The sequence below is a fragment of the Henckelia pumila genome, chromosome 3, assembly GCF_033568475.1.
Source record: "Henckelia pumila isolate YLH828 chromosome 3, ASM3356847v2, whole genome shotgun sequence".
NCBI classification, from domain to species: Eukaryota; Viridiplantae; Streptophyta; class Magnoliopsida; order Lamiales; family Gesneriaceae; genus Henckelia; species Henckelia pumila.
The window spans coordinates 111,931,463-112,003,551 of record NC_133122.1 but is presented as its reverse complement, the minus strand read 5'-3'; the positions used below and the strand labels follow the sequence as shown (position 1 = coordinate 112,003,551).

The window sequence follows — 72,089 nt, the reverse complement described above, 5'->3', positions numbered from 1 at the left end:
GAGGACGAAATATCTTCTAAGTGGGGGAGAATTGTAACGCCCCATTTTTATCTTAAATGAGTATATTTGAGTTAATCGGAGATTACAGAGTTCACGAGCCGACTCGATTTTGATCAGGGTCCTTTTTGCAAAAATTGGATTTTTCAAGGACTAAAACGCAAATTGTGGATTTTATATATTATCTACTCTTAAAAATTGGTTGACAAAGTCTTCTTCATCCCCTCCAAGCCGTCTCTCTCCATTCTCACGCCTCCAAGCTTTTCCAAGCTTTGGGATTCCAGTCCGAGCACGATCCGGCCGTTGGAATTTATTTCTGAAGGCAGTTTAGCGATCACTGCAGCGAGAGCTCCGTTATATCGTAAGTTTTTCTACGATCGAATACATTCTAGTTTTTGGATGTTGTTAGAATCGTTTGAGATTCGAGTATGTTGTTCTCTACAGAGTTCTGATCGTTTATTATCTGTCGGTTTTGAATTAGAGCGACGTTCGGATTTGTTATGATTTTTGGAAGCCATTTTCGAAAATGTGGATTTGAGATTGATGGGTTTGCTTTGTTTTGGTTGTCTTAGAATTTTTATGAGGTTATATCTCTATTGAACTGCTGTCTGCGTTGTCGGTTTGTTCAGTTATAGCCGTTATGCCGTCGGTTTGAGTTTTGGAGATTTGAACCATTTTTGAAGTTGTTGAACTTGGCTTGTGAGTCGATCATGGTAATTGATCTTTGATTGTATCTGAACAGATTCGTTTGGAGTTGTCAAGCCCTGTGTTAGCAGCATTTGGTCGTCGAGAATTGGACGAAGAACGGTAAAGAGATTACCTTGAACCATTGCCTTTGTTGTTGGATTGTTTAGTTGTTGATTAAACCTTTTGTTGTAGCTTATCCAGAGTTGGAACTACTGCATTGAAAGGTAAAAGCAGTCATCGTAGCGGGATAGCATACTTGGGACTGTTGGTTCTCGAGTTTCCCCTTTTTAAATCACATATTGCATTGATACTTGTTCTAGCACGTGGAACTTGTAATTTGTTGATTGATTGAGTTTTTGTTATGTGGCTTATGTTTATGTTTCTGTTATGCATTCATCTTGAGCCTACTTTGATTTCAGCGGGCAGAACCGCCCTTTTAGTTAGACGTTTGGGAACTATGATTGAGTGGCCTAGGTTGTAGTATTTCGCCTAGTGCTAGCATACTCATTATGGTTGCTCAAAGTCTAGAGGAGTGGGATACGTGGCACCACCTCGATTGGGAGAGTCGGTGAGTCGTTACGTGATCTCATCCTCGGGATCCCAAAAGCAGAGCAATACTCCCGTGTTTATCAGAATCGATATCCTGGTTTTAAAGACATGCATATCATTAACTTCGACTTGAATATGTGGTTTGATAGCATGTTGTATATTCATTACTTGATATGTTGCTTTTACTGGGATCATCATTCTCACCGGTTATCCGGCTGTTGCTTTGTTTTGTATGTGTACTTGGCAACAGGAAGGGCAGGATCAAGTCAGTATAGACCTGGTTAGCGTCCAGAGCAAGAGATAGAAGTGAGACTCGTTTAGAAGTCGAATCAGCATGTCAACCTAGTTATGTTTTGCGAACATGTTTAGTCATTCGAACTTCTCGTATATGTTTTGTAAGCAAGAAACGATGTAGGTGCTATTGAATTGAATGTTGCTCTTCCCTAAACCTTTCTTGTATTGTTATTGGAATGTCAAATACTCTTAATGCAAGTGTTTAGGTTTTGATTGAGTTTATTACAGTGCCTTAACCTTTCTGGGCGAGGGGACGGCGCGGGCGCGCGGCCTCTTTGCGAGGTATGAGCGCGGGCGCGCTTCCTTTGGCGCGGGCGCGCTGGGTTTTGCGGGGCGTAGGCGCGGGCGCGCTGATGTCAGCGCGGGCGCGCGAGCCTCCTTTTAAAAAAAAATATATATATATTGGGTTCTTGATTACTTATCGCTTGTTGTCTGATATTAGTTGTTTAGAAACGAGGTCTCACACACATCGACTCCCCTCTCGAGATGGACGTGATATGTTTTAATCCTCTAGACTCCAGAGCATTATAGTGAGCTACTCGACAAAGTAGTAAATCGCCTACTAAGCCACTCAACTACAATCCCTAGATCGTCTAATTCAAAATGAAATGATTCAAGGCTCAATATGAATGCTTATGAAATCTCATGCATTCCATATAAATTAAATCATATAATCAAATAAGCAATTCAAAACATGCAATATGTGATTTCTCCTAGGACACTCGAATCCATCTCGATTCAAGTTCATCGTCCTATTCTAATCCAAGTCATCTTATACCTCTTCTTCGCCGTTCACAATCTTCAATCTGTAAACAACAAATCTTCAATCAATATCCACACAAGTTCATCAATCGATAAAAGAAGACATCGATACAATACCGGCTCAACTCTTCAAATCTGATCAAGACTACGAGTCTCACAATCTCCAAGAACTTCGAATCAATCTATCAGAAGAAGTCATGGTGATCAAAATCGATATCAAACTCATTTCAAACGCAAAACATCAAAACGACGTTCAAACCTCAAACTGACGGCATAACGGCTATAAAATGATCAAACCGGAAATGCAGATAGCAAGATATCAATCTAAACAACTCATCTCAATCATCATTCAACCATTCAAACTCAAACCCATCACATCCCAAAAATCAGATTTTCGAAAGAGGCAAGAAAAATCATAACAATTCCATTCGTCGCTCAAACTCAAAACCGCAGAGAATAAATGATCAGAACTCCGCCACAAACAACATACTCAAATCTCAATCAAATCAAACAACATCCGAAAAATGAAACATATCTGATCGGAGAAAAACTTACTTCCAAATGGAGCACTCGAAGCTGTGATCGTAGATATCAAGCTAGAATTCAATTCTACCAGACGGATCGAGCTAGAAAAGAAATCACAAAAGCTTAAAAAGCTTTCTCACGCCTTCCATGGCTGTAAAAGAGTTTGAGGAAGAAGATGGGATGAAAAAGAATGACTAAGTCAAGTAGATAATATAACAAATCCCATATTTGCATTTTAGTCCCTGAAAATTCCAAAAACTGCAAATTAGACCCTGATCTCTAAAAATTCAGCTCTTGAATTCCGAAATCACTGTTTATCTCAAATAAAATCAATTAAGATAAAAACGGGGCGTTACAATTCTTCTCCTCTTAAATAAGATTTCGTCCTCGAAATCAATCAAAGATAACTCATAAGAAGATAATTAAGAACTCAAGAACAGAATTAAGAACTCACATCAGATGAATAAATTAGGAAATCTCTGTCTCATGTCAGATTCTATCTCCCAAGTCGCTTCTTTGACACCGTGACGACTCCACTGAACCTTCACCAGAGGTATCGATTTGGTTCTGAGCTATTTTTCCTTCCTGTCAAGGATCTGAATCGGTCTCTCGAAGTAGCTCAAAGTTTCATCGAGTTCAGCTTCGTCGGCCTGAAGAACATGAGAAGGGTCTGGATGATACTTCCACAGCATAGAGACATGGAAGACATCGTGAATACCAGATAAAGCAGGAGGAAGAGCTAATCTGTAGGCTAGATCGCCTAACCTCTCAAGAATCTCATACAGTCCGATGAATCTCGGTGACAACTTCCCTCTCTTCCCAAATCTTACAGTACCTCTGAACGGAGAAATATTCAAGAATACACGGTCTCCCAATTCAAAAGATAGAGGTCTGCGACGGATATTTGCATACTTCGCTTGACGGTCCTGAGCAGTCTTCATTCTCAATCGAATAATCTTCACCTGCTCGGCCATATCACGAATCATATCTGGTCCCAAGTCTGGGGACTCAGACATCTCATCCCAATACAGAGGAGATCTGCACTTCTTTGCGTATAGCGCTTCGAATGGTGCCATACCTATACTCGTTTGAAAGCTTTTGTTGTACAAAAACTCGACGAGGGGCAAGGAATCTTGCCAAGTAGTGCCAAATTCAAGCACCACGGCTCGTAACATATCCTCCAGAGTCTGAATCATCCGCTCAGACTGACCGTCTGTCTGCGGATGATATGCTATACTTAGATGCAACTTAGTACCAAGAGCCTCTTGCAAACTGTGCCAGAAATGAGAAGTAAATCGAGGGTCTCGGTCAGAAACAATGGACCTCGGCACACCGTGCAATCTGACAATCTTTCTGACATAAAATTCTGTCATCTGATCATGGCGGTACGTCATCTGATAAGGAATGAAGCAAGCAGACTTCGTCAACCTATCAATCACTATCCTAATAGCATCGCATCCTCGCACTGATCGGGGTAGTTTCGTGACGAAATCCATCGAGATATGATCCCATTTCCATTCCGGAATAGATAGACTATGCAAAAGCCCTCCCGGTTTCTTCCTCTCGGCTTTCACTTGCTGACTGTTCAAACAATGGGATACGAAACTCACTATATCCTTCTTCAATTTCTTCTATCATAACTGACCTCTCAGATCATTAAACATCTTTCGGCCTCCGGGATGAACACTGAACCGACTGCAATGCGCCTCTCTCAGAATACGCTATCTCAAATCAATAATATCAGGCAGAACAATGCGACTATTCACAAATAAAACATCATCCCTGACCTGAAACTCAGACTGGTGTCCGGATCTCACCTTTTCTATCGACTTCTGAATACTCTCATCTGATTTCTGTGCCTCTCTGATCAACACAAACAACTCTGGTTCGGCCTAATCGCACAAACTCTGATCGGACTTTTATCTGACTCAAACTCCAATCCAGAAGTGCAACAGTCGTCGATCAACCAAGAAACACCTATCGTCGAAAGAGATAAGGAGCAAAGCTTGCGACTCAAAGCATCGGCAGCTGCATTAGACTTCCCCGGATAATACTTAATCTCGCAGTCGAAGTCCTTCAACAAATCTAGCCATCTTCTCTGTCTCATATTCAACTCTGACTGCGAAAACAAGTAATTCAAACTCTTATGGTCAGAAAAGATCTCAAAAGACTCACCGTAGAGATAGTGACGCCAGATCTTCAGGGCGAATACAATAGCAGCAAGTTCAAGATCATGAACTGGATAATGAGTCTCGTGCGGTTTCAACTGCCTTGACGCATAAGCTATCACACTCTTCCTCTGCATAAGAACACATCCAAGCCCAAGATGAGAAGCATCGCAATAAACTATGAAACCTCCAGAACCAGATGGAATAGAAAGAATCGGAGCACTGGTCAATCTCTTTTTCAGTTCAACAAAATTGGCTTCACAATCATCTGTCCAAAGGAAAGGAGCATTCTTCTGAGTCAGCTGGGTAATAGGCTTCGCAATAGAAGAGAAACCCAGAATAAATCTGCGATAGTAACCCGCTAAACCCATAAAACTGCGGATCTCAGGCACAGAAGTTGGCCTACGCCAGTTTATCACTGCTTCTATCTTGCCGGGATCAACAGTAATCCCATCTCCTGAAATAATATGCCCCAGAAAGACAACTCTGTCGAGCCAAAATTCACACTTCGACAGCTTGGCGAATAACTGTTCCATTCTCAAAATCTACAAGACGATTCTCAAATGTTCTGCATGCTCAGCACGGCTCTTAGAATAGATCAAGATATCGTCAATAAAAATAATCACGAACTCATCAAGAAAGCGCGGAAAGATTCGGTTCATCAACCCCATAAAGACTGCCGGGGCATTCGTCAAATCGAAAGGCATGACAAGAAATTCAAAGTGTCCATACCTCGTCCTAAAAGCAGTCTTAGGAACGTCCTCTTCACAAAATCTCAGCTGGTGATAACCTGATCTCAAGTCTATCTTCGAATAGATACGAGAACCTTGCAACTGATCAAAAAGATCATCAATACGCGGTAGAGGATACCTGTTCTTCACCGTCGCTTGATTCAGTTGACGGTAGTCAATGCAGAGTCTCATAGAGCCATCCTTCTTCCTGACAAAAAGAATAGGAGCACCCCAAGGCGACACACTCGGTTTAATGTATCCCTTGGCAATCAATTCTTCTAATTGCTCCTTCAGTTCTTTCAATTCGATTGGAGCCATTCGGTATGGAGCTTTAGAAATTGGCTGAGTACTTTTCGTCAAATCAATGCCGAATTCAATCTCTCTCATCGGCGGCAATCCCGGAATTTCATCTGCAAACACATCAGGGAATTCCCTAGCCACTAGTATATCGTTCAGCTCAGGGCTAGACTTCAAAATATCAATCGCATAGATAATAAATCCTTCGGCTCCTCTCTGTAATAAACTAGTCATAGACAAGACAAATATCAAAGGAATTTTTGAACGAGAACCCTTACAAAAAAATCTCCATTCATCTGCCATAACTGGTCTGAACCGAACTACCTTCTGAAAATAGTCCACGGTAGCCCTGTACTCAGTCAACACATCGATACCAACTATGCAATCAAAATCAGACAAACCAAGTACAATACAGTCAAACTCAATCGAATTCCCTTCAAAACTCAACTCGCAGTTTCTAACCAAATTCTTCGACACCAAACCTCCACCCAAAGGTGAAGTAACAGATACAAAAGCAGACAAAGGCTCAACAGGCAAGAAATGCATCAAAACAAAGTTCTCAGATATGAAAGAATGAGACGCACCGGTATCTATCAGAATATGAGCAGAAAATCCAAAAATCATACAGTTACCTGAAATCACGTCATCAGGTGCTGCCTGGGCCTGATCCTCGCTCAAGGCGAACACTCTAGCCTACTGTCTGAAAGGTTGGTTCGAACTCTGATTACCTCCCTGATGGTTCTGCTGCTGCGGTTGGAAAGAGTGAACTGCAGTCGATTGCCTTTGAGGCTGAGATGACTGTCTAGAGGTATTCCCACTCTGAGTCTGGTCGGAACCCTTCTGAGGACACTGTCTGGCAAAATGTCCTGTCTGCTGGCAGATGTAACAGTTCCCAAAGATTCCCCTACACTGGTCACTGGAGTGTCGTCCTCCACACTTGTTACACAAAGCTCTAGATGATCCTGAGCCCTGTCAAGAACTATACTGACTCGAGCCACTCGAGCTCGATGAACTGCTCCCAGATTTCTTGAACTGCTTTCCTTTAGGCCGGAAATAATTCTTCTTGTTTCCTCCACTACTACCACCTTCGTTCATCGAAGTTTGATTCTGATACTGCCTTTGCTGTTGCTGTTGAGGCTGGTACTGATTCTCCCTCTTCCTCATCAGTCCCGCTTCTGCCCCCTTTGCCTGGTCCATCGCATCAGCAAAGTTATCTGGCCTCCCAGCATTCACCAGAGTAAAGATATCAGGGTGCAAACCGTTAATGAACTGGTCTGCTTTTGCCTCCTCATTGTCGGAAATATGCGGAGCGAACCTCAACAAACTGTCAAACTTTGCAACATAGTCCTCGATGTAAGAGTGGGTGCCCAGTGAGCCAACTGTGTGGCTATGGGCTTTGATGACTCTTTGTATAAACAATCTTTTGTTTAATATTATTTACACTTTTATGGCAATGACTTTATATTACTTCATATTGTTATATTGTGATATACTATTGTTGTTTTGATAAAGACCTTGAATATACTATAGTGTATGTAAGATGTGGTAGAACATGGAGATGTCTATCATGAAATACATCTTATAGTCACTGTATATTCTAAAAACCGTTCCTAGTCGATTGAGCCGTCCGATAATAAGGATAAGGATCGCTCGAGTTTGAGACTAGCATTTGCGATGCGGAGTACCACGTTTCATTGGTAGGGAACATGGAGATGTTCGAAGCATGCAAATGGATATTCATAGGATGAATAATCGAACTACCCTATCCGGACTTTCCAAGTGGTTATCACTTATCGAGTGGATAAAGTCCGCGGTTTTGGTTGTACACCATTAGTCCTTACGACTTGAAACATCATGGAGACTCTATATGCTAGTGCTGTGCTTTGACTCGTTTACCGACTCTATGGGGGTCATCAGGTGTCGAGATTGGGTACAGTTACGACACATATAGGAGTCAATGCATTGTTGTCAAGGATTCACCACATACTTGCGAGTGTGGATATCCTATGCGATCTGAGGAGATATTAGTGTGACAAATCTCTGGCCAGAGTACTTGATGTGATTTAAGAAATGGTTTCTTAGTAGCACATGCGATGTCACTAATTTGATCTTCAAGATGCATTGCATAGTTATCGAATCTTGAGCGACTCTCGATATACCAATGGTTGTTGATTCGATCGGGATATATGGATGAAGGGACCGTACTGTACGCTAACCAAAATCTACTGGTTCTTGTAGGCACTATCAGTGATACCTAGGGAATCATGGGGCGATGTTGCTAGGCGCTTTACCATGATTCGTTGGGCAAGTCGGAAAGTGTTGTTCCGAGTCACAAGGAGTTGTGAGCCCACGGCTAGCTGTATCCCTGAACCATTGAGGGTCACACAGTGTAATGGAGTTTTAATCCCCGTTGAGATAGTTAAATTTAAAGAGTTAAATTTAATGAACTAAGGAGTTGGACTTCTTAAATAAGAGTAAGGGAGTAGGATTTCCTAAAATGACATAGGGATGGACATTTTAGGAAACCACTGAATTCGGATTCAGGAAAATTTATTTTGACTTTAAAATGTGCAGAAATGGTTTCTGTGCACATTGGTAAAATCGGTTTATCAATCGGAGTCACGATGAATTTTATATTAATTTTTGAACGAGCGGGCTTTGCTTGTCTGGCCTCAACTTATGACTAATGGGCCCTAAGGTGTTAGTGGCCTGCATTATAAATAAGTTATTGCAGTACAGAAATTAGACACAACAGCTCATAATTTTTGAGACAGAAAATCGAAACCCTCCTCTCTCTCAAAAGTTTTCGGCCGTCCCCTCCCTGTTCTCTGCCCGAGAAATTTCGGTCTGTGATTTTGAATCGCAGTCAGGAATAACGAATCAGATTCGTTTAATCTCTTCGCAGAAAATTTCTGATAGATTTTCTAGTGCAATCTATCAGAGGGATTTAAACCCCATTCGTGGACCTGATTGAAGGAGTTCATCAGTTCCTGGGAGATACAAGAAGCGCAGAGAAATCTGTGTGGTGTCCAATAATCTCGCTTCGAGATTGAAGGTAAAATTTAATTAATTGTTATTTGAATTTTACACACACAATAATTTAATCGTTGAATGGTTGATACCCACACCATGGAATTGTTCCATGATAAAAATTTTAAACTTCCGCTGCACCGGGTATCAATCGTGATTGATCTGACCGCCAGTTTTTTCCAACAGTCGATACTCATATTACCTTGCCTCAAATTTGCAAACTCGGCACCCTTGTCCTTTCGATAGGAAACTGGGAAAAATCTTTTATAGAACTCAGATTTAAAAAGTGCCCAAGTGATTGTCGTACCTCTGTTCTCCTTTGATTTCTTGGTTGTCATCCACCAACTTTTTGCCACTCCCTGCAGTTGATGAATAACCAATCTAACTCTGCAATCGTCAGAGTAGTCGAGTGAATCAAAGAGCTGATCTATATCATCAAACCAACTCTCACAATCTACCGGATTCTCTTTCCCATTCAAGTAGGGTGGTCTGAAAGATTTAAAAATCTTCAGTAAGGCTTCCATAGGCGTGATCGTGTCATCCATCTGTACCACCACTCTATCACCCGGAACCAACGGAGGAGTCATAACCGAAGGAGTTTCTGTCGTAGGAATAACCGGTGGAGTATTCATGTCTAGTCTTCTTCGAGTAACCATCTAAATTCACAGGGTTTAGAACACAGATAACTCAATTCACAACTCATAATTTCAGTGACACTAAACCTCTGATTTTCTTACCAATTCGATAGACGGAACTCAGATCAATGCATGAATACAGTTCATATCTCAATCAAATCATGCTTTAACAATTTGAATCACCAAGTCAAGTAATTCTATATTTTGAAATCAATAACGCATGCTCGTATATTCTGAAATCAAAGAATTAATCAATCACATGCGAGAAATTAAAGTCAAGCGGACTCGATCTACCCCGCTCACTTCTATGAATAAAATCCAGAAACTTATCTCTCTAATACAACTTAATGTGAGGCCTTGATTCTAATCTTCTAATCTCGGAATTAAACAACGATTCCAATACAAGAAACAAGACTAAAACAAATAATTTTTTTTAAAAGGAACAGTGCCCGCTCAATCGGTAAAAACTTACCGATCGAGCGGCAGCAAAATGACTCATCCTCTGCCTCTGAACAAAGGTGCTCGCTCGATCGGTAAGATCCTACCGATCGAGCGGCACCAATTCTGTAGAAAAGAACAGATGCTGCTCAACTCATTCAATTCCAATTCTTTCAAACTAACACCATTCAACATGCAACAATCATCCAAAAATCATGCATAATCAAATACAAGGTAGTTCAAGAGTTATACATTCATCCAAACTAATAGAACATGATTTGGTTAAGGGTTTACAACACCAAATTACAACAAGAGTTTGAATACAATTCAACTCCTAAAACCAAGGGCCTCACTCTATCCTCTCAATCATGTAGCCATGATGTCTTTGACTCGATCCTGCCCCACCTGTTGCCAAGTACACATACTGTAGTGACCCTGCATGGAATCACCTACTAACTGGCAACTAATAGCATGCATTAAACTTAATACAGCAAAATACTTAACAGAGTAAAAACGTGCGGAAACTTAACTATAAATTACATATCAGCTTAGTAATATAATTCAGGCTTAAATCTGTAGTGATACAACCAAATCGAAATCTTAAACAGTAAACATTATACAGCTATATCGAATCCTGCTGTATAATAAAATCCTCAAGGCTCCTGCTCCCTAGTCCTGCCTTGAACTACCAGCTCCGTCCATCCTGCGACCTGCCCCATGAAATAGGGTGTCCAAGATAACAACTAGGACATGAGCGCTACGCCTAGTACATAGACATGAGTAAACATATGTATATAATGCATGCAACATGATGACTGGTAAAAGATCATCTGAAAAATCATGCTCAGAACCGGCGCCATATGAGTGCTGCCACCGCACGGATCAACCTCTGGGTGCAACCACACTCGTCTAGTACACCAGAGTAGACAGACATAAATGTCCCCGCCGTCGCGGTACCCTCAGTGACAGACTATCGAGTATAGAGCTGAGCGACTCTATAATCAGGTATAACAAGGTATAGGCTCAACGTGTATATGCACATGACATATGAGTATAGAAGACGGTAAAGCATACATCATGCCATATAATAATGCCAAATAAATGCAACATATAAACATGTATACTCGCTGGCAATCTCAGTCAATGTGTACGTACCTCTAGGCTAGTTCAAGTATAATAGGATCCTAGGTTCCAAGCCTATATTCAAAAGTTCACCGTATCACTACATAAATTCTATAAGCCTTAACTAAGCTAATAAGTACTCCCAAAACTTAAATAGATTCCCGGACCATACCTTCGTCCATAGTTAGCCCTTTGGAGTCGCTAGTCCCGGATGACTATAACCACACCTTGGTTATTCCAGAACCTCTATTATAATCGATAGGGCCCTCAAGTGTATATCTCACACTATATAACTGAAGAAGGAAACTCGGGAATTCGTAATTGAAAATGAACTCTGAACGGCCCTATTTATAGCAAAATTTCTCGGCCAGGATCGGAACTTCCGATTTCGGGATCGGAGCTTCCGATCCAGCTCATTGCGTGCATGTCTGCCACGCCAGGATCGGAACTTCCGATCTACGATCGGAGCTTCCGATCTGCTCTATGACCGACACTTGTCAAAACTCGCGACTGAGTCATCGATCATTTTTGACAGCTGGGGATCGGAACTTCCGTTCCAGGATCGGAGCTTCCGTTCCGATCGGAACTTACTATCCAGGATCGGAGCTTACTATCTGGGATCGGAGCTTACTATCCGGCCCAAAATTAAAAAGCCCAAATTTTACTTCTGAAGTCCAATAACACTCCGAAATTGGTTAAATACCAACCCTTAATCATGTTTAACATATTATTATCTTAAAATGGTATCTGGGTTACTACATTCTCCCCACCTTTAGATATTTCGTCCGCGAAATAACATCTAAAGATAAATCAAGATAACAATATGAAACATCAAACCATGTTTTATTACAACAACGGTAATTACATCTTACATGGTAATCAAAAATACAAAGCAAACAACTCAGGATATTCTGCTCGCATACAACTCTCAGTTTCCCAAGTTGCTTCTTCAACGCCTCGGCGCTGCCACTGTACCATCACAAGTGGTATAGTCTTGTTCCGAAGAACTTTCTCCTTCCTGTCTAGGATACAGATTGGTCGTTCAACAAAAGATAGATCTGGCTCTAGCTGAATATCAGTAGAATGAATCACATGAGATTCATCAGCTATGTACTGTCGAAGCAACGACACATGAAAAACATTGTGTATACTGGAAAGAGATGGCGGTAAAGCCAAACGATAAGCAACATCTCCGATCTTCTCCAGTATCTGGAAAGGTCCAATGTAACGAGGAGACAACTTGCCTTTCACACCGAATCTCATCACCTTCCTGAAAGGTGATACTCGCAGAAAAACATATTCACCAGGCTCAAACTGAAGTGGCCTGCGGCGAATATTCGCGTAACTGGCTTGTCTATCTTGAGCAACTTTGATTCTATGCTTGATCAAATCTACCTTGTCTACAATCTGCTGCACCAATTCAGGACCCTCGACTTGCCGTTCCCCGACTTCATCCCAGAATAACGGAGTACGACACCGTCGACCATACAATGCCTCGAAAGGTGCCATATCAATACTACGATGATAACTGTTATTGTAGGCAAATTCAATCAAAGGTAATTGATCTTGCCAAGATAAACCAAAGTCCATGACAGAAGAACGTAGCATATCCTCCAGCGTACGAATAGTGCGCTCTGACTCCCCGTCAGTCTCCGGATGATACGCCGTGCTCAAACTCAGAGTGGTACCCAACGCCTGCTGAAAACTACTCCAAAAACGTGAAGTAAATCATGGATCTCTATCACTGACAATACTCACTGGAATCCCATTTAATCGCACAATCTCCTGGATATATAAGCGTGCCATGCGATCATAAGAATACTCCCGGTTATAAGGAATGAAATGTGCTAATTTTGTCAAACGGTCAACGACAACCCATATAGCATCACACTGACGTGAAGTCATAGGCAAGTGGGTAACAAAATCCATAGTCATGTGCTCCCACTTCCATTCAGGAATCTCAAGATTCTGCAGTAATCCACCTGGTCGTCTATGTTCAGCCTTGACCTATTGACAAACCAAACATCTCGAAACAAATTGATACACACTTCGCTTCATCCCCTTCCACCAGAATCTAGTTCGCATGTCCTTATACATTTTCATACTTCCAGGATGAACTGATAATCGACTCCTGTGAGCTTGAGATAGAATATCATTCCTGAGCTCCGCGACATTAGGTACAACCACTCTATTGGATAGGCACAATAAACCATCTGCCTGAAAATGGAATCCAGATGTATTAACTCCATTGGCTGGACGTGCCAATCGCTGAGTCTTAACATCAGATATCTGAGCATCTCTGATCCGAGAATACAATGCTGGCTCAGATAGAATAGTATACAAACGAATCCCATTCCTCCCTTTCTTGTGCTTGAGCGTAAAACTTAATGAACAACACTCTTGAATCATATGAGATATTTCATTAGTCTGAAGTACAGACAGTCTTACCTGCCGACTCAAGGCATCAGCAGTAAGATTAGCAGAACCTGGATGATATTTGATTTCACAATCATAATCCATCAGGAGATCCATCCAGCGTCTCTGTCGCATATTCAACTCTGCCTGAGTGAATAAATACTTCAAACTCTTGTGATACGTAAATATCTCAAATTTCTCGCCATAAAGATAATGTCTCCAAATCTTGAGCGCAAATACAATGGCGGCTAACTCGAGATCATGCACTGGATAGTTATTCTCATGCGTCTTCAACTGTCGAGAAGCATAGACAATAACATGTCCATGCTGTGTCAACACACATCCCAACCCCTGACCAGAGGCATCAGTATAAACAACATAACCTCCTGATCCAGAAGGTAGAGCTAGCACAGGTGCAGCAGTAAGACGTCTACGCAGCTCGTGAAACGACTCCTCACAATCCGAGGACCAAATGAAGGTAACATCTTTCCGTGTAAGCTGAGTCAAAGGCCTGGCCAACTGTGAAAAATTCTCGATGAACCGACGGTAATATCCCGCTAGACCCAAGAAACTACGAATCTCAGCAACCGTCTTCGGACGAGACCAGTTCAGCACTGCCTCTATCTTACTAGGATCAACAGATATTCCTTCATTAGAAATCACATGACCGAGAAACACTACCCGATCCAGCCAGAATTCACACTTGCTCAATTTCGCATATAGCTGCTTATCTCGTAACGTCTGTAGAACAATCCTCAAATGTTGTGCATGCTCATCCTTGTCATGAGAATAGACAAGAATATCATCTATGAAGACGATGACAAATATATCCAGATAATCTCGAAATACCTGATTCATCAGATTCATAAAGACTGCCGGTGCATTCGTCAAACCGAATGGCATCACCAAAAACTCATAATGCCCGTATCTGGTCCTGAAAGCAGTCGTAGATATATCTGAGTCTCGTACCCGCATCTGATGGTATCCAGATCTCAGATCTATCTTCGAATAAACAGAAGTACCCTGTAGTTGATCGAACAGATCATCAATCCGCGGCAAAGGATACTTATTCTTGATGGTGACACGATTCAACTGCCTGTAATCAATACATAATCGCATCGATCCATCCTTTTTCTTGACAAACAAAACAGGTGCTCCCCACGAAGAAAAACTCAGACGAATATATCCCTTATCAAGCAGATCTTGCAACTGCTGTTTCAATTCCCTCATCTCTGACGGTGCCACATGATAAGGTGCTCGGGATATAGGCGTAGTTCCTGGTACTAGATCAATACCAAATTCAACCTCTCGAACCGGAGGAAAACCATGAATCTCATCAGGGAATACGTCAGGAAACTCGCTGAAAACCGGTAGCTGATCAATACCCGTACTACTCATGGACATATCAACTGCATAGATGAGGTAGCCCTCCCCACCTGATTCCAAGACATGACATGCCTTCAGAGCCGAAACAAGTGGCATCAGAGGTCGCGCACCCTCACCATAAAAGTACCAGCTATCACCCTCAACGGGATGAAACTGTACCAGACGCTGATAACAATCCACAATAGCGTGACACAAAGTCAGCATATCTATTCCCAAAATACAATCAAAATCCATCATCGCTAATATCATCAAATTAGCCGATAACACATTACCCTCAAATTCCAGAAGGCAACCCATCACTAGACGCTTAGTTACTACCTCCTACTCCAACGGAGTAGATAAAACTAAATCCATATCTAATGATACGTAAGGTAATCTATGTCTCTTAATGAAGCGACTAGAAATAAAGGAATACGATGCTCCAGTATCAATTAATACAAGTGCAGGAATACCACATAACAAGAAGTTACCTGCCAACATGCGATCGCTTCCCTCCATAGCCTGCTCTTGAGACAGAGCAAACACCTGCCCTTGAGTCTGGGGACGATAACCAGAAGAACTTTGTGGTGCTGGCTGCTGACGTGGAACAATAGAAGCCTGAGATCCAACCTGTGATCCCGATCCACTAGCATAACCCATACGCTGAGGACAATCTCTCCGCAGATGTCCCTGCTGACCACAAATATAACAAGCACCAGTAGCTCTCCGACATGAAGCTGCAGGATGCTTCCCACCACAGTGGCTACAAAACTCCTCCTTCTTCTTCTTCTTCCCAAAACGGAAAGTACCTCGTGAACCACGAGAACCAGACAAAGTAGTAGGAGTAGAAGAATACGTAGGTACAGATGGCACAACAGATTGAGCTTGAGGCTCAACAAATCCACTAGGCTGTGCTGGCATCATCAACTATCCACGCCTGTTGCTGGTCTCCACAAAATGGCAACGGTTCACCAAAGTCTCATAAGATACCGGGTCATCACAGACGAAAACCTGTGCGTAGATATCTTGGTTCAGTCCTTGCATAAAGATATCATACTTCGACGCATCACTCGCATTAATATGAGGACTGAAAGGTAGCAGATCAAGAAATCGCTGCTGATACTGATCAATAGTCATTGATCCTTGCCTCAAAGTAAGCAACTCCATAGATCGTGCTTGGCGAACAGCCGGAGGAAAATACAATTTCTGAAATTCCCGACAGAAATCCCTCCAAGTCACCTGTCCTCTCTCAGTACGTGCCTGAGCAACCTTGGCATCCCACCAAAAACGTGCTCTATCCTCTAGAACAAATTCTAGAACTTCCAGTTTCTGCTCCTCAGTACACTCGAAAGCTCGGAACGTGCTCTCAAGTTTAGACATCCAGCTTCTAGCTTGTTCAGGATTCTCGCCTCCTACTAAGGGTTTCGGTCCTACCTGCATAAACTTATTAATAGTATAGCGACGTCGACCCTCATGAGGACGATGTTGATCATCCTGATGATGATGGAGACGATGATGATGACCACTTCCCTGGCCAACACTACCGTGACTCTCGTCAGCCATATCCTGAAAAGAATTGCACATTAAAATCCCAAATGCGCAAGAATTACTCAAGACTAAACTAAATCCCAAGTACTAATCCCAAAATCTATGCATGCTCTGATACCAAAAATGTAGTGACCCTGCATGGAATCACCTACTAACTGGAAACTAATAGCATGCATTAAACTTAATACAACAAAATACTTAACAGAGTAAAAACGTGCGGAAACTTAACTATAAATTACATCTTAGCTTAGTAATATAATTCAGGCTTAAATCTGTAGTGATACAACCAAATCGAAATCTTAAACAGTAAACATTATACAGCTATATCGAATCCTGCTGTATAATAAAATCCTCAAGGCTCCTGCTCCCTAGTCCTGCCTTGAACTACCAGCTCCGTCCATCCTGCGACCTGCCCCATGAAATAGGGTGTCCAAGATAACAACTAGGACATGAGCGCTACGCCTAGTACATAGACATGAGTAAACATATGTATATAATGCATGCAACATGATGACTGGTAAAAGATCATCTGAAAAATCATGCTCAGAACCGGCGCCATATGAGTGCTGCCACCGCACGGATCAACCTCTGGGTGCAACCACACTCGTCTAGTACACCAGAGTAGACAGACATAAATGTCCCCGCCGTCGCGGTACCCTCAGTGACAGACTATCGAGTATAGAGCTGAGCGGCTCTATAATCAGGTATAACAAGGTATAGGCTCAACGTGTATATGCACATGACATATGAGTATAAAAGACGGTAAAGCATACATCATGCCATATAATAATGCCAAATAAATGCAACATATAAACATGTATACTCGCTGGCAATCTCAGTCAATGTGTACGTACCTCTAGGCTAGTTCAAGTATAATAGGATCCTAGGTTCCAAGCCTATATTCAAAAGTTCACCGTATCACTACATAAATTCTATAAGCCTTAACTAAGCTAATAAGTACTCCCAAAACTTAAATAGATTCCCGGACCATACCTTTGTCCGTAGTTAGCCCTTTGGAGTCGCTAGTCCCGGATGACTATAACCACACCTTGGTTATTCCAAAACCTCTATTATAACCGATAGGGCCCTCAAGTGTATATCTCACACTATATAACTGAAGAAGGAAACTCGGGAATTCGTAATTGAAAATGAACTCTGAACGGCCCTATTTATAGCCAAATTTCTCGGCCAGGATCGGAACTTCCGATTTCGGGATCGGAGCTTCCGATCCAGCTCATTGCGTGCATGTCTGCCATGCCAGGATCGAAACTTCCGATCTGCTCTATGACCGACACTTGTCAAAACTCGCGACTGAGTCATCGATCATTTTTGACAGCTGGGGATCGGAACTTCCGTTCCAGGATCGGAGCTTCCGTTCCGATCGGAACTTACTATCCAGGATCGGAGCTTACTATCTAGGATCGGAGCTTACTATCCGGCCCAAAATTAAAAAGCCCAAATTTTACTTCTGAAGTCCAATAACACTCCGAAATTGGTTAAATACCAACCCTTAATCATGTTTAACATATTATTATCTTAAAATGGTATCTGGGTTACTACACATACAGACAAAGACAACAGCTGGATAATCCGGTGAGAATACAATTCCCAGTAAAAGAGACTAACATGCTATCAAATAAACATATCAAATCATAATATGAACTCGATCTTCATAAAAACAATTAATCCAATCAAGTACTGAATTAAAATGATATGCATGTCTTTAAAAACTCTGGATTATCAGACTCAGATAATCAGTTGAAATTCTTTTATTCTTTCCCTCTTCGGTTTGGGATCCCCAAGGTTAAAACATCCAACGATCACATCGACTCCCCTCTCGAGATGGACGTGATATGTTTTAATCCTCTAGACTCCAGAGCATTATAGTGAGCTACTCGACAAAGTAGTAAATTGCCTACTAAGCCACTCAAATACAATCCCTAGATCGTCTAATTCAAAATGAAATGATTCAAGGCTCAATATGAATGCTTATGAAATCTCATGCATTCCATATAAATTAAATCATATAATCAAATAAGCAATTCAAAACATGCAATATGTGATTTCTCCTAGGACACTCGAATCCATCTCGATTCAAGTTCATCGTCCTATTCTAATCCAAGTCATCTTATACCTCTTCTTCGCCGTTCACAATCTTCAATCTGTAAACAACAAATCTTCAATCAATATCCACACAATTTCATCAATCGATAAAAGAAGACATCGATACAATACCGGCTCAACTCTTCAAATCTGATCAAGACTACGAGTCTCACAATCTCCAAGAACTTCGAATCAATCTATCAGAAGAAGTCATGGTGATCAAAATCGATATCAAACTCATTTCAAACTCAAAACATCAAAACGACGTTCAAACCACAAACTTACGGCATAACGGCTATAAAATGATCAAACCGGAAATTCAAATATCAAGATATCAATCTAAACAACTCATATCAATCATCATTCAACCATTGAAACTCAAACCCATCACATCCCAAAAATCAATTTTTGAAAGAGGCAAGAAAAATCATAACAATTCCATTCGTCGCTCAAACTCAAAACCGACAGAGAATAAACGATCAGAACTCCGCCACGAACAACATACTCAAATCTCAATCAAATCAAACAACATCCAAAAAATGAAACATATCTGATCGGAGAAAAACTTACTTCCAAATGGAGCACTCGAAGCTGTGATCGTAGTTATCAAGTCAGAATTCAATTCTACCGGACGGATCGAGCTAGAAAAGAAATCACAAAAGCCTAAAAAGCTTTCTCACGCCTTCCATGGCTGTAAACGAGTTGGAGGAAGAAGATGGGATGAAAAAGAATGACTAAGTCAAGTAGATAATATAACAAATCCCATATTTACATTTCAGTCCCTGAAAATTCCGAAAACTGCAAATTAGACCCTGATCTCTAAAAAGTCGGCTCTTGAATTTTGAAATCACTGTTTATCTCAAATAACATCAAATAAGATAAAAATGGGGCGTTACAGGTATCATCAGCTGAGAGTTCGCGACGAGGATGTGCCGAAGACAGCTTTCAGAACCAGATATGGGCATTTCGAATTCATAGTCATGCCATTTGGTTTGACCAATGCTCCAGCAGTTTTTATGGATTTGATGAATCGTATCTTTCAGCGGTATCTAGATGAGTTCGTCATCATCTTCATCGACGACATTCTGATCTATTCGAAGAACCGTTCTGATCATACCGAGCATTTGAGAATCGTATTGCAGACTTTGCGAGCCGAATAGTTGTATGCTAAGCTATCGAAGTGCGAGTTTTGGTTGGACCGAGTGGTTTTCATAGGCCACATTGTATCGGGAGATGGAATATCTGTGGACCCCAGTAAGATCGAAGCAGTTATGAATTGGCCGAGACCGACATCAGTGCCAGAGATCCGAAGGTTCATGGGTTTAGCCAGGTACTATCGCAGATTTATCGAGGGTTTCTCTTCCATTGCAAAGTCGATTACTCAGTTGACCCAGAAGAATGCACCATTTTTTTGGTCCGAGCAGTGTGAGGCTAGTTTCATTGAGCTGAAGAAGAGATTGACCAGCGCTCCGATCTTGTTTATTCCATCAGGTACTGGAGGTTTCTCTGTATACTGCGATGCTTTTCACCGTGGTCTTGGGTGTATTCTTATGCAGAGGAAGCATGTCATAGCTTATGCTTCGAGGCAGCTGAAGCCTCACGAGACTCGTTATCCGATCAATGATCTCGAGCTAGCTGCAATCGTGTTTCCTTTGAAGACTTGGCGCCATTACCTGTATGGCGAGTCGTTTGAGATATTTTCTGACCACAAGAGCCTGAAATACTTGTTTTCTCAGTCCGAGCTGAATATGAGGCAGAGGAGATGGATGGATTTGCTTAAGGACTTCGACTGCGAGATCAAGTATTATCCTGGAAAGTCGAATGCAGCTGCAGACGCTCTTAGTCGAAAGCTTTGTTCTTTGTCTCTTTCTACGAGGGGTGTCTCTCAATTGATTGAAGACTGTTGTACTTCTGGTTTGGATTTTGAGACCGATAGGAGATCTATCAGAGTTTTTGCGGTTCAGGCCGAGCTAGAGTTGTTTCAGTTGATCAGAGAGGCACAGAGATCCGATCCAAGCATTCAGAGTTCGATATAGAAGGTCCGATCAGGTCATCAGTCAGAGTTTCAGGTCAAGGATGATGTTTTGTTTGTGAACAACCGTATATTTGTGCCCGACATTTCTGAGTTCAGATAGCGTATTCTACGAGAGGCGCATTGTAGTCGGTTCAGTGTTCATCCTGGAGGCCGGAAGAAGTATAACGACTTGAAGACTCAGTTCTGGTGGAAACAGTTGAAAGGAGATGTCACGAGGTTTATATCCCGTTGTCTGAATTGTCAACAGGTGAAAGCCGAGAGGAAGAAGTCCGGAGGATTATTGCACAGTTTACCTATTCCGGAATGGAAGTGGGATCATATATCCATGGATTTTGTCATGAAGCTACCGCGTTCAGTCAGAGGTTGTGATGCGATTTGGGTTGTGATTGACCGGTTGACGAAATCTGTTTTTTCATTCAATACCGTATGACATACCGTCACGATCAGATGGCCGAGTTGTATGTCAGAGAGGTTGTGAGATTGCACGGCGTGCCAAAGTCGATACTATCAGATAGAGATCCGAGGTTCACCTCTCACTTTTGGCACAGTCTTTAGGAGGCTTTGGGTACTCGTTTACACTTAAGCACAGCGTATCATCCTCAGACCGATGGTCAGTCCGAGCGTACGATCACTACAAGAAAAAAAGGCTATAATGACATTCATAAATGTCATTATATTCCACTTTTGGTGACATTAAAGTTTTAGTGACATCTTCAAAAGATGTCCTCTATTCTAATGTCGTCTTAGCCTTGGTGATATTATGTAATGTCATTAGATGGTATTAATGTCAACTCCATAGGTGTCACAAAAATAATAATATAATGACAATATGCAATGTCAGAAAAACCCATGTTTTAACGACACTTATATTTGTCCTGTTATAATGATAATAATGACAAGTTTATGTGTCCTTTAAAATCATTAATAAGGACATTTACAAGTATCATGTATTTTACTTATAGTGACAATAAAAAATGTCACTATATATAGCTTATAAAGTCAATTTAAAATGCCACATTATGTAATTTATGGTGACACTTATAAATGTCAATTATACTTACCTATAAAGACATTAAAGTTAGTCATTCATAGTTATTTATAATGACTTTTGAAATGTCATCATATGAGTTTTACTATGACATTTTTATATACATGATTTTATATGCTATTGTGACATAAAGAATTTTCATACACTATAATGTCGTCAAATTTCAAAATTTTCATTATATAATTCACGCATATAACAAATTAACATAAATATAAATAAAATTTTTAAAATAAAAATCAAATGACATTCATCTTGCATTAATCAATAATGTGCGATACTAATGACAAATTTTATCACATCAAAAAATATCTATACAACAACAAATGTATCTAAACTATTTAGTTTAAGAACAAATAAAAAAACTAAGTCTCATAAAGAAAAACATCAGCAAACTTGTAGTGCGTCTTCAACCATCTCATCTTAAACACAATCCAATAATCTTGTCACCTATAAAAAAAAAATTCATATATTTGTTAAATATAATGTATAAAATATTCACATAAATAAAAAAATTTAAATTCAAACTAATGAATATCGTACCAAATGAGAAATTGACAACCTATCATTTATCCAAATGCAACTAGTAGAAGTCTTTTTCATTAACTTTCAACTGCAAATACAATTGATATTGTTTTAAAAAGACAATAACATGACGAGTATATACAATAAATAATTAACTGAAAATTCGAATATCATACCAGATGATAAGGCCAAACAACATTTCCTCTAATCGCATCTCCAAACTTTTGTAAAAGATCATATGACCTAATGAAACTCTCTTCTTGTTCTAGGACAACTAAAACTTTTATTTCACACCAATCTGGTCCCAACATCTGTCTCCTTACTTCAGTATTAGCATCCATGCATTGAACAACTTCTTTTGCCACAATTTTCGTCAAATCAAATAGACTTTTTATCGAGACAGAACATCCAATATACATGAAAATGCAAAAGAAAGGATTTGATGAAAACAAATATGGTACTAGGAATGAATCACAAGGAATAAAGGTCAAAGTAATCAGTATGTTCCCAACAAATTGAAAACAAATATTGATTGACTGCTAGTTAATTGATTGGCAGTGGATATGATATGCTTATTGAGTTAAATTTTTTTAAAATAAATTTAAGGACACAAAACAATTTTAAATAAAACACATTAACCACCACCTTCTTGTCCCATATTCTTCAGTTTCAAATATCATGCGGAAGCGCATACCAAGAGATATTTGATTACTGCAAACTGATCTCTAGTACTTCGCTATAGGGATGAAAAATTCTGATGAACAAGCTCTGCATGAAAATGAAAAAGTGATATATCAAGTAAACAAGTCAAAACACTCCATCAAAAAAATCTTTACAGAAATATGTAACGACTAGTCACTGACCTGGGGTTGTAAAATACGGTGAAAGGGCTATTGTTTGTAGTAGCATGGGCTGCTGCAGCTAGAATTCCGATATACATGTTATCACTCGATAAAACAGATGACGATAAGTTGGTTTGTTGTCGGTTAGCCCGTCTTATACCCAGGAGAAGCTGTTTCTTTTCATCCTTTTAGAAAATTACCTGTAACTCTAATCATGAATGTGACAACAACATTTTTCTTTGAAGTAAAGCATAAGAAATTTGTAAAATAAAAAAATCTGGTTTTCTCAAAATGTTCAAGTGTCAGAAATTATATGTGTATACTAACTTTAATATTTTTTTAAATAAAATAGATAATAACAAAATTGAAATAATCGAGTATCCAATAGAAATGTGGAATCATATAATCGTTTAAATAACACAAAATTGTCAGGTTTGTGCATGGTGTTGGTACCAAACTTTTTCCTGAAATTTTTTTGGTTTGGTGCATATCTAAAAATGACTAAAATTAATTTGAATTGATTGCCCAAGCCAAAACACCACTTGGTTTCGTAGTAACTAATTAAATATGTTTTATCTCATGCTCTATTTGGTATACACAGTAGCAACTAATATGTTCACTTAAAATGTATTGAGCAAAAAAGTCATCACTATTTAAGAAATAGGCAATCTTACCTAATGAACGAGACCGAGTCTCCTGTTAACAATCGCTTTCCACCAACAAAAAGGCACCATCCAGTCGTAAGCAAATGACATTTTGGTTGTCCTATATGTAATAAAAAAACCATAAACTCTATTCATGCCCTAACCCACATGTATTTTTTTGAAGATTTGAAAATAAATCTATCGAACTCATTTTGTAGTGTCTTGCATGAGAAAGTACCACACCAAATTAGAATGGACACGTAAGAGGCAGAATGATATCAGCTATGGACTGAGGAAACTTACATAATTTTACAGAAACCAAATTCAATAAAATGGGACATAATTTCCAGAACAACATGCTTTGCTCCAGCAACTGAAAAGAACCAGAAAAAATGGCAGTCAATTCAAAACCAGAGGTATTCATCCCTTTTATCCTCAAAAAAGACATTGAGAAAAAATAAAAAAAATAACATACTACAAATTAAAGAACCGTAGCAAGACTAATGGAGGAACAAAGTCTTTCATTAACATTACTCAAGAAGCTGAATCAAACTCATCGCTTCGAAGTTCTAACTATGTTAGTGAGACTCAAAACTCCCTAGGACCCAAGACTTCATTTTACAGTTATGGAAAGTTATTAGATTTATCCTTCAGTTAAAACAAAAAAAAAGTCAAATTTTTTTGTATAAAATCTAAGTTTCAGTTTTTCCTCAAATTGAAATTTTTTTGGTGCATACATTCGCTTAAAAAAAATACTCCAAACAATCAGTAGAGTTATGGGTCTGGTCTACTTGATCGCATTGGATGAAATCAAGTCAAACTAGGGCAGAGCAGTTCTTGATAAAATTAATCAGACTTTGAAGAAAATAGCACCAACAAAAACTTACTTGGCATCCTTCTAAAGAAATGAAAAGGTACTGGAAACGACTTTAATACTTAATTAAACTAAACAAAATCAAGAACATATTCACATTTTCCTCAAATTGAAATTTGTTTTGCGCATACAACCACTTATAATCGTACTCTAAACAATCGGTACATTATGGGTTTTGACTACTTGATCGGATTGAATCGAGTCGAACTAGGGCAGTGCGGTTCTTGATAAAATTAGTTCGAGTTTGAAAACATAGCACCAATAAAACCGTACTTGGCAGCCTTGTAAATAAATGAAAAGGTACTGTAATCAACTTTAACACTTCACCATGACCAAACAAAATCAAGAACATACCCAAGCAAGATGGTTGAATGGCACGGTGCTGAAAAACTCAAGTCCAGCTCGAAAAAAATTGTGCTTTGTCAAAATCGAAACGTTTTTACCACCATAAATCAAATAAATCAACAATAAAACACTCGAACATAGAGCACAAAACTTGCGACCCGGACCAGATTGCGAGAGAAGGGAGAAGAAATAAGAACCTCGGCGGGGGCAGATGCTGAGGTTGGCGGTGCTGCTGACAGATGGTGCAAGAGCCGATGATGAGTGAAGATTCGGGTGTGGGGAGGGTCAAGGGAAGATGGGATTCCAATTGACAGAATGGAATTGTTGGAGCTAGCGGCGGAAAATATTAGGGCGCTCCATAAAAATTTTGGGGATTTTAGGCGCGGGATCGGGAGGGAGGGGTAGAAAAAATGATTTTTTTTTTGAAAAAGAGAAAAAAAAAATTATTAGGCGTGAAAAGGGCCATATTTTTAGTGACACTTTGTAAAAATGTCATGATAATATACTTAATAGGATTTTTATTTTATTAAATTTCTTATTTTTAATTAATGTCATTATATGTATATATATAATGACACTTTTTAAAAAATGTCATTAAGAAAGTGTCACTGTAGGTCTTTTTTCTTGTAGTGGATCAAGACTTTGGAGGATATGCTTCGCGTTGTAGTGCTTGATTTTGGATCAGGTTGGCAGGAGTCCTTGCCTCTAGTGGAGTTTTCATACAATAACAGCTTCCAAGCGAGTATTGGCATGACACCTTTTGAAGCTTTGTACGGGAAGAAGTGCAGATCTCCGTTATTTTGGGATGAGATTTCCGAATCACCTGAGTTGGGTTCAGATATGATTCACGATATGGTAGAGCAGGTGAAGTTGATCCGAGTCAGAATGAAGACGGCCCAGGACCGACAGGCCAAGTATGCGAATGTCAGACGCAGACCACTGTGTTTTGATCAGGGAGACCGTGTGTTTCTGAAGATTTCTCCGTTTCGAGGTACTGTCAGATTTGAAAAGAGAGGGAAGTTGTCGCCGAGATTCCTTGGTCTGTATGAAATTCTTGAGAAGATAGGCGATCTTGCCTATAAGATTGCTCTTCCTCCGTCTCTTTCAGGTATCCACGATGTGTTTCACGTCTTGATGTTGCGGAAATATCATCCGGATCCATGCCATGTTCTTCAGTCAGACGAGGCCGAACTTGATGAGACTCTGAGTTACTTCGAACGACCGATAGAATAGAGAAGCAGCTCAGAAACAAGTCGATTCCGTTAGTGAAGATTCAGTGGAGTCGTCACGGAGTTGAAGAAGCGACTTGGGAGACCGAATCTGATATGAGGCAGCGATTTCCAGAGTTGTTCGTTTTAGGTGAGTTCGACTTCTATATGGTTCTTTCTTGTTCAGTCTGTGATCTGTCAAATTTTGAGGATGAAATTGAATCTTAGAGGGGGAGAATTATAATGACCCGATTTTATTATAATTGAGTTTAATCGAGATAATCAGAGTTTTCAGTATTTAAGAATCGTATTGATATTCGCATGGGATTATTTTGCAAACTTGGAGAAATAAAGGACTGAAATGCAAGTTGGACATATATATTTTTATTAGAGGCAAGTTGACCATAACCCATCACCTCACCATCACTCTCTCTCCCCCTTCTCCTCTCCATTCAACGTACCGAACAGGAAGCCATGGGAGACGCCATTTTGAGCTCTTTCTTCCTTCGATTCGCTCTATCCGACCATTAGATTTTCATTCCGAGTTGAGATTCACGATCACCGCAGCGAGGGCTTCATTCTGACGTAAGTTTTGCTTCGATTCTCGAACTTTGAATTTTGTTGGGTTTTCAGAATTTGATAATATTGGAGTATGTTATTCTTGAGCTAGCATAGATCGTGTATTCAAAGTCGGTTTGGAAAAAGAACGAAGTTTGGATTTTATATGATTTTTGAGGCATATTTTCAAAAATGATGATTTTGATTGAGGTTGGATTTGAGTTGTTTTGATGGATTGGGATGATGATTGAGTTATTGTGATTGTTGTTTGATGGTTTGTATTTCCGGATAGTCAATTTATAGCCGTTATGCCGTCGAAATCGAGTTTGAGTTATCGGTTTTGGTTTGGTTATAGTTGAATATCGAATTTGATTGAGTTTGAATTCCGAATTGATTTTGAGTCCGTATTCGATGTTTTGACAGTTGATTGAGGATTTGGGAGTTGATCGAACTTGGAGACTTGTTTATCGATTGAAGAATTGAAGACGGTATATTATTGATTGTTGTATCGACTTTGAGTTTGTTATCCGAATAGACTATGATATCGAGTTATATCTTGTTGACAGGAATCACTTGAAGCTTCGAGAAAAGGTAAAAGTCGACAATGAACGAATGGGAACGAATACTCGAGATCGACTTATTCTCGAGTTCCCAAAAATCACATACTACATGTTTAATTGCTTAAGTGAATTTGAGTGTTATTCTATTTTCACTTGCATTCCATATTGAGCCAATTTCTCGATTCGTTTTGAAATTAGACGATTTAGGGAGCTATATTGAAGTGTCTTTGGATTTCGAGTTTTTCCAATTGCCAGAATACTTATTATAGTTGCTCTGAAGTCTAGGGGTTGAGTTGAACGACATCCACCCCAAATGGGTGTGTCGGTGAGTTGTTGTGAGGACTTGGTCCCGGGATCCCAACCGAATAACGATTGATATTTTGATTATCTGATTTGATAGTCCCGAGTTTTGAAGTCATGCATTCATTCATGCTCATTTTGATTTTTTTACTGATTATTACATTTCAATCTGAGTTGTTTACTTGATATTGCATGACTGTCTCTTTTACTTAGAAATTATATTTCTAACCGGTTTATCCGGCTGTTGTCTTTGTTTGTATGTGTACTTGGGAACAGGAGGATCAGGAGCTGGACCAAGTCATTTGGGTTAGCTCGGGGTGTGATGATAGAAGTGAGACACAGTGTATCTTAGGGTCGTACCTTTGGATTTGTACTGTTTTGTTTAGTCAAACAAATCCCTACCTTCAAACTTGTACTGTTAAACATCGTTTTGTTGGTGTTTCAACTCCTTAGATCTCATGTATTTATGATGTTTGAACCTTGGTTGCTTGAGTTTTTGAGTTTAGTTTGTTAGACTTTTCTTTTGTGCCCTGGAGTTCAGCTGTTCGAGAGGGCGGCGCGGGCAAGCTGTTGTTGGCGCGGGCGCGCCGTTGATTCTCAAAGCGAGGGCACGGGCGCGCCGTTGATTCGTGAAGCGAGGGCGCGGGCACGTGGTTCTTGGCGCGGGCACGCCGTTGTTTTACGAAGGCTCGGCGCGGGCGCGCCTGATTATGGCACGGGTGCACAGTGCTTTTAAAAAAAAAACAAAAATTTGATTCATTTTCCGCGGCTTATTGTGTTCGATTATGTTTAATTATTCGATATTAGAGTATTAGAAACGGGGTCTCACAAAAGAATTTGTCGATTGTTTCTCACTAAAGATTTTCAGATACAAGTTATCTGAAGGTTTTCTTTTGTTTAAATTGTCGTGATTTTTGTTGTTAATCGTACCGGCGATTAAGGATGAAAATCCAAAATTCTATCAATTTTACTTGTTTCAAAGATTGGGCAAAACTTTGGATCTTTTGTTTATTGATTAGAGGGTGCGATTCAAACTGTAATCGTGTTTGCTAATCTTACACATCAAGATTCATATCAGATAATAAACATGCTTAAAAAATAAATACACAATCAGATCGACTCGATCTACCCCGCTCATTCTAGTTCAGTCCAAGAACTAACTTAGCTCTGATACCACCTGTTGTGGGCCTCGGGTTGCTAATATCATTCTTAGGGCAATTAGTAATTAAACATCATTAATTAAACAAGAAAGGAAAAAGATCAAACAAATTTTTTTCTTCATATATGGGTGCGCTTGGTAGGTCAAAAACCGCCGACCGAGCTCCCCCCCTAACCCAACTTTGGGTTGGGGATTTTGAGCTGCGCCAGGTCTGCCAAAAAGAGCAGATCGGGTTCAGCTCTGGGCAGTCCTTTGCTCTATTTTTCAGCAGCAAAATATGATCCTTCCAATCCATTCCAATCCATGGTTGACAAGTCTAGAACATGTATAAATACAAAAAACAAGATCTAAACATATTTATAACAAGTTGATACATCAAATAAACAACTTGAAATCCAACAAACACATGAAATTATACAAGTGTTCATCAACTTCTCAAGCACAATATTCACTAGTGTTTTCCAACATGCTTGCTAGGACTAAAGTACACATCGATTCAACTATAAACAACCCGAGTCCACGTCTAATCTTCTCTCATGAGCTACCCTCGTTGACTTTGACCAGATTCTGCCCCATCTGTCGTCATGCATACATACAAAACAAGACAACAGCCCGATGAACTCCGGTGAGAATACAATTCTTAGTATAATCAACATATACATGCGTTAAATAAATTCATATCGATTCTAAACATTTCAACTCAAGAATAGAATAAACGCATATATAAAGAATTGATTCCTATCACTCTCTTTGCCATCAAGATTCGTATACGATCTTGACATGGATATCCATCTATCATCGTCTCATCAGACTAGAAAATAAGGTCCATTTGACCTTGGCATAAGAATCAATTCATATCTCAAATCATAACATATCACATAAAGATCCACTACCTGAAATGGATCGACAACACCAATAATATAAACACAAACGATAAACAAGTATGTGGTTTTTGCGGAATAACTCAAGAAGCGTCATTCTTGAGTATTAAATTACTGACTCTCGATGTTGTCTTATACCTTCTCGTTTTGTTTCGGTTCTTGCGGCTTCAATTCTGAAACACAACAATAAGAACACATATATCAAATTCTAACCAACTACCCAACTCCATCATCATTCAATCTTCACAATCAAACAATTTCAAACCTAGCTCAACTCCTTCGTCGGTTCGAAATCAAACTTCTAGAGTTCACGAATCTCATAGCAAACTGAAACAAGGTGATCATAAGCTCAATATATCACAAAGAACTCATATCAAATTCAGTTCAAACAACAAGATATCAAAATGGCTTAAAATCATCAACCGATGGTGTAACAACTGAAAATCGGTAACCGAAATGATATCAAACTCATTATATCTTTCATAATACTTCATAAACATGCTATACCAACAATACATCACCATAAACACAAACTAGCAGAACATTAGAAATAGAGGGGGACTAGACCAAAACCTCTCCAAAGGCTGCAAAAGTACATCAAATCATAAAACATAAAACATAAAAGACTACAGGAGTTCATAATATATATCAAAACATCAGTGGGCAAGGAGAAGTATGCAGTAAACGCCCACCTAAGATAACTTCCATCAAACAGCAACTCAAGGAGGCCGCCCTAAGGAAGCCCGTTGTATGCGCTGCTGTGTCAAAGATTCATAGCGCTTCTGAGAGCGCATGAAAACAGATAGATAAGGGGGATGACTCACAGAGGCATGAGAAGCCGTCAAAATTTTTGCCTTCTTTACCTGATCAAAAGCAACATCAACCACTGGAAATGAAACAGGGGATGACGGAACAAGGGTCAGACCCTGACCATCAACAGGAACATCAGGTTGTGGTATATCCATGTCCACCACCTCAACCTGTCCAGACTCATCCTTAATAATCAACTGCGAGTCTGAAGCAGTGCTAGTACCAAAAGCAATTGAACTCTGACCCATATCCTCATTTAAGTCCCGGAGAGCCTCAAATGGGTTCAACGAATACTAGGGAAAAACACGACCCTGATCCCGATGATGTCGCTGTCAAACCTTCTTCTGAATCCACCCATCCACTGCAATCGAAGGACCAACACTGGAGGGAGGAACCAGATCCTGCTGGCTAGCCTGAGATTGACCCCCAGGAGGAGGGGCTGAAGCCTGCGGAAGCTGAGAAGACTTACCCTTACCTCGGGGATGTCGCCTACGTCGAGAGGGGCCATTTCGAGAGAAAAACTCAAGGGAATGGCCCAGCATAAGACAATGAGTACAAAAGTGGGGAACCTGCTCATAAACAACCTCAACTGTCTGACAGTGGTCACCCCAACCAACCCAAATACGCTCCGGACGATCCAATAGAACATCCATCTCAACAATCACACGAGCAAAAGACCCATTGGAACCATCAACAGTAATCTCATAAATCTTAACAAGGTTATCTAGGATCTTGGCTATCGGGTACAAACTCTTTATATCATAAAGGTGTAGGGGTAAATCTGGAAATTTGACCCAAACCGGAACCACTGAAGACTCCTCCTCAGCATACCAGCAGCTATAAAAATCGAACCACCAGCTGGAAATCATAATAAACTCCTACACGCTCGTTCTTCAATTCGGTTTCGATAAGATACTGCATATACTCTCAAAGACATGCATAAATACACGAATTCTGATCTCTAGCATATCTCAATCTTCAAAACATGCTGGAACATAAATAAATTTACATCAATTCGAAGCTTTCGTCGCAAGGATTACGGAACTATATTCAAAATTAAAATCGGACAGCCGGATCAAAAGATATGAGCTTCAAAAGATCAAGATTGTTTGAGAAATCTGAATTGGAAGAAGAGTTATCGGTTCTTGCTCTACATTCTGATGTACACGTGAATATGCTGACTAATCAATTCAAAATTAGATATATTCAAAACAAATTTCCATTTAATCCCTCAACTCTTCAATATTTGCAATTCGGTCCTCAACCCTCTTTTTAATTCAATTAAAATCCTAAATAATTTAAGAATATTAGAATTTAAATATAAACTCTAAAAATTCTCAAATTAAATAATCTCGGATTAAAATTAAATAATCTCGGATTAAATCAAATAATCCCGGGTGTAGCACCTAGAATTTCATAATTCGAATTTCATGCCTAAATTTATTTTCAATAATTATGATTTTAATTGCTTGGAATTAATTGTTTAAGTTTCCTTTAGAGTTTAAGTGCTCAAATATTTTAAGTTATTCATTATTGAGATTTTTGAGTCAGTGACTTCTGGTTCCGGTGTTCGGCGATGGTGCATTTCGGCGGTAAATTCCAAGATTTTATTTTAAAAAGTTAAGTAGGGAGGAAGGAGGAAATTAGATGAGAGTTTAAAAGTTAGAAGTTTCCGGGTATCAGAAATCATTTTTTTATCGCAACATTGGGATTATTCTTTAAATTTTTCAAAAGTTAGAATTTTCTTAAACCCGGATTAGTAAAAACCAATTTAATATTTTTAATTTGGGGTTTTTAAACTTAGGAATTTTATTAGTTTAAGTGAATAGGCAAAAGTTGTAGTACTTTAAAGTTGTACTTTTAAAGCAACATTCACACCTACTTTTATATACTTACACCTATACATATACACACCTGTACACCTCACACACACCTTTTTATCCCAAAACAAAACAAAATAAATCATTTTTACCAACCCTAACCCCAAGGGAACCCTAGTAGCCTCCTCCCCAACTCTCTTTCTCTCCATTTCCTCTTCCCCTTTGGCCGCCACTTCCTCCAGCCCTCCGGCCGCCGCCTTCGTCCCTAAGCCACCATAGCTGAATGGTGTTCGCGTGTAGGAGGTGTAGCTTAGTGTTAGGGCCGAGTTGTTCACCCTTTCTCCTTCATTTATTTGAGTTTTCTTAGTAGAGGCAAGTATAGGCTTTTCTTGGGCATTCAAGCTAGCTATTATGTTCTTGTGCTAAATCCATTTTTAATTTCGAAATGCCTATATTTATTTGACATGTTGGGTTTGAATTTTTCAAGTTTTTCAGCCAATATTTTTGTAAAATTCGAAATATGCATTTGTGTGGCAAGGTTTGAGAGTTGCATGATGAAACTTGACTTGAGATGTGAAGGGTTCTCCTTGCACTTTGTCATTTTCAAAAATTTCAGAAATGTGCATGACCTAATTTCAAAAATTTCATGGTGTTAGGGCTGTGTTTGAAGTATGTGTAGTGCATTTTGTTGTTTGGAAATTGGCTTCATTGATTGTTCAAGAATTTAAGACACATTGGTGCATAATCTTGGTGTTTTCGAATTGTGGGGTTGAAGAGAGGTTGAGGGCTACCTAGGTGTTTGTGTTAAGTCCTAAGACATGTCAATAGGTGTTTTTGGTGGTTTGGAAGGAGGTAGAGGTAAGGAAAAAGGGCATTGAGTTGATTCCTAAAAGTAGAAGTGAAGTAGAATGATGGATGCATTGTGAAGGGGTTAATGAATTTGGGGCAGGGGAGGCATCAAATCAGGTCTGTTCGTGTCATGGGCTGGTCCTAGGTCAAGGTTATGATTTTGTGGTTGTGCGGTATAAATTGGGCTCGTTTCGGTTAAGATTTAGATAGGTTAAGGGTCTTTTAAGTTTAAGGTGCTGGTGCAGAATTTTTAAGAGGAAAAGGGGCTGTCCGGGAATGGTTTTTGTTTGGATTGCTTGGGATGTAAAATGAAGTCACAACCTAGTCCTATGGTTATTTTTTAGTGTTTCGAGAGTGTCGGTTTGAGCGGGGTCGAATTAGGTTAAGGTAAGGTCGAGATAATGGCTTTTATGTTCGATTTCTCGGGTTATGCCTTTTTTTTGTGAGAATTAGAGCTAAGGTTGGGTATTCCCACCTAGGGGCAGCCACTCTTACGCCTAACACCCACATTTTTGTGTTGAGTTTCATTCCTAAATTTGCATTCTTGTGTGCTTGTGTGGGGACCCGGGTTGCTAATCTCATCTTAGGGCAATTAACGATTAATAGACAATTAATCGAACAAGAAAAGAATATTCAAACCAAGAGCTAAATTTTTTTTTAAAAAAAAACTGAGCACCTCGCTCGATCGGGTAAACTTGCCCGATCGAGCGAGCAAGAATATCCTGCTCTCGGGCCTGAACATATTTGGCCTCGCTCGATCGGTGGAACTCACCCGATCGAGCGAGCCCCAAATCCTTATTTCTCTGTTTTGAACAAACACAGGCCGCGCTCGATTGGTGGACTTTACCCGATCGAGCGGGCTACTCTGCTTCAAAATACTGCTTCTTTTGCTGATAAAATTAATTATCAACTCCAAGTCATGATGTCTAAAATAAAATAACATGTATATAAGCTATTCAACATGATTCTACATATTTTACATGCATTCAAACTAATATCAAGTGATCTAGAATACATGAACTCTCAAATATAAATCAATACTTGACAAAAACAACCTATACAAAGGTTCTTGCTTTCTAACATGTTTACCAAATCATAAATACATGTCATCTGCTTATAACCCAAATCACCACATGCTATCTCTCTTCTCAAGCTATCCAAGACAACTCTAGCTTGATCTTGCCCCAACCTGATGCAATGTACACATACAAACAAAGCAACAGCCGGATAACTCCGGTGAGAATATATCTCAGTATAAAAGACATGCATATACATTATGAAAGCATATGAAATCTATTTGCTATAAAACTCTAAAATCATAAAACATGTAATAACATGTAAATCATAGAATCATCATCGACGCTTAAACTCTTAACACATAATGATTCATCTAAAGCAATAGCACACATTCATATCTAGAATAGTGTATCACAACATGCTAGCAGTTATAACTGCATAATCTAAACCATAGAAAACTCTAGATTAACGCATAAATGCAATGCATGTGCCAAGGAAAAGGCTATCAAATCTGATACCAATAAGCTTAGTTCTTGGGATCCCGGGGAATAAAATCTTTAACTAACCACCAGTTCTCCCAATCGAGGTAGAGTTAAATATCTTAATTACCCTGACTTTGGTGCAATTATAGTGAGTCATCTAGCTCTGGTTATAAATCTATATTCCGTGCCATGAGTCATCTGACTCTGGAAGTAAATCTACATTCCATGCCACTCAACTACAGTTCTCCAAACGTCATATGCACTGTAGGCCATTCTGCCCTCTGTGCTATTCAAGGTAGGGTTCAAGATGAATGCAACATAATCTGTATGCATTAATCAAATAAATACTGATAAACATATTGAACACATAAGTCAATATTCATAGCAACAAAAGCAAGTAAATCACATAAGAGCACTTAAACAACTAAGTATGTGATTTAAGGATAACTCGAAAACCACCAAGTTCTCGAGTTGATCTACCTGGCAAGAATAATGTCAACTCATACCTTTCATCGCGATTCAAACATCTTGAATCTGTTGCCAATGCTGAGTATCTCAAAGCTAGCCAAATCAGTCATACAATGCTGCTAATTTCAATCAGTGCTACTTGAAGGTATTCTTGATTCAACTTCAAACACTTCAAGTCATTCGAACTTGAACTCGTCGATTCAACTTCGATAATCTTCACTTCAAATCTGAAATGGTTTATAACATAGCTAAACATCAATATCCAATCTGAATCGATGTTTCTTTAAAGCTTATATAGTTCAAATCTTGCTAATACAATCGGAATTCAAACCGATGTCGCAACTATTCGAGTCCGATAAATCTTTCGATTCAACTATCATTATATCTTCATTCTAAACATAATCTCATATTCAATTCATCCACAATAAACTTGAAGATGAGCTCTAGACATTTAGAATGCATAACAATTCAAAATCTTGAACCGGCGGCGTAACGGTACGATTTCGGTCTTTCCAAAAGCTTAAACATCAATAATACAATCATATAAACCAATAATCATCACCATTTAATCAGCTTATAAACGTACATAACAAGTCCCCAATTTCATATTTTTGAAAAATATTCACAAAATCCAAATCATGTTCAAACGACGATCTTTTCTCGATCCGTCTTAGATATGCTATCGTCGTATATGCTAGAACATGTTTATACAATCAGATATTAATTCTAACAACAACTTAAAATTCAAACATGGTATAACTTCATAAAACTTACGTCAAAACGTAGCACTCGGAGCTGTGATCGCAAATATATGCTTAATTGGAAATTCTACCGGGCGGATAAAAAGATATTAGAGTTAAAGGGACAAAAATGGCTTGGAATTTTGTTTCAGACCTCTCGGCCTTAGCTACTGCAAATTCCACGTGAATTCTGCTGAAAAGAGTGAAAATTAGATATATATATTTGCCTATTTACAGTTTAGTCCCTGAACTTTGGCCTAATTGCAATTCAATCCCCGGACAAGCGATTTAATTCAATTTCAATCCTAAATAATTTAAGAATATTAGAATTTAATTCTCAACTCTAAATATTCTCAAATTAAATATTATCGGATTAAAATTAAATAATTTCGAACCTTATCGCATTTTAGTCCTTGAACTATTCAATATTTGCAAATGGGTCCTTGCTCGGATTTCATCCTCAAATTCAATATTTGATATTTATCATCTTGGAATTCACATCTTAAATTCCATAAATATCAATTAAAATATTTTTAATCTTTTAATTTAAGAATTTCGGATATTAAAATCTTAAAATTCAAAAATCCTCAAATTAAATATTTCTGACCCGAAATTGAAATCTCTAATTTTCATAAATTCTTAAATTCATCTTTTCACTTTTATTCGGAATTTAAATCTTAAATCCCGTAATTAAGAACTTAATATTTTCGGACCTTACAATTCCTCCCCTCTAAGGAATGATTTCGTCCTCGAAATCGCATTCGATCTTACTGCTGATTCTCGTAAGTTGTATAGCTGACTGAAGTAATACTGACTTCAATTCTCTGAGCTTTCGATATCTATTCTGATATCTTCTCTTCTTTATATCTTACTCTTCATGATCACTTCTGTAAAACATATAATCACTGAGTCAACTTATATCTAAGTTGCTTTTTTTCGTGATCTAACTCTGCATTAGTTAGTCTGTCTTGCTTACAATCTTATCGACTTCTGTTGTATCTGAATTGAATGCATATACATTTTCTAGCTGATATTCTTCAACCAATGCATATGGATAAAAATTCATCTATCGGACAATTCGAAATTGAGTATTAATCAATTAGCTAAATCAAATACTCACAGGGATCAATTCTTACATCTCTTTCTAAACCTATTGATGCTTGAGAAAGAACTTCTTTTCTGATCATTCTATTCAGGCTTCAAAATCTATATCTGTTGCTCATTTGCTAACTTTGTCTATGCTGCTCTGTTCTTATTCTGTTCAAATCAATCTTCACATTCTCTATCTTTTCTTGACTCATATCTGGTCTGATAGCTGATATTTCTGAAATTTTATTTCAATATAAAGACAATAATGTGTTTCTGATTAATCAATCATCAAAATACTGTCTTTATATCTATCAAATAGCTGTCACAGGAATCATGAAAATCAAGTGGCAAATAATCAATCAATTAGTACCGAATCTAGTACTATCGTTCTGAGAATATCCTCGGAAATCTGGATAATCACATATGATAATCCACTAATCAGAGGATGGTATAATGAAATCTCATACAACCAAACACTCAGAACATCTGACAATCAATGCCACAATCTAGAAAAAAAATCTAAAGTCTTTATCTTGACAATAGATTTCCATAATTCCTGTAATTTGATCATCTTGCTAAATGCATAACCAGTATCTTTTTATGTTTGTATCATATCTAATACAACATATTCATGAATCTGTCGAAATCTACTACTCTAAACCGCAAAATCATGATGATTCGAGTAGATTCAAACTAAAGTCGTTCACAAAGTTGATCTGTTTCCAACTCTTATGTAACTAGTCTATTACATAAACCACTTGCGTTCTTCTTTTCTGCTTTTTTTACTGGAATTTTCGTATTGGTACTGTTAATTATGTCGTATCTGCTTTCAATTTTTTCACCAATACTGATTTCCATGTAATGACAACATGTAAGTCATACATGTTTAGACAACTGAATAAATATTAAATATATTGTCATATGCCTCTTTCAGAATCTGATATTCCATATCTAGAATATCTGGCATAATCAAACTATTAATCACCACAAACATTCATCTGTTCTGCTCTGCTGTCTTATCTCTGATCTTAATCTAGCGTTCTCAATCAATCTGTTGCTTTTATCTGTCCAAACTAATTCTAGTTTAGCTTGGATCACAACAAATCTGATTGTTTAAGTATCTGCCAAGCATAAACATTCAACAAGTACAGATCTGTACCCAATAAATCCAGCAATTAGCTAAAGCCTAAAAATCTTGCTAGTATTCTGAATCTGAATTTCTATCAGTTACGAGCCAAATACTTCAAGATGCACTGAATAAATACATCAAATAATCAAAATTCTCAAATCTCAGCTCAAAGGAACTTGCTCAAATCGAGATCTTCCAAAATTACATATTCTAAATGATAAAATCTGCTAAGTGATACCATATCACTTGCATCATAAAAATCAAGAAGAATGAAACAAATCAGACTCTAGCAAAGGAATAAGAGTCAATCAAAATCGATCGAGGTCGAATACAAAAACCTCAGAATCGATAGCAAGAAATTCAAGAATCATGATTTCTATGATGGAATAGCTTCAGCAAAATTGAAGAAAAAGCTCAACTGTAACTGATTTTTCTTATTTTCTATTGATATGAGTTCATTTATTAATTCTTAATTCTCAGCTGACAATAGTTGAATATACTCTTTTCGACTTAACTTATTGTCATAGAATTAATCATCATTTCGGTACTACATAACTCTTTTCTACACAATCTGCTAGCTGTTTCTGAAGTTCTTCATTTCAAGTAATGCTCTTCTATACGAGTTGTCATAATACTTTCGTACTAGACACCATTCTATATGGAACTGCATTCATGTCATAGAAAGGTCGAAATATGTCATTGAACTATTTCTGTACAGTCTAACCACTGACATAGCTGTCAATTCTTGGTTAATTCTGTACTAGTTCAATATATCAACTAGACTTCTACTGACATTCTTCCACGGTCATCGTGATATCATCAGTACCGACATAACAAAAATCTAATTTTTGAAACTCATTTCATAAATTCTATTCATTTCTATTGCTTTAGCAGTGCACGGATTCAATCAGTTGTTAACTGGTACTCAATTATTGCATTAATATCTATAATGCATTCTAGCTTAATATCTCACATCTGATATCAGCACATTCAATCTTATTTCCTCAATTCTTTATTTCATCTGCTATGACTCATCTGACAAATGTATTTCATCTACTCAAAGGCAAAATCTCAGCAAATACGATGAATAAAGGCTCCTCAGATACGGATTATAGCATAACAAATCACTAATCTATGATTGTATATTATGAAATCAATAAATAAGCGGTTAACTAGAATTAACTCACTTACCTGTAATATTATTATCTGATACAACTTGAGCCTTTCAATCTTTACTGCTGTTGCCACTATCTCTTGCTTCATAGCTATACTGCTATGGAAGTTGTAGTGAAGGTGATGATCATAGTGTTTCCACAATTACAGAGGCGTGAATACAAAAAATTCAACTCTGCCTCATGATACCAGTTCATGATTTCGTTCTTCTATTACTGGCTTGAAATCAACTTATGCTTCTAGTCTGCAAAGTATGCTTTTCTATCTTCTTTAGCATATACGAAAAGAAACAATTCTGTTTACTTACCTGCCAAACAATTTCAGTACGTTTTCTGGCAACTTCACCAACTTCTTGCTAAGTCCTGGAGTTGATATAAAATCAGGCTGGTTCTATGTTCATCTGAATATGCTTCTCTTGAACAACTGATCCAGCTCTTCATATCAACCCCTTTCTAGACATATCATATTCTGTATCGTTCTGAGTTGATGATCAATAGCTTTGGAGTTGTTCAACTAACATACTCCTCAGTACAATCGGTTCAAAACCTTACCTCAACACGGTTTTGTTCTATCTAAGGTTCCGTTCTGTCTGAGGTTCTCATGCTATCTGCATAATCTGTCTTATTCAATAACAGAAGCAATCGATATGGCAGAGATTATAACATACAATTTAAGTATAACATACATATAATCTCATGCTTCTGAATAGAACACATGCTTGCAAATTCTCATGATTTTCACATAATACATGTTTACAATGAATTCACTTATTGTAATGAATTCAGTAACTCAGGCATACATATCAGCATATAAGCATGTAATTCTTATCTCAATAAAGCAAGTAGTGTTCAATCAAGCAATCATCGTCGCATACAATTCTGTAAAGCAAGTAAAGCATAATCATGCAATACTATAATTGCATGCGACTCAATCTACCCCGCTCAACTTCTATCTTAGTCCAAGACTTTATTCTCTTATACCACCTGTTGTGGGGACCCGGGTTGCTAATCTCATCTTAGGGCAATTAACGATTAATAGACAATTAATCGAACAAGAAAAGAATATTCAAACCAAGAGCTAAATTTTTTATTTTTTTTAAAAACTGAGCACCTCGCTCGATCGGGTAAACTTTCCCGATCGAGCGAGCAAGAATATCCTGCTCTCGGGTCTGAACATATTTGGCCTCACTCGATCGGTGGAACTCACCCGATCGAGCGAGCCCCAAATCCTTATTTCTCTGTTTTGAACAAACACAGGCCGCGCTCGATCGGTGGACTTTACCCGATCGAGCGGGCTACTCTGCTTCAAAATACTGCAAGTTCTTTTGCTGATAAAATCAATTATCAACTCCAAGTCATGATGTCTAAAATCAAATAACATGTATATAAGCTATTCAACATGATTCTACATATTTTACATGCATTCAAACTAATATTAAGTGATCTAGAATACATGAACTCTCAAATATAAATCAATACTTGACAAAAACAACCTATACAAAGGTTCTTTCTTTCTAACATGTTTACCAAATCATAAATACATGTCATCTGCTTAAAACCCGAATCACCACATGCTATCTCTCTTCTCAAGTTATCCAAGCCAACTCTAGCTTGATCTTGCCCCAACCTGATGCAATGTACACATACAAACAAAGCAACAGTCGGATAACTCCGGTGAGAATATATCTCAGTATGAAAGACATGCATATACATCATGAAAGCATATGGAATCTATATGCTATAAAACTCTAAAATCATAAAACATGTAATAACATGTAAATCATAGAATCATCATCGACGCTTAAACTCTTAACACATAATGATTCATCTAAAGAAATAGCACACATTCATATCTAGAATAGTGTATCACAACATGCTAGCATTTATAACTGCATAATCTAAACCATAGAAAACTCTAAGTTAATGCATAAATGCAATGCATGTGCCAAGGAAAAGGCTATCAAATCTGATACCAATAAGCTTAGTTCTTGGGATCCCGGGGAATAAAATCTTTAACTAACCACCGACTCTCCCAATCGAGGTGGTGTTAAATATCTTAATTCCCCTGAATTTGGTCCAACTATAGTGAGTCATCTAGCTCTAGTTATAAATCTATATTCCGTGCCATGAGTCATCTGACTCTGGAAGTAAATCTACATTTCATGCCACTCAACTACAGTTCTCCAAACGTCATATGCACTCTAGGCCATTCTGCCGTCTGTGCTATTCAAGGTAGGGTTCAAGATGAATGCAATATAATCTGTATGCATTAATCAAATAAATACTGATAAACATATTGAACACATAAGTCAATATTCATAGCAACAAAAGCAAGTAAATCACATAAGAGCACTTAAAAAACTAAGTATGTGATTTCAGGATAACTCGAAAACCACCACGTTCTCGAGTTGATCTACCTGGCAAGAATAATGTCAACTCATACCTTTCATCGCGATTCAAACATCTTGAATCTGTTGCCAATGCTGAGTATCTCAAAGCTAGCCAAATCAGTCATACAATGCTGCTCATTTCAATCAGTGCTACTTGAAGGTATTCTTGATTCAACTTCAAACACTTCATGTCATTCGAACTTGAACTCGTCGATTCAACTTCGATAATCTTCACTTCAAATCTGAAATGGTTTATAACATAGCTAAACATCAATATCCAATCTGAATCGATGTTTCTTTAAAGCTTATATAGTTCAAATCTTGCTAATACAATCGGAATTCAAACCGACGTCGCAACTATTCGAGTCCGATAAATCTTTCGATTCAACAATCATTATATCTTCATTCTAAACATAATCTCATATTCAATTCATCCACAATAAACTTGAAGATGAGCTCTAGACATTTAGAATGCATAACAATTCAAAATCTTGAACCGGCGGCGTAACGGTACGATTTCGGTCTTTCCAAAAGCTTAAACATCAATAATACAATCATATAAACCAATAATCATCACCATTTCATCAGCTTATAAACGTACATAACAAGTCCCCAATTCAGATTTTCGAAAAATCTTCACAAAATCCAAATCATGTTCAAACGACGATCTTTTCTCGATCCGTCTTAGATATGCTATCGTCGTATATGCTAGAACATGTTTATACAATAAAATCTTAATTCTAACAACAACTTAAAATTCAAACATGGTAGAACTTCATAAAACTTACGTCAAAACGTAGCACTCCGAGCTGTGATCGCAAATATATGCTTAATCGGAAATTCTACCGGGCGGATAAAAAGATATTGGAGTTTAAAGGGACAAAAATGGCTTGGAATTTTGTTTCAGACATCTCGGCCTTAGCTACTGCCAATTCCACGTGAATTCTGCTGAAAAGAGTGAAAATTAGATATATATATTGGCCTATTTGCAGTTTAGTCCCTGAACTTTGGCCTAATTGCAATTCAGTCCCCGGACAAGCGATTTAATTCAATTTCAATGCTAAATAATTTAAGAATATTAGAATTTAATTCTCAACTCTAAATATTCTCAAATTAAATATTCTTGGATTAAAATTAAATTATTTCGGACCTTATCGCATTTTAGTCCTTGAACTATTCAATATTTGCAAATGGGTCCTTGCTCGGATTTCATCCTAAAATTCAATCTTTGATATTTATCATCTTGGAATTCACATCTTAAATTCCATAAATATCAATTCAAATATTTTTAATCTTTTAATTTAAGAATTCCGGATATTAAAATCTTAAAATCCGAAAATCCTCAAATTATATATTTCTGACCCGAAATTGAAATCTCTAATTTTCATAAATTCTTAAATTCATCTTTTCACTTTTATTCAGAATTTAAATCTTAAATCCCGTAATTAAAAACTTAATATTTTTGGTCCTTACATCTTGAGTCTCGTCTTTGATCCGAGCAAGTGTTTACAAAGGAAGTCGCTTTTATTCATGCATGCTAGGTATTTTGAGTCTAGTAAAAGAAGGAAAAGAAAATATTTTTGAACAAAGTGAGTTGATTTTGACAAGTCAGTGCAAGATGGGTTGGGGAATGCCTTACTCACTTTCCAAAACGATGCGTAGTACGAGATCGGGAGACATCCCGAGATCCCTACCAAAATAGACGGGTAGTGTGAGATCGGGAGAAATCTCGGGATGCCTACCAAATCAAAGTTAAAGGGGAAAGTCGCATCTGAGGAAATCTCGGCGTCTTGCCGGCATAGTATACTACAACCATTGATCGATCAAAAACAGAAGGTCATAATTCAAGGATCTAAGTTCTCAGTTTCAGTTTCAGTAAAAGTTTGACTCGTCCTAATTTTTTCAGTTTTCAGACATGCATGAGTTTCAGTTAATTTAAGAAAGTTCAAAAGTCTCATAGTGTGAGTTGGCGTGAGTTCATTGTTTACAGGTTGTCTCATTCTCTTGTATCATGCATATTTACAGTTTAAGTTGCAAAGTATATTATGTACAGTACTTTGAGTATTACTGCAGGTATTTTTAAACCCTTGTTATTACACTGTTTATACTTGCTGAGTCATTAGATTCACTATGCTTGTTTGATTGAAAGGTGAGGAGGAGTATTTAGGGACCGAGGGGCAGGATCCTAGAGGTTGAGGTTGCCGGCGGTGCAAGGCCCTATGACCGTTGCTATTTTTAAGTTCCGCATAAGTCTATGTTATAATAAAGAATTTTAGTTCGAGTACTTTCAGTTTTAGCCAGATGTGTTTCCCTGTGCTTAAATTTTAGTCTTGAAAATTGTTATCGCTATTATTGCAACCGTGTGGGGTTGCCTTTCCTTTCGTAGTTTATGATTATTGCTGTTCGGATTTATTTTTATCATGTTTATTTCGTGATCTTAGAATTGCTGTGTGGGATAGGGTGGCTTTGTTTACTTTCAAACAAGTCATGGAAATTTTTTTATAGATCCGTATTTTTTTCTTTATTATTTAATTAAGTTTTGAGGTTAGGGTCGTTTCAGTTGGTATCACGGTACGGTCTTGGTTTGGACTGTGCCTCCTGCCGATTGCCGAAACTCAAGGGATCTCGCCTCAAAGTCTGTAAAATTTATGTTTCATTTATTGCTATTTGTTCAGATTAGTAGCATTAGTTTCCTAAATTATTTGAGCATGTTTAAGTTTAGATAAAAATCTTTTTCTTAAGGCATGAAATTTGAATTTTTGGAATTTGAACTTGCGCACAGATGGCACCTCGACGTGATCCCTATGCACCTCCGCCACCTCCACCAGTTGATTTTGGGGCTCAGGTGCTAGCTGGCCTGGCTCGTATCTTAAAGCAACATGCCTAGGCCCCGAGGGCTAGACCTAGTGCAATCTATGAGCAGTTCAGGAAGATGGATCCTAAGGACTTCTCTGGTACAATGGATCTGATGGTAGTGGAGGGCTGGATTTGCTTGCTAGAGGCGAGTTTTTGCTACATGGAGTTGGGAGATGCGGACCAAGTTCGTTGTATGACGCTCCTTCTCATGGATGATGCCGCCTTGTGGTTTGAAGGTGTGGAGAAGACTGTCGATGTTGCCATACTAACTTGGGAAGCATTCAATACCCTCTTCTATGAGAAGTACTATACAGCTGAGGTGAGGGTGCAGTTGAAGAAAGAGTTCATGAGTCTCCGGCAGGGAGATTTAACTGTATCCGAGTTTGTGCGCAAATTCGAGAGAGGTTGCCACTTCGTGACTTTGATAGGGAATGATGAGGTAGAGAAGTTGCAACACTTTGTTGCATGTCTGAGGCCTAATATTCGTAGGGATGTGATGATGGCTGAGCCAGTGGATTATGCAGCCGCTGTCAAGAAAGCTATGAGGTCCGAGTAGTCCTTGAAGGATATCAGTGCCGAGGTTCATAGCAAGAGGGACTTCACTCAACAGGGTCACCAGCAGCAGCATGGCAAGAAGCCATATCAGGGATAGCAGAGTCAGCAGAGGCCCCAAGGGAACTACCAGGCCCAGAGACCCGCGCCTCCAGGACTGAGGATAAGCCTATTTGCAAGACATGCCACCGTCCACACTTTGGGAAGTGCTTGAAGGAGGGAGGAGTGTGCTTCAAATGCAAGAAGCCGGGTCATGTAGCTAAAGACTGCCCAGATTTGAGGACGCCCATGTAGGGTCGAGTGTTTGTGATGCAGGCCAAGGAGGCCGACCCAGATGCTACACTCATCACAGGTAACATCTTAAGTTTTTGGTTTAGAGCAGTTAAACGATTCACTGGCTCTTGTGATTTTAAGTTTTCTTGTTCGGGGTTAACATTTTGTAGCACATTGCATGTTTGAAGAACTTGAATGTATTAGCATGCGTAGTATCTTATTTGGGATTTGATGACTTAGAATGAGTCTAAGTAGAACTTGTGTTATTTAACTTCAATCTTTTTTGTGGACGTATTTACCGTTAATGCAGGTAGGATTCTAGGAGCCGGTGTAGCCACTAGAGCCTTGTTAGACTCGGGAGCTACACATTCTTTTATTTCGGAGGCATTTACCCGTAAGCGGGGTATTGAGTGTGAAGAGTTGTTTGGTGGATTCACAGTGACCATCCCATCAAGGGAAGAGCTTTCCACGAGGAAGATAGTGAAGAATCTTGAACTCTTGTTGCAAGGGAAATCAGTGAGTGCAAATCTGATAGTGTTGCCCATGCCTGAGTTCGACATGATACTAGGGATGGACTGGTTGGCGAAGAATGCTGTGGTGATTGACTTCCAGCAGCGATCAGTGATGGTCAGACTAGAGGGAGAAGAACCATTTTGGTTTGAGGCTACTAGGAATTTGAGGAGGACTCAGATTATATCTTTTTTGCAAGCTAAGCAGTTGGTGCATGATGGATGTGAGGCATTCTTAGCCAGCATATCTTTGACAGAGTTGCCAGCGCATCCAGATATCTCAGATGTGGACGTTGTCAGAGATTTTGAGGATGTGTTTCCAGGCGATGTTGTAGGTATTCCGCCTGATAGAGAAGTCGAGTTCCCTATTGACTTGTTACCGGATACTGTGCCAATCTCTAAGGCACCGTATAGATTGGATCCTACGGAAATGAAAGAACTAAAAGAGCAGATTCAAGAGTTTCTTGATAAGGGATTCATAGGCCTTAGTTTCTCTCCGTGGGGCGCACCAGTCCTCTTTGTGAAAAATAAGTACGGAAGTCTAAGGTTGTGCATTGATTACCGAGGGTTGAATGGTGTGACGGTAAAGAACAAGTACCCGCTTCCTAGAATTGAGGATCTCTTTGATCAGTTTAAAGGAGCCTCTGTATTTTCTAAGATTGATCTTCGTTCCGGCTATCACCAATTGAAGGTGAAGGAGTCAGATGTGTTCAAGACAGCATTTAGGACTCGTTATGGCCACTACGAGTTCCTTGTGATGCCGTTCGGAATGACAAACGCGCATGCGGTCTTCATGGATCTTATGAACCGCGTGTTCCAGACTTATTTGGACCAGTTTGTCATAGTTTTCATTTATGATATCCTTATTTACTCAAAGGATAGAGAAGAACATTCACAAAATTTGAAGATAGTTCTAGGAGTACTCCGAGAGCGGAAGTTGTATGCTAAGTTCGACAAGTGCGAATTTTGGTTAGAGAGGGTACCATTCTTGGGTCATATTATTTCCATGAATGGAGTGGAAGTAGATCCTTCCAAGGTTCAAGCATTGAGGGAGTTGTCTGTGCCAAGAAATGCATCGGAGATTCGTAGTTTTCTCGGATTGGATGGATACTATAGGAAGTTTATCAAGGGTTTTTCATCAATTGTTGTGCCCTACACATCATTGACCAAGAAGAATGCCAAGTTTAATTGGAAGCCAGAGTGTCAAGAGAGCTTTGATGTGTTGAAGGAAGCTTTTATGACAGCACCAGTATTAGCTATGCCATATGGAGAGGGAGATTTTGTGGTTTATACTGATGCTTCCATGTTGGGACTTGGGGCAGTGCTTATGCAGCAAGTTAGAGTTATTGCTTATGCTTCTAGGCAGTTGAAGAAGCATGAGAAGAACTACCCTACTCATGATTTGGAGTTAGCAGCAGTGGTGTTCACTCTCAAGGTTTGGAGACACTATCTCTATGGAGAAAAGTGTAAGATATTCACCGACCATAAAAGCCTCAAGTACTTCTTCACCCAGAAGGAGTTGAATATGAGACAACGGAGATGGTTAGAGTTGGTGAAAGAATATGACTGCGATATTAGATACCACCCAAGTAAAGCTAATGTAGTTGCAGATGCTTTGAGCTGGAAGATAGCGGTGATTGCCTTTTTGACGGTGTCTATGTTGGAAAATGGTGTTCAGATCAATCAGAATTGATACCCGGTGCAGCGGAAGTTTTAAAATTTTATATGGAACGATTCCATATCATGGGTATCAAAACTTTACGATTAAATTGTGCGTGTAAAAATTAAATAACAATTAATTTTTTACCTTGAATCTCGAAACGAGATTATGGACACCAACAGATAACTCTGCTCTTGTTGTATATCCCAGGAACTGATGGACGAACAATTCTTCAATCAGGTCCACGAACAGAAGTTTAATCCCTCTGATAGATTGCACTAGAAAATCTATCAGAAGTTTCTACGAAGAGAATTAACGAATTTGATCCGTTAAACCAGACTGCAAATTCGAAATTCACAGGCTGGAATTTTCGACAGAGAGAGGAGAGGGGCGGCGGCCACTAGAGAAAAACAGCTAGGGTTTTCGAAAATTTTGTGACCTCTGTTATGTAATTTCTGTACTGCAATAACTTATTTATATTGTGGGCTGCTAACAGCTTAGGGCCCATTAGTCATAAGTTCAAGCCTGACAAGCAAGGCCCGCATGTTCAGAAATTAATATAAAATTCATCGTGACTCAGATTGATAAACCAATTTCACCAATGTGCAAAGAAACCATTTCTGCAACTTTTAAAGTCAAGATAAATTTTCTGAATCCGAATTCAGTGATTTCCAAAAATGCTCATCCCTATGTCATTTTAGAAAATCTTACTCCCACTACTCTTAAATAAGAAGTCCAACTTCTTTATTCACTAAATTTAACTCTTTAAATTTAATTATCTCAACGGGGATTAAAAATTCATTACTTGTGTGACCCTCAATGGTTCAGGGATACAGCTAGCCGTGGGCTCACAACTCCTTGTGACTCGGAACAACAATTTCCGACTTGCCCATCGAATCATGGTAAGAGCGCCTAGCAACATCGCCCCATGATTCCCTAGGTATCACTGATAGTGCCTGCAAGAACCAATAGATTTTGGTTAGCGTACAGTACGGTCCCTTCATCCAAATATCCTGATCGAATCAAAAACCATTGGTAAATCGAGAGTCGTTCGAGATTCGATAACTATGCAATGCATCTTGAAGATCAAATAGTGACATCGCATGTGCTACTAAGAAACCATTTCTTAAAACACATCATGTACTCTGGCCAGAGGTTCGTCACACTAATATCTCCTCAGATTGCATAGGATATCCACACTAGCAAGTATGTGGTGAATCCTTGACAACAAAGCATCGACTCCTATATGTGTCGTAACTGTAACCAATCCCGACACCTGATGACCCCAATGGAGTCGGTAAACGAGTCAAAGTACAGTACTAGCATATAGAGTCTCAATGATGTTTCAAGTAGTAAGGACTAATGGTGTACAACCAAAACCGCGGACTTTATCCACTCGATAAGTGATAACCACTTGGAAAGTCCGGATAGGGTAGTTCGATCATTCATTGTATGAATATCCATTTGCATGCTTTGAACATCTCTATGTTCCATACCAATGAAACGTGGTACTCGGCATCGCAAATGCTAGTCTCAATCTCGAGCGATCCTTATCCTTATTAACGGACGGCTCAATCGACTAGGAACAGTTTAGAATATACAGTGACTATAAGATGTGTTTCATGATAGCCATCCCCATGTGCCACCACATCTTACATACACTATAGTATATTCAAGGTCTTCATCTAAACATCTTATAGTATGTCACAACATAATAATATGATAAAAGATAAAGTAAACGCCATTATAAAAAGTGTAAATTATATTAAACAAAAGATTATTTATACATAGAGTCATAAAATCCCTTAGCCACAAGTTGGCTCACCGGGCACCCACTCTTTCAGTCTAGACCATTGCACGATGAGATTCAGAAATTCGGACTAGAGTTCTATGCCAAGGGTAGAGCTCCTAGATTGTGAGACTTGTCAATGCAGACTACGTTGTTTGATCGTATCAGATTTGTTCAAGCAGTTGATGAGAAGTTGAGTAAGTAGAGATAGAGAGCTAACGAGAGAGGCAATGATTTGTATTCAGTAGTAGACGGGATCGCGAGGTTCATAGGTAGACTTTGGGTGACCGCAGGTTATTCTCTGCGAGTTACCATCATGGCAGAGGCACATACATTACCGTATCCACCCAGACAGTACAAAGATGTATCGGGACCTTCAACAGTTGTATTGGTGGCCGGACATGAAGCGTGATATCGCCCAATTTTTGTCAGAGTGTCTGACATGCCAGCAGGTCAAAGCGGAACATTAGAGACCTGCAGGATTGCTTAAGCCACTCCCTATTCCTGAGTGGAAATGGGAGAATATTACCATGGACTTTGTTGTTGGCTTGCCGAGGACAGTGAGAGGTTCGAATGCTATTTGGGTTATTGCAGATCGTCTCAAAAATTTGGCGCACTTCTTGCCTGTGAGGACGAATTTCTCCATGACCCAGTATGCGGAGTTGTATATCCGAGAGATAGTGAGACTACATGGTATCCCTGTTTCCGTTGTGTCTGATAGAGATCCGCGGTTTACGTCAACTTTTTGGAAGAGTCTTCATGCAGCCTTGGGTATGAGGCTTTTGTTTAGTGCCGTCTTTCACCCGCAGATGGATGGACAGTCCTAGAGGGTGATCCAGATTCAAGAGGATCTTTTGAGAGCCTGCGTTATTGACTGTCATGATAGTTGGGAGTCGAGGTTACCATTGGTGGAATTTGCATACAACAACAGCTATCAAGCCACCATTGGTATGGCACCTTACGATGCACTCTATGGGAGACCATGTAGATCATTGGTATTGTGGACTGAGGTTGATGAGAGATCGGAGTTTGGACCTAAGATTGTTCAGCAGACTGCCGAAGTTGTAGCCAAGATCCGTGATAGGATGAGGATGACACAGAGCAGGCAGAAGAGTTACGCAGATCATAGGAGGAGAGACTTGGAGTTCTCATTGGGTGATCATGTTTTTATCCGAGTAGCTCCTTTGAAAGGCGTGATGAGATTCGGGAAGAAAGGAAAATTGGATCCGAGATTCGTTGGACCTTTTGAGATTCTTGACAGAGTGGGGACGTTAGCCTGTAGGGTGGCTTTGCCGCCTAATCTGGCTAGAGTACACATCTTCCAGGTATCCATGCTAAGGAAGTATATCTCGAATCCTTCCCATGTGCTCAACTTTAAGCCTCTTCAGTTATCTCCTCACATGACTTATGAATAGAGACCTGACCGGATTATGGAGAGGCAGGAGAGGAGACTCCGTAACAAGACTATCCCGATTGTCAAGGTTAGGTGGTTGAATCATTCGGATGAAGAGGCCACTTGGGAGACAGATGCAGATATTAGGACTCGCTATCCAGAGCTCTTTGGTAAGTTCTAATTTTGAGGACGAAATTCCATATTAGGGAGGGAGGAATTGTAGCATCTAAAATTTCATAATTCGAATTTCATGCCTAAATTCATTTTCAATAATTATGATTTTAATTTCTTGGAATTAATTGTTTAAGTTTCCTTTAAAGTTTAAGTGCTCAAATATTTTAAGTTATTCAATATTGAGATTTTTAAGTCAGTGACTTCCGGTTTCGGTGTTCGGCGATGGTGGATTTCGGCGGTAAATTCCAAGATTTTATTTTAAAAAGTTAAGTAAGGAGGAAGGAGGAAATTAGATGATAGTTTAAAAGTTAGAAGTTTCCGGGTATCAGAAATTATTTTTTTATCGCAATATTGGGCTTATTCTTTAACTTTTTCAAAAGTTAGAATTTTCTTAAACCCGGATTAGTAAAACCCAATATAATATTTTAATTTTGGGTTTTTAAACTTAGGAATTTTATTAGTGTAAGTTAGTAGGAAAAAATTGTAGTACTTTAAAGTTGTACTTTTAAAGCAACACTCACGCCTACTTTTATATACTTACACCTATACATATAAACACATGTACACCTCACACACATCTTTTTATCCCAAAACAAAACAAAATAAATCATTTTTACAAACCCTAGCCCCAAGGGAACCCTAGTAGCCGCCCCCAACTGTCTTTCTCTTCATTTCCTCTTCCCCTTCGGCCGCCACTTCCTCCAGCCCTCCGGCCGCCGTCGCCGCCCCTAAGACATCGTAGCTGAGCGGTTTTCATGTGTAGGAGGTGTATCTTGGTTTTAGGGCCGAGTTGTGCACCATTTCTCCTTCATTTCTTTGAGTTTTCTTAGTAGAGGCAAGTATAGGCCTTTTTTGGGCATTCAAGCTAGCTATTATGTTCTTGTGCTAAATCCCTTTTTAATTTCGAAATTCCTATGTTTATTTGACATGTTGGGTTCGAATTTTTCAAGTTTTTCAGTTAAGATTTTTGTAAAATTCGAAATATGCATTTGTGTGGAGATTTGAGAGTTGCATGATGAAACTTGACTTGAGATATGAAGGGTTCTCCTTGCAATTTGTCATTTTCGAAAATTTCAGAAATGTGCATGCCCTAATTTCAAAAATTTCATGGTGTTAGGGCTGTGTTTGAAGTATGTGTAGTGCATTTTGTTTTTTGGCAATTGGTTTCATTGATTGTTCAAGAATTTATGACACATTGATGCATAATTTTGGTTTTTTCGAATTGTGGGGTTGAAGAGAGGTTGAGGGCTACCTAGGTGTTTGTGTTAAGTCCTAAGACATGTCAATAGGTGTGTTTGGTGGTTTGGAAGGAGTTAGAGGTAAGGAAAAAGGGCATGGAGTTGATTTCTAAAAGTAGAAGTGAAGTAGAGTGATGGATGCATTGTGAAGGGGTTACTGAATTCGGGGCAGGGGAGGCATCAAATCAGGTCTGGTCGTGTCATGGGCTGGTCCTAGGTGAATTTTATGATGTTGTGGTCGTGTCGGTATAAATTGGGCTCGTTTCGGTTAAGATTTAGATAGGTTAAGGGTCTTTTAAGTTTAAGGTGTAGGTGCAGAATTTTTAAGAGGAAAAGGGGCTGTCCCGGAATGGTTTTTGTTTGGATTGCTTGGGCTGTCAAATGAAGTCACAACCTAGTCCTATGGTTGGTTTGTAGTATTTGAAGAGTGTCGGTTCGAGCGGGGTCGAATTAGGTTAAGGTATGGTCGAGATAGGGCTTTTCGGTTCGATTTCTCGGGTTATGCCTTGTTTGTGAGAATTAGAGCTAAGGTTGGGTATTCCCACCTAGGGGCAGCCACTCTCACACCTAACACCCATATTTTTGTGTTATGTTTCATTCCTAAAGTTGCATACTTGTGTGCTTGAGTCTCGTCTTTGAGCCGAGCAAGTATTTACAAAGAAAGTCGCTTTTATTCATGCATGCTAGGTATTTTGAGTCGAGTCAAAGAAGGAAAATAAAATATTTTTGAACAAAGTGAGTTGATTGTGAAAAGTCAGGGCAAGATGGGTTGGGGGACGCCTCACTCACTTGCCAAAACGACGGGTAGTACGAGATCGGGAGACATCCCGGGATCCCTACCAAAATAGACGGGTAGTGTGTGATCGGGCGAAATCTCGGGATTCCTACCAAATGAAAGTTAAAGGGGCAAGTCGCGTCGGGGGAAATCTCGGAATCTTGCCGGCATAGTATACTGCAGCCATTGATCGATCAAAAATAGAGGGTAAAAATTCAAGGATCTAAGTTCTCAGTTTCAGTTTCAGTAACAGTTTGACTCATCATAATTTATTCAATTTTCAGACAAGCATGAGTTTCAGTTAAGTTAAGAAAGTTCAAAAGTCTCATAGTTTGAATTGGCGTGAGTTCATTGTTTACAGGTTGTGTCATTCTCTTGTAACATGCATATTTTCAGTTTAAGTTGCAAAGTATATTATGTATAGTACTTTGAGTATTACTGCAGGTATTTTTAAACCCTTGTTATTACACTGTTTATACTTGCTGAGTCATTAGACTCACTATGCTTGTTTGATTGCCAGGTGAGGAGGAGTATTTAGGGACAGAGGGGCAGGATCCTCGAGGTTGAGGTCGCCGGCGGTGCAAGGCCCTATGACCGTTGCTACTTTTAAGTTCCGCATAAATCTATGTTTGTAATAAAGAATTTTAGTTCGAGTACTTTCAGTTTTAGCCAGGATGTGTTTCCATGTGCTGAAATTTTAGTCTTGAAAATTGTTATCGCTATTATTGCAACTGTGTGGGATTGCCTTTTCTTTCGTAGTTTATGATTATCGCAGTTCGGATTTCTTTTTATCACGTTTATTTCTTTATGTTAGAATTGCTGTGTGGGACAGGGTGGCTTTGTTTACTTTCAAACAAGTCATGGAAAATTTTTTATAAATCCGTATGTTTTTTATTATTTAATTAAGTTTAGAGGTTAGGGTCGTTTCACCAGGCCTTACATATGTAAATCACTTCCACAATAACTCCAATAAGAAAAGCCGTTTCACATCCATCTGCCATATTTCATAGTCATACCATGCTGCTATGGCTAGCAGTATCCTTATAGACTTGAACATCACGACTGTTGAAAAGGTTTCCTCAAAGTCAACTCCTTGTCTTTGAGTATAACATTTTGCTACCAATCGCTCCTTGAAGGTCACCACCTTCCCATCCGCCCCAAGAACAAATCTCTTAGGTGGATCTACAAGATTCCACACTTGGTTTGAATGCATGGAATTCATCCCAGATTCCATAGCTTCAATCCACTTGGATGAATCGACATCATATAATGCTTCCTTGAAGGTCTTTCGATCACATCCATGGTCAGCCTCATCATGAACTTCTTCAAGAAGTAGACCATACCTCATAGGTGGTCTTGAGACCCTATCGGATCTCCTAGGAGCTTGTATATCCTCTCCTGGTTATTTGGTTATGGTCTCTACAACCATGGGTGTTTCTCGATCCTCTTTGAGTTCTATAATCTCCCATTTTCTATCCAATAGAAATTTCTTCTTCAAGAATGTTGCATTCCTAGAAACAAACACCTTTGTTTCTTTGGGATGATTGAAATAATATCCAACCGAATTTCTTGGATGTCCCACTAAGTAGCATAAAATGGATCGATCATACAATTTATCTCCAACTGTCTGCTTTACATAAGAAGGGCACCCCCATATTCTAAGATAAGAATACTTAGGAGGTTTTTCCATCCATATCTAATATGGAGTCTTATCAACTGCCTTTGAATGGACATTGTTTAACAACACTGTCGCTGTTTCAAGCGCATATCCCCAAAAGGATGGCGAAAACTCCGTGAACCCCATCATAGAACAAACCATGTCCATCATAGTCCGGTTACGACAATCTAAAACACCATTAAACTGGGGTGTAGCAGGCGGAGTCCACTGTGAGAGAATCTCATTCTCTCTAAGATACTCTTGGAATTGAACACTCAAGTACTCGCCACATCAGTCCGATCGAAGTGTCTTGATGCTTCGTCCCAATTGTTTCACGACTTCATTTCTGAATTCTTTGAACCTTTCAAAAGCTTCAGATTTGTATTTCATCAAATACACATACCCATACCTAGAGAAATCTCGGTAAAGTTGATGAAGTAAGAATGTCCATGCTAAGTGGTGATGCAAAGTGGACCGCACACATCTGTATGGATCAAATCCAACAGCCCTTTGGCTCGCTCCACATGACCCTTAAAGTGAATTTTGGTCATATTTCCTTTTAGACATGGTTCACAAGTAGTAAGAGAATTAATATCAGACATATCAAACATGCCTTATCCCACTAGCTTGTTCATCCTTCTTAGAGAAATATGACCTAATCGAGCATGCCACAAGTGTGCCAAATTCAGAGTATCTTTTTTTTGCTTGCGTGTTGTTGATATTGCTTGGACATTATTCAATGGAATATCTTTAAATTTTAAATTATAGGGATCGTTTTCCAATTCGCTTGTACCAATTAAGCATTCATTCTTGAAAATACTGCAAACACCTTTGTCAATTGAACAAGAATATCCATCTTTATCAAGTATAGAATGGAAACAATGTTTTTCATCAAATCTGGTACAAACAAAACATCTCTCAGTACTAATTTAAAATCATTGTTCAACAATAAGTAAACATCTCCCATGGCTTTAGAAGCAACTTTTGCTCCATTGCCCATCCTCAAGAAGGTCTCACCTTCCCTAAGTCTTCTACCTCTTGCCATCATCTGCAAATCATTACTGAGATATGAGCCACAACCGGTATCCAATACCCAAGAAGAAGAGTTAATTGAAATTTTTAGTTCAATGTATAACATACCCTTTCCAGAACCATTCTGTTCAATATATTCCTTACAATTACGCCTCCAATGTCGAGGCTTCTTGCATTAATGACAGACGTCACAAGTCTTGTCTGCCTTAACTAGTGTGGCTGCCACAACGGGACACGGAACTTTCCTCTTCAAGGGCACGTTCTTCTTGGGAGGAGGAACAAAATGCTTTTTTCCCTTCCCACGTGGTCTTTTATTTGCACCAGATGAAGAACCCACATAAAGAACCGGCTTCTCTTTCTTGATTGTGGACTCATATGTAACAAGCATGTTAACCAACTCCTCAAGTGTTGGTTCCATCTTGTTCATGTTGAAGTTCACCATAAAAGAATAAAACGAGCTTGGAAGTGAAAATAGAAACACGTCCGTGGTGAACTCGGCTGGCAACACAAGATCCATGCCAACGAGCATATCCACAAGCCCAATCATCCTCACACCATGCTCATGGACCAAAGCCCCATCTCACATGCGCAAAGTGATCAGCTTCTTGACTGTCACATGTCTAAGGGGGTGTGTTTGCTCACCAAAGAGCTTTTTGAGATGCAAATAAATGTCAGCAGCATGCTTTCCACCCTCAAAAAGCCACTGTAGCTAATCATTCATAGAAGCCTGCATATAACACTTGTCTCTTAAGTCATGGTCGCACCAATCCTTGTAAGCCTGTAGCTCCTCAGGGCTACATCCAGTCGAAGCCTCAACAAGGGGAGACTTCTCAATTGTATATGAAATACTTTTCAATTTCAAGACGTTTTTTAGATTTCTTAGCCAATTTAGGTAATTCGGACCGATCAGTACATGTTTTTCGAGTATTACAGATAACGGATTGCGAATTGATGACATGCCAAAAACTTTGTACTGAAAAATAATAACAGATAAATGTTAATAACTATTTTAAAATATTACCTAAGATATAAAGTATGGAGTTTTACTTTATAAATTTTTTTCTCCCACTATTTTGACATTTTCACTACCCTCTAGTGAAAAACGGGAAACATAGTAACCCATATCCGGAATTAAGGATTGATTGTAATTAATCCAATCATCCTGTTTAGATTGATTAAAACATGATTAAGGAAATTTCTAGATGGATTAATGGGGTTCAAATGGACCCAGAATACTTGAAAATAGCCGGGAAGGTTTCGATTCTTTGGCAGAATCGAAGGCTCCGAACCTGGGATCGGATGGTCCGAAGTGTGTGGGTTTAGAGGCCCTGAACCAGTTCGGATGGGAGGAGTTCGGAGGATCCAAAGAGGGATTGGACGGTTCGATCTCCATCAGATAAGATAGGATAAGGAAAATAATTTGATTGGTTGGAATTAGAGTTCGGACGATCCGAAATTCAGGATCGGACGGTCCGAACAGTAGCCAGACAGGTGTCCGGGAGGGTGACATCATGAGTGATGCAATATTTGAGTTCGGACGATACAAATTCCTGATCGGATGGTCCGAAGTGCTATCAGGTGACACTTGTCATGCATGTAGGGATCGGACGGTGCGAAGGCGGGTTCGGACGGTCCGAACCCTCGTCTATAAGAGGAGGCCGAGGAGCTCATTTCAGAAGTGCACCAACTTCCTCTCCTTCTCCCGTATGGCTCTATTTTAGGGCTTTGGGTACTCTTATTTTATAGATGGAGTAGGGAATATATTTTAGTATAGTCAGACAGTTTCTGACCTAGTAGTGTAGTGATATCCGAGTGGTGGAGCTGTGCTCGTAGTTGCAGAGCTGCAGCAGTAGTCTATGCCCAGGAGTTTGGGTAGTCTCTATCAGTAGGTTGACGACGAATGCAAGTATAGTTATGTTTTACTTAAATTAATTAGGAGTATGCAATGGCTTAGTTAAGGCTTTTAGAGCTTAAATAATGATTCATGGGTATTTGCATTGTAGAGCTGATGATAGGCTTGTGAACCTAGAGTGGGACTGCTAGGACTGCCTGTAGTAAGGTACGTAAGTACTGACTGAGATATCCAATGGGTATGCATGCTTATATGTTGCATTTATGTGCTATGGTTTTCATGGATTATTATGTGTCATGTTCACATCATATTGAGCCTGCACATATTTTGAGATGAGCCATGTATGGCTGCTTAGTCCTGTTCGGAAGGTTGATGTCGAGCACCCCGAGATCGACGGGTTAGTCGGCACTGGCATCTATAGGACACGGTCCACGTCCGGTAGAAATGAGTAGTGTACTCAGTGATTTGATTCCCGGGTTGTATCACTCATGTCCTAGGTGCCATTTTGAGTAGTTGAATACAGTTATCCTAGACATAGATACCCTGCCATTTGCATGCATCATGTTTGTATGTTTACCCGTACTTTCATATTGAGCGTAGTTGCTCACGTCCAGTATTTTTATATGTCTGGACACCCCATTCGATGGGGCAGATGCAGGTACAGGTGGTGTACCCAGTAGCTTGGAGTGGCTAGTAACCGTGGAGGCAGCAGTATTAGCTGTATGTTTTATTTTTCTTTAGGCTTAATTATTCGATTGAGTTGTATATCGAATTTGTTTAGTCGGTTGTATTTTGCCGACCCGCTTTTATTTAAGTCTTCTGTAGAGATTTATTTTAAATACATGCTTAATTAAGCTCTAAATCTGATTAGGTAGTGGATCCGGTTTGGGTCGCTACATTTATTGGAATCAGAGCAGTATGCAAGAGACTTGGGATATAATACTGAGACTTTGGGTTATCCTCAAAGGATTGGTGATACCTAACAAAGGAATATTTGGTTCTTCATTGTCGGGATTTTTGGCAGAAGTCTTTATTATAAGGAATGCAACAGTGATGAGAACACCAGCAGTAGCATATCTATAGATAGGCTGACTACTCTGGGCGGTTCATCATTTGAAGCATTGGATAGATGATCGAAGAACATATGAATTCCAATCGGAGAAAATTGGAAAAGAAGAACGAGTATCTCGCGTCAAATACATCTAAAGACTTTTTGGAATGAATGGTGTGTAAAAATCCATGTGGTTTCAGTCCGAAGAGATCCTCCACTCGTAGTTGGAGAGATTGTCATATAGACCTTCACCAGGGAATGCCTCGAGTGACTAAGGAATGACTAGGTTCAAGCGTAAGGTAATTAAATTCATACAGGAAATGATCCTACCTGTATGCTTGTATCGATGCGTTTGGTAGGCACACGGAAAACTTCATGTTCAAATGCATGAGGTGAATGCAAGAAGAACTCTGACGTTAGATCGTGAGCAAAAGAGGTCGGCTGACATGCACTGATGCAGAGCATAGCTGGTTAGCAAGCATGTACCATTTCTCCGGATGTCTTTGCAGGAAGACAGGTAGAGAGATTTGGTCAGGAGTACGCTAACATTGATGCGTGTGTCGATGAGAAGCTTCATGCTCAAGAAACGAAGACGAGTACGATGATTTTAAATACTGTATTTTTGTAAATTGTAAACAATATTTCAGTTGTAATGGATCATCAAAATCTGGTTGTATCATTTCAAGTTATTAGTTGTACATTTTCGTTGTATTGAAATACAAAATTCGTATTATTTGGGATTGTAATAACAAATTTTACATAAACTTGAAACCATGACACATGCATTATTTGAGATTTGTCCAGCACTTCGTGAATAACTGCAAGTGATCTTGCTAAGTTTGGCTTAGTGTTAGTTGATTAGTGTTCAACTATTGTAACTCATAGATTTTGACTAAAGCCAATTGTAACTATTTTTCATGTGGTTAGTCTAGGTGTTATTCCTAGGATTGACCTAGAAAGTCGTTAGACTATGCATAGTGCCAGTAATGAGTTGATTCCTCATGAGGCATGGGAATATTGTTCTAAACTGTTTTCTTTAGAATTTTTGGTTTAGTTCTAGGTTGTTTCCATAGAACAATAGTTGTTTGACCTCTTTAGGTTGAGACCTTGTGATGATGGGTTTTCATCAGGGTGCCAGGTCGAGTAATACCAAAGGTTGTTGTAGCGACCCAACCCGGATCCACTACCTAATCAGAGTTTAAGAGCATAATTAAACATGCATTAAATAAATTCGCTGCGGAAGACTTAAATAAAAACAAACCTGCAGAATACAACCGGTTAAACCAATTCGATTTATAAAACCAAATCGAATAAATAGCCTAAAGGTAAAACCTACAGCTAATCCTGCTGTCTTCACTGGTCACTGGCTACTCCAAACTCCTGGTACTCAATCCTGCACCTACACCTACCCCGTCGAATGGGGTATCCAGATACACAGAAAAGACTGGACGTGAGCTCTAAGCTCATTACGAAAGCACTGGGTAAAACATACAAATATGATGCATGCAAATGATAGGGTATCCATATCTGGGATAACTGTATATAACTGCTCAGTAATGGCGCCTAGGACATGAGTGGTACCACCCGGGGAGCAAACCCTGTGTACGTTGCTCATTCCTATAGGATGTGGACTGTGTCCCCAGATGCTAATCACCCATGACCCGTCAGTCACTAGGCACTAGACATCACCCGTCCAAACAGGGCTGAGCGGCCCTACATGAAACATCTCACAAGATGGACAGGCACAATATGATATGCACATGCTGCATAATAATATGACACACAAATTCAACATATAAGCATGCAAAACCCGCTGGCTATCTCAGTCTATACTTACGTACCTTACTACAGGCAGTTCCTAGCAGTCCTGCTCTAGGTTCCAAGCCTATATCAGCTCTACAATGCAAATATCCATTCATCAATATTTAAGCTCTAAAAGCCTTAACTAAGCTATTGCATACTCGTAAATAATTTAAGGAGACCATATCTATACCTGCGTCCGTCGTCAGCCCGCTGATGACAATTGCCTCAAAACTTATGCACATCTTCGCCTCGACGTCGGGATCACTTTGCCACTTTCGGATTCCCAATAGGATGCCTAGAACTCCCTAGATCTGAGTTAGAAGACCTAGGAATCAGAGAGAAGAGAGGGAAAGGTGCACTTAAAAATGAAATCTCGGCCCCCTATTTATAGACGGAGTTCGGAGCCTCCGAACCCGGTTCGGAACGTCCGAACACGATCGGAAACTCCGATCCCATCTTCGGAGCGTCCGATTGCCCAATATTACGTCAGCCATGACATCACTTTGCTGACGTCAGCTATGACACGTGCCCTGGTCCCGATCGGAACGTCCGATCTCACCGACGGAGCTTCCGATCCACATCGGAGCCTCCGATGCTGAGTTCAAATCCTCCGATCCAGTTCAGAGCCTCCTAACTTGGTTCGGAGCTTCCGAACCCTCCGGATCCTCGGGACCTTCCCGGCTATTTTCGAGTGTCCTTAATCCATTTCTGGACTCCGTTAACCCATTTGAAATTTCCTTAATCATGTTTTACTTGATCTAAACTTGAATACACGATTAATTACTCATAAATCGTCAATTCTGGATATGGGTTACTACATTCTCCCCCCCTTAAAAGATTTCGTCCTCGAAATCTAGGATAAACCTCGAGAACGTACTTAAAACCCTTGCCTGAGTGTCTGGTCAAAATAGCTTCCGACAAACTCAGACTCTTGTCAAATTCCCTGTAAGCATCCTTAATGCTGCACCGCATTAATATCCTCCCAATTGAAGATTACTGCACTGTTGGTTGACATTCAAACTTCCTTGACACTAATGTATCACAACACTGATACGTCTTCCATACTGACCACGATCTCACTGCCCACGAAGGATACAAACACCTGCTTGATCGAGATCATCATCCCAAGTAAAATCTTAAAATGACGAAGACCAAGTCATAACCTGACTGGTTTACGACATTCGTCGAATCACTAACCGAAACTCGATCTAACCATCTAATAGTTCCAAAAGTTCCCCGTGCTCAACACCTCTAGTTAGGAAAACACTGATCCCCAACATTTTGCTGACACATTCTAACATGAATCTCGCTTTAAGATAATCCAGTTGACTCAAGTCTATACTTTAACGTAACTGCTCACAATGTTCCCTAGACTCGTTACCCTCCCCACTTTCCCTGAAGCACAACCAGCTTCCCAAGGAATACTGGGAACTTAAACCATCATGTCTAGTGTTGGAGAACGTGGCGATCAGATCAATCAGGATTGATACCCGGTGCAGCGGAAGTTTAAAAATTTTATATGGAACAATTCCATAATGGGTATCAACCTTACGATTAAATTGTGTGTGTGTAAAAATTAAATAACGATTATAAATTTTTACCTCCAATCTCGAAGCGAGATTATGGATACCAACAGATTGCTCTGCTCTTGTTGTATATCACTGGAACTGATGGACGAACTGTTCTTCAATCAGGTCCATGAACGGATATTTAATCCCTCTGATAGATTGCACTAGAAAATCTATCAGAAGTTTCTACGAAGAGATTAACGAATTTGATCCGTTAAACCAGACTGTAATTCAAAATTCACAGACTGGATTTTACCGAGCAGAGGGGAGAGGGGGTCGGCCACTTCAGAAGAAAATTACTAAGGTTTTTCGAAAATTTTGTGACCTGTTGTGTGTAATTTCTGTACTGCAATAACTTATTTATAATGTAGGCCACTAACAGCTTAGGGCCCATTAGTCATAAGTTCAAGCCCGACAAGCAAAGCCCGCATGTTCAGAAATTAATATAAAATTCATCATGACTCCGATTGATAAACCGATTTCACCAATGCGCACAGAAACCATTTCTGCACCTTTTAAAGTCAAGATAAATTTTTCTGAATTCGAATTCAGTGATTTTCAAAAATGCCCATCCCTATGTCATTTTAGGAAATCTTACTCCTCTACTCATAATTAAGAAGTCCAACTTCTTTGTTCATTAAATTTAACTCTTTAAATTTAACTATCTCAACGGGGATTAAAAATCCATTACTCTGTGTGACCCTCAATGGTTCAGGGATACAGCTAGCCATGGGCTCACAACTCCTTGTGACTCGGAACAACAATTTCCGACTTGCCCATCGAATCATGGTAAGAGCACCTAGCAACATCGCCCCATGATTCCCTAGGTATCACTGATAGTGCCTGCAAGAACCAATAGATTTTGGTTAGCGTACAGTACGGTCCCTTCATCCATATATCCCGATCGAATCAACAACCATTGGTATATCGAGAGTCGTTCGAGATTCGATAACTATGTAATACATCTTGAAGATCAAATAGTGACATCGCATGTGTTACTAAGAAACCATTTCTAAAAACACATCATGTACTCTGGCCAGAGATTCGTCACACTAATATCTCCTCAGATCGCATAGGATATCCACACTCGCAAGTATGTGGTGAATCCTTGACAACAAAGCATCGACTCCTATATGTGTTGTAACTGTACCCAATCCCGACACCTGATGACCCCAATAGAGTCGGTAAACGAGTCAAAGCACAGTACTAGCATATAGAGTCTCAATGATGTTTCAAGTAGTAAGGACTAATGGTGTACAACCAAAACCGCGGACTTTATCCACTCGATAAGTGATAACCACTTGGAAAGTCCGGATAGTGTAGTTCGATCATTCATCGTATGAATATCCATTTGCATTCTTCGAACATCTCTATGTTCCTTACCAATGAAACGTGGTACTCTGCATTGCAAATGCTAGTCTCAAACTCGAGCGATCCTTATCCTTATTATCGGACGGCTCAATCGACTAGGAACAGTTTAGAATATACAGTGACTATAAGATGTGTTTCATGATAGACATCTCCATGTTCTACCACATCTTACATACACTATAGTATATTCAAGGTCTTTATCAAAACAACAATAGTATATCACAATATAACAATATGAAGAAAGATAAAGTCATTGCCATTAATAAAAGTGTAAATTATATTAAACAAAAGATTGTTTATACAAAGAGTCATCAAAGCCCTTAGCCACAAGTTGGCTCACCGGGCACCCACTCTTTCAATCTCCCACTTGCCCTAAAGCCAACTAGTCATACTACGTAGACCCATTGCTTCGCGATGTTTGTCAAATAATGGTCCTGGCAAGGGCTTAGTAAGTGGATCAGCGATATTGTCTGCAGAGGCCACTCTTTCGACAGTGATGTCTCCTCTTTCCACAATCTCCCGGATGATGTGGTATTTCCTCAGTACGTGTTTGGATCTTTGATGAGACCTTGGTTCCTTTGCCTGAGCAACGGCACCCGTGTTGTCACAGTACACCGGGACTGGACCAACAACTTCAGGAATGACACCCAACTCTTGGACGAAATTCCTCATCCAAACGGCCTCTTTAGCAGCAGCTGATGCTGCAATGTATTCTGCCTCAGTGGTGGAATCCGCTGTGGTGTCCTGCTTGGAACTCTTCCAAGAGACAGCACCGCCATTGAGCATGAACACAAATCCAGAGGTTGACTTCGAGTCATCCACGTCACTTTGGAAGCTATAGTCGGTATAGCCTTCCAATTTTAGTTCTCTTCCTCCATATACCATGAACATATTCTTAGTCCTTCGTAAGTACTTAAGAATGTCCTTCACGGCTTTCCAATGCATTTGACCGGGATTAGCTTGATATCTGCTCGTGACACTCAGAGCAAATTCTACATCCGGTCTGGTAGATATCATCCCATACATGATATTACCTATGGCTGACGCATATGGTACATGTGTCATTTTCTCTATCTCTTCATCAGTCTTGGGACACATAGACTTGGATAGAGAAACTCCATGACACATGGGTAGATGTCCTCTCTTGGACCCATCCATTGAAAACCGTTTCAAGATGGTGTCGATGTAGGTTGATTGAGTGAGTCCTATCATTCTCTTAGATCTATCTCTATAGATCTGTATCCCTAGAATATAGGATGCCTCACCCAAATCATTTATCGAGAATCTACCTGATAACCATATCTTTGTTGACTGCAACATCCCTACGTCATTCCCAATGAGTAGAATGTCATCAACATAAAGTACTAAGAATGTCACAGCATCCTTAACTACTTTTTTTTACACGCATGGTTCCTCCGGGTTCTTGACGAAACCAAAATCCTTTATTGTTTCATCAAATTTCTGTTTCCAACTTCTTGATGCTTGTTTTAGATCATAAATTGATCTCTGAAGCTTGCATACCTTATGCTCGCTTCCCATGGATGTGTACCCCTCAGGCTGCTTCATATAGATTTCTTCCTTAATGTCTCCATTAATAAAAGCAGTCTTCACATCCATTTGCCATATCTCATAGTCATACCAAGCAGCTATGGCAATAAGGATTCTTATGGACTTTAACATTGCAACTGGTGAAAAGGTTTCATCATAGTCATCTCCTTGTCTTTGAGTATAACCTTTCGCCACCAATCGCGCCTTGTAGGTCAATACCTTACCATCAGGCCCAAGCTTTCTCTTGTAGATCCATTTACACCCTATTGGAACAATTCCATCGGGAGGATCTACTAAAGACCAAACTTGGTTTGTATGCATCGAATCTATTTCCGACTGCATAGCTTCAAGCCATAAATTTGAATCCGCATCAGAAATTGCTTCCTTGAAGTTTCTTGGATCACATCCAACATCGGGTTCATCTTGATCCCCTTCAAGAAGAAGACCATATCGAATAGGAGGTCTAGAAGTCCTCTCGGATCTTCTAGGTACAGGCGTGTCTATCAATGGTTCCTGAGGTGTAGGATCGTTATTTTGTATTTCGGGTTCTTCTCGAATTTCTTCGAGTTCCATCATCTCGCCTTTCTTATCCAATAAGAACTCCTTCTCCAAGAAGGTGGCATTCCTTGAAACAAACACCTTTGTTTCAGCAGGATAATAGAAATAATATCCGATTGAATTCTTCGGATACCCTACAAAATAACATAAGCTGGATCGACTATCCAACTTATCTCCCACTGTCCGCTTCACGTAAGCAGGACATCCCCAAATCCTCAAGTACGAATACTTAGGAGCTTTGCCATTCCATAACTCGTATGGTGTTTTGTCCACTGCTTTAGTGTGGACGTTGTTCAACAACAATACCGCCGTTTCAAGCGCATAGCCCCAAAACGAAGGTGGAAGCTCAGTGAAGCTCATCATGGATCGAACCATGTCCAACAAAGTTCGATTACGACGCTCCGATACACCATTCAGCTGTGGTGTCATAGGAGGAGTCCACTGAGAGAGAATCCTATTCTCTTTTAGATAGTCCAAAAACTCGGTACTTAAGTATTCTCCACCTCGATCCGATCGAAGTTCTTTAATACTTTTACCTAGCTTGTTTTCTACTTCAGCCTTGAATTATTTGAACTTTTCAAACGCTTCAGACTTATATTTCATTAAATATAAATACCCATACCTCGAAGAATCATCAGTAAAGGTAATGAATTAGGTGTGTGTTGGAGAACGGGGCGATCAGATCAATTAGGATTGATACCCGGTGCAGCGGAAGTTTAAAATTTTTATATGGAACGATTCCATAATGGGTATCAACCTTACGATTAAATTGTGGGTGTAAAAATTAAATAACGATTATAAAATTTTTACCTTTAATCTCGAATCGAGATTTTGGACACCAACAGATTTCTCTGCTCTCGTTGTATATCCCTGGAACTGATGGACGAACTGTTCTTCAATCAGGTCCACGAACGGATATTTAATCCCTCTGATAGATTGCACTAGAAAATCTATCAGAAGTTTCTACGAAGAGATTAACGAATTTGATCCGTTAAACCAGACTGTAATTCAAAATCACAGGCTGGATTTATTTTCGAGCAAAGGGAGAGGGGGCGGCCACCTTTTAGAAAATTAACTAGGGTTTTCGAAAATTCTTGTGACCTGTTGTGTTTAATTTCTGTACTGCAATAACTTATTTATAATGTAGGCCACTAACAGCTTAGGGCACATTAGTCATAAGTTCAAGCCCGACAAGCAAAGCCCGCATGTTCAGAAATTAATATAAAATTCATCGTGACTCCGATTGATAAACCGATTTCACCAATGTGCACAAAAACCATTTCTGCACCTTTTAAAGTCAAGATAAATTTTTCTGAATCCGAATTCAGTGATTTCCAAAAATGGCCATCCCTATGTCATTTTAGGAAATCTTACTCCTCTACTCATAATTAAGAAGTCCAACTTCTTTGTTCATTAAATTTAACTCTTTAAATTTAACTATCTCAACGGGGATTAAAATCCATTACACTATGTGACCCTCAATGGTTCAGGGATACAGCTAGCCGTGGGCTCACAACTCTTTGTGACTCGGAACAACAATTTCCGACTTGCCCATCGAATCATGGTAAGAGCGCCTAGCAACATCGCCCCATGATTCCCTAGGTATCACTGATAGTGCCTACAAGAACCAATAGATTTTGGTTAGCGTACAGTACGGTCCCTTCATCCATATATCCCGATCGAATCAACAACCATTGGTATATCGAGAGTCGCTCGAAATTCGATAACTATGCAATACATCTTGAAGATCAAATAGTGACATCGCAAGTGCTACTAAGAAACCATTTCTTAAATCACATCATGTACTCTGGCCAGAGATTCGTCACACTAATATCTCCTCAGATCGCATAGGATATCCACACTCGCAAGTATGTGGTGAATCCTTGACAACAATGCATCGAATCCTATATGTGTTGTAACTGTACCCATTACCAACACCTGATGACCCCAATAGAGTCGGTAAACGAGTCAAAGCACAGTACTAGCATATAGAGTCTCAATGATGTTTCAAGTAGTAAGGACTAATGGTGTACAACCAAAACCGCGGACTATATCCACTCGATAAGTGATAACCACTTGGAAAGTCCGGATAGGGTAGTTCGATCATTCATCATATGAATATCCATTTGCATGCTTCGAACATCTCTATGTTCCTTACCAATGAGACGTGGTACTCTGCATCGCAAATGCTAGTCTCAAACTCGAGCGATCCTTATCCTTATTATCGGACGGCTCAATCGACTAGGAACAGTTTAGAATATACAGTGACTATAAGATATGTTTCATGATAGAAATCTCCATGTTCTACCACATCTTACATACACTATAGTATATTCAAGGTCTTTATCAAAACAACAATAGTATATCACAATATAACAATATGAAGAAAGATAAAGTCATTGCCTTTAATAAAAGTGTAAATAATATTAAACAAAAGATTGTTTATACAAAGAGTCATCAAAGCCCTTAGCCACAAGTTGGCTCACCGGGCACCCACTCTTTCAATCTCCCACTTGCCCTAAAGCCAACTAGTCATACTACGTAGACCCATTGCTTCGCGATGTTTGTCAAATAATGGTCCTGGCAAGGGCTTAGTAAGTGGATCAGCGAAATTGTCTGCAGAGGCCACTCTTTCGACAGTGATGTCTCCTCTTTCCACAATCTCCCGGATGATGTGGTATTTCCTCAGTACGTGTTTGGATCTTTGATGAGACCTTGGTTCCTTTGCCTGAGCAACGGCACCCGTGTTGTCACAGTACACCGGGACTGGACCAACAACTTCAGGAATGACGCCCAACTCTTGGACAAAATTCCTCATCCAAACGGCCTCTTTAGCAGCAGCTGATGCTGCAATGTATTCTGCTTCAGTGGTGGAATCCGCTGTGGTGTCCTGCTTGGAACTCTTCCAAGAGACAGCACCGCCATTGAGCATGAACACAAATCCAGAGGTTGACTTCGAGTCATCCACATCACTTTGGAAGCTAGAGTCGGTATAGCCTTCCAATTTTAGTTCTCTTCCTCCATATACCATGAACATATTCTTAGTCCTTCATAAGTACTTAAGAATGTCCTTCACGGCTTTCCAATGCATTTGACCGGGATTAGCTTGATATCTGCTCGTGACACTCAGAGCAAATGCTACATCCGGTCTGGTAGATATCATCCCATACATGATACTACCTATGGCTGACGCATATGGTACATGTGTCATTTTCTCTATCTCTTCATCAGTCTTGGGACACATAGACTTGGATAGAGAAACTCCATGACACATGGGTAGATGTCCTCTCTTGGACCCATCCATTGAAAACCGTTTCAACATGGTGTCGATGTAGGTTGATTGAGTGAGTCCTATCATTCTCTTAGATCTATCTCTATAGATCTGTATCCCAAGAATATAGGATGCCTCACCCAAATCCTTCATCGAGAATCTACCTGATAACCATATCTTTGTTGACTGCAACATCCCTACGTCATTCCCAATGAGTAGGATGTCATCAACATAAAGTACTAAGAATGTCACAGCATCCTTAACTACTTTCTTGTACACGCATGGTTCCTCTGGATTCTTGATGAAAATAAAATCTTTTATTGTTTCATCAAATTTCTGGTTCCAACTTCTTGATGCTTGTTTTAGACCATAAATTGATCTCTGAAGCTTGCATACCTTATGCTCGCTTCCCATGGATGTGAACCCCTCAGGCTGCTTCATATAGATTTCTTCCTTAATGTCTCCATTAAGAAAAGCAGTCTTCACATCCATTTGCCATATCTCATAGTCATACCATGCAGCTATGGCAATAAGGATTCTTATAGACTTGAACATTGCGACTGGTGAAAAGGTTTCATCATAGTCAACTCCTTGTCTTTGAGTATAACCTTTTGCCACCAATCGCGCCTTGTAGGTCAATACCTTACCATCAGGCCCAAGCTTTCTCTTGTAGATCCATTTACACCTTATTGGAACAATTCCATCGGGAGGATCTACTAAAGTCCAAACTTGGTTTGTATGCATCGAATCTATTTCCGACTGCATAGCTTCAAGACATAAATTTGAATCCGCATCAGAATTTTCTTCCTTGAAGTTTCTTGGATCACATCCAACATCGGGTTCATCTTGATCCCCTTCAAGAAGAAGACCATATCGAATAGGAGGTCTAGAAGTCCTCTCGGATATTCTAGGTATAGGCGTGTCCAGCAATGGTTCCTGAGGTGTAGGATCGTTATTTTGTATTTCGGGTTCTTCTCGAATTTCTTCGAGTTCCATCATCTCGCCTTTCTTATCCAATAAGAACTCCTTCTCCAAGAAGGTGGCATTCCTTGAAACAAACACCTTTGTTTCAGCAGGATAATAGAAATAATATCCGATTGAATTCTTCGGATACCCTATAAAATAACATAAGCTGGATCGACTATCCAACTTATCTCCCACTGTCCGCTTCACGTAAGCAGGACATCCCCAAATCCTCAAGTACGAATACTTAGGAGCTTTGCCATTCCATAACTCGTATGGTGTTTTGTCCACTGCTTTAGTGTGGACGTTGTTCAACAACAATACCGCTGTTTCAAGCGCATAACCCCAAAACGAAGGTGGAAGCTCAGTAAAGCTCATCATGGATCGAACCATGTCCAACAAAGTTCGATTACGATGCTCCGATACACCATTGAGATGTGGTGTCATAGGAGGAGTCCACTGAGAGAGAATCCCATTCTCTTTTAGATAGTCCAAAAACTCGGTACTTAAGTATTCTCCACCTCGATCCGATTGAAGTGCTTTAATACTTTTACCTAACTTGTTTTCTACTTCAGCCTTGAATTCTTTGAACTTTTCAAATGCTTCAGACTTATATTTCATTAAATATAAATACCCATACCTCGAATAATCATCAGTAAAGGTAATGAAGTAGGTGTGGCCATATTGAGTACCAACTCTAAATGGACCACAAACATCTGTATGGATCAAATCCAACAGATTTTGACTACGCTCAGGTTTCCCCTTAAAAGGAGATTTAGTCATTTTTCCTTTCAGGAAGGATTCACAAGTAGGTAGAGAGTTAATATCAGACATATCAAACATGCTCTCTCCCACTAGCTTGTTCATCCTCCTTGAGGAAATATGACCTAGCCTAGCGTGCCAAAGGTTTGCCGGGTTTTGGCTATCGATTTTCCTTTTGTTTGTTGTTGCCGGTTTATCAACATAATTTATTGGAACGTCTTTTAGTTTTAAGTTGTATAGATCGTTTTCAAGTTGTCCATTTCCAATCAAACATTCATTCTTGTAAATATTGCAAATCCCATTCACAAAATTACAAGAATAACCATCTCTATCAAGCATAGGAACAGAAATAATGTTTTTAATCAAATCCGGAACAAATAAAACATCTCTTAAAAGTAACTTAAAACCGTTCTGCCAAATTAAATAAACATCTCCCACGGCTTTTGCTTCAACTCTGGAACCATTTCCGAGCCTCAGCTGGGTCTCACCCATTCTAAGCCTGTGACTTCTTGTCATCACCTGCAAATCATTGCAAATGTGAGATCCACATCCGGTATCCAATACCCAAGAAGTAGTATTAAGTGAAACATTTATTTCAATATAGAACATACCCTTTGCAGTTCGCAACTGCTCTAGATATTCCTTACAGTTACGCTTCCAATGACCGGGCTTCTTGCAGTAATGGCAAACATCCTTGGATTTTTCCATGTTTGAAGCCTTTGTCTTGTACTTCTTCTCGGGTTCGATTTTCTTGGGTGGGGCAGAACGTTTCTTACCCTTTGTACTTGGCCCCTTCTTAGCAGAAGAAGAGGAACCCCCCAAGAAAGCCGGTTTATCCTTCTTTAATGTGGATTCATATGTCACAAGCATATTGACCATCTCTTCAAGGGAGGCCTCTATCTTGTTCATATTGAAATTCACCACAAATCCGTCAAACGAAGAAGGAAGAGACAGAAGTAGTAAGTCCACGTTGAGTTCATGCTCCAACACCAAATCAAGGGTTACCAACTTCTGTATGAGCCAAATCACTCGTACCCCATGATCACGGACCGAAGTCCCTTCACGCATGCGACACGTCATTAGCTCCTTTACAGTAAAGAACCTTTCAGCCCTCGATTGAGCCCCAAAAAGTTTCTTGAGTTGAACGTGAATGTCAGCAGCATTCACGGTGTCCTCAAATCGCCTCTGGAGTTCATCAGACATCGAGGCTTGCATATAGCATTTGGTCTTGATATCATGGTCCCACCATGTATCAAGTTTGGCTAACTCTTCCGGACTTACGTCAGCTGGTGCTTCCTTCGGAGGAGATTTTTCTAACACGTAGAGCATCTTCTCCGAAGTCAAGACAATCTTCAACTTACGGAACCATTCCGTATAGTTTGCGCCAGTCAACTTATTTTGTTCGAGGATCGAGAAAAGTGGATTACGCGAATTCATCTTATGAAATACTGAAAAGAAACAGACAAATATCAGTGATTGTTAAAGCAATTTACTAAGACATAAAATAGGCGAAATTTATTTTATGAATCTCACTCCCACTATTTTAACGATTTCACTACCCTCTAGTGAAAACGGGAACCTGTTTTCCTTAGTGAGAACATGGAGTCCAATTGACAATCTATGGTCCCGAATAATATCATCCAACCATAATTTCAAAAGGTAGAGCCCAATTGCTTCCAAAGCAACCTCCATGTTTTTACCTCATGTCCAATAAGGGCCCAATAATATGACGCCGTTTATTGTGACATGTCAAGATGACCCATCAATATTAAGTTGTGATGGACGGTCGCCATGTGAATCCCCCAATAATATGAGCCGATCCCATG

General features: G+C 39.4%; 2 protein-coding genes and 1 long non-coding RNA gene across 3 annotated transcripts; all 3 read left to right on the top strand.

The window, feature by feature from the left end:
* Nucleotides 1–237: 237 nt before the first annotated feature.
* On the top strand, nucleotides 238–907 carry LOC140886961 (uncharacterized). The gene is made up of 3 exons (XR_012151731.1): nucleotides 238–358; nucleotides 740–804; nucleotides 877–907. It is a non-coding gene; the product is annotated as an uncharacterized lncRNA (long non-coding RNA).
* A 43,483-nt stretch (nucleotides 908–44,390) lies between these two features.
* LOC140889311 (uncharacterized) lies at nucleotides 44,391–45,020 on the top strand. The gene is made up of 2 exons (XM_073297030.1): nucleotides 44,391–44,453; nucleotides 44,496–45,020. The coding sequence occupies exons 1-2, from the start codon at nucleotides 44,391–44,393 to the stop codon at nucleotides 45,018–45,020; spliced, it is 588 nt and encodes a 195-aa protein (XP_073153131.1).
* A 5,177-nt stretch (nucleotides 45,021–50,197) lies between these two features.
* Nucleotides 50,198–50,821, top strand: LOC140889310 (uncharacterized). Its single transcript, XM_073297029.1, has 2 exons — nucleotides 50,198–50,572; nucleotides 50,663–50,821. The coding sequence occupies exons 1-2, from the start codon at nucleotides 50,198–50,200 to the stop codon at nucleotides 50,819–50,821; spliced, it is 534 nt and encodes a 177-aa protein (XP_073153130.1).
* Nucleotides 50,822–72,089: the final 21,268 nt, after the last annotated feature.

Coding starts and splice junctions, on each gene's coding strand:
- LOC140889311 (XM_073297030.1), top strand. CDS start 44,391: ATGGCACCTCGACGTGATCCCTATGCACCTCCGCCACCTCCACCAGTT. Junction 44,454..44,495: donor CAGTTGATTTTGGGGCTCAG/GTGCTAGCTGGC, acceptor CAACATGCCTAG/GCCCCGAGGGCTAGACCTAG.
- LOC140889310 (XM_073297029.1), top strand. CDS start 50,198: ATGGCACCTTACGATGCACTCTATGGGAGACCATGTAGATCATTGGTA. Junction 50,573..50,662: donor CTAGAGTACACATCTTCCAG/GTATCCATGCTA, acceptor ACTTATGAATAG/AGACCTGACCGGATTATGGA.